This window comes from Populus alba, chromosome 17, assembly GCF_005239225.2.
Source record: "Populus alba chromosome 17, ASM523922v2, whole genome shotgun sequence".
NCBI lineage: Eukaryota > Viridiplantae > Streptophyta > Magnoliopsida > Malpighiales > Salicaceae > Populus > Populus alba.
In genome coordinates, this window is record NC_133300.1 from 10,884,531 (window position 1) to 10,956,352 (window position 71,822).

General features: G+C 32.6%; 5 protein-coding genes across 20 annotated transcripts in view; 3 read left to right on the forward strand and 2 right to left on the reverse strand.

Annotated features, from left to right (window-relative positions):
- The window catches only part of LOC118046113 (probable NOT transcription complex subunit VIP2), a 5,642-nt gene extending 3,675 nt beyond the window's left edge, over positions 1-1,967 (forward strand). For all 4 annotated transcript variants that reach the window (XM_035054888.1, XM_035054889.2, XM_073405945.1 and 1 more), the window contains 5 exons: positions 571-993; positions 1,084-1,136; positions 1,224-1,265; positions 1,464-1,608; positions 1,717-1,967. In XM_035054888.1, coding sequence (XP_034910779.1) covers positions 571-993; positions 1,084-1,136; positions 1,224-1,265; positions 1,464-1,608; positions 1,717-1,776 — 723 coding nt within the window. In that variant the 3' untranslated portion in view covers positions 1,777-1,967. The remainder of the gene's footprint in view (positions 1-570; positions 994-1,083; positions 1,137-1,223; positions 1,266-1,463; positions 1,609-1,716) is intronic.
- A 7,737-nt stretch (positions 1,968-9,704) lies between these two features.
- LOC118046121 (prohibitin-3, mitochondrial) lies at positions 9,705-12,370 on the reverse strand. 3 transcript variants are annotated; one of them, XM_035054921.2, is made up of 4 exons: positions 11,951-12,369; positions 10,785-11,316; positions 10,118-10,156; positions 9,705-10,000 (listed from the first exon to the last, which is right to left on the reverse strand). In XM_035054921.2, exons 1-2 carry the CDS (start codon positions 12,260-12,262, stop codon positions 10,789-10,791), a joined length of 840 nt encoding a protein of 279 aa, XP_034910812.1. In that variant the 5' UTR covers positions 12,263-12,369; the 3' UTR covers positions 9,705-10,000; positions 10,118-10,156; positions 10,785-10,788. The 3 variants fall into 3 exon arrangements, with proteins under 3 accessions (XP_034910812.1, XP_034910813.1, XP_073261596.1); XM_035054922.2 differs by lacking the exon at positions 10,118-10,156 and having other exon boundaries at positions 11,951-12,370; XM_073405495.1 differs by having other exon boundaries at positions 9,705-10,156.
- A 1,869-nt stretch (positions 12,371-14,239) lies between these two features.
- Positions 14,240-24,007, forward strand: LOC118046117 (serine/threonine-protein kinase STY13). 4 transcript variants are annotated; one of them, XM_035054897.2, is made up of 7 exons: positions 14,240-14,765; positions 14,906-15,046; positions 15,380-15,512; positions 15,649-15,844; positions 18,469-18,593; positions 18,672-18,830; positions 23,466-24,007. In XM_035054897.2, exons 2-7 carry the CDS (start codon positions 14,919-14,921, stop codon positions 23,778-23,780), a joined length of 1,056 nt encoding a protein of 351 aa, XP_034910788.1. In that variant the 5' UTR covers positions 14,240-14,765; positions 14,906-14,918; the 3' UTR covers positions 23,781-24,007. The 4 variants fall into 4 exon arrangements, with proteins under 4 accessions (XP_034910788.1, XP_034910787.1, XP_034910789.1 ...); XM_035054896.2 differs by having other exon boundaries at positions 14,911-15,046; XM_035054898.2 differs by having other exon boundaries at positions 14,240-14,473.
- Positions 24,008-27,775: 3,768 nt separating this feature from the next.
- LOC118046116 (uncharacterized) lies at positions 27,776-33,883 on the reverse strand. 8 transcript variants are annotated; one of them, XR_004687086.2, is made up of 17 exons: positions 33,509-33,726; positions 32,709-32,863; positions 32,477-32,588; positions 32,204-32,359; positions 31,284-31,388; positions 30,851-30,934; positions 30,657-30,772; positions 30,464-30,565; positions 30,263-30,376; positions 30,104-30,160; positions 29,903-29,969; positions 29,766-29,819; positions 29,606-29,680; positions 29,483-29,518; positions 29,120-29,295; positions 28,905-29,010; positions 27,776-27,794 (listed from the first exon to the last, which is right to left on the reverse strand). XR_004687086.2 is itself a non-coding variant. In XM_035054893.2 (16 exons), exons 3-16 carry the CDS (start codon positions 32,726-32,728, stop codon positions 29,182-29,184), a joined length of 1,212 nt encoding a protein of 403 aa, XP_034910784.1. In that variant the 5' UTR covers positions 32,729-32,863; positions 33,509-33,601; positions 33,735-33,882; the 3' UTR covers positions 29,012-29,181. The 8 variants fall into 8 exon arrangements, 6 of the variants coding, with proteins under 6 accessions (XP_034910784.1, XP_034910785.1, XP_073262106.1 ...); XR_012168555.1 differs by lacking the exon at positions 27,776-27,794 and having other exon boundaries at positions 28,644-29,010; XM_035054893.2 differs by lacking the exons at positions 27,776-27,794; positions 28,905-29,010 and adding an exon at positions 33,735-33,882 and having other exon boundaries at positions 29,012-29,295; positions 33,509-33,601.
- A 23,105-nt stretch (positions 33,884-56,988) lies between these two features.
- Positions 56,989-59,097, forward strand: LOC118046115 (F-box protein At5g51370). Its single transcript, XM_035054891.2, has one exon. It carries the CDS (start codon positions 57,437-57,439, stop codon positions 58,889-58,891), a length of 1,455 nt encoding a protein of 484 aa, XP_034910782.1. The 5' UTR covers positions 56,989-57,436; the 3' UTR covers positions 58,892-59,097.
- Positions 59,098-71,822: the final 12,725 nt, after the last annotated feature.

Here is a 71,822-nt window from a genome sequence, read left to right on the forward strand (position 1 = left end):
GTCAGTTAATGGAAGCCATTAAATAACCTCATGGCAACTCCAGAATTTAATGATTTTTAAAGTTATAAATTTTTGAAATAAACAAAATTAATAGTAAAGCATTAAAATAATAAAAAAAATTGAAATCTGTAATTCAATTTGTGCACAATTGAGTTTTCCAAAATTTCTAGTTTAAATTGAATTTTTCTTATCATTATTTTAATTGTTAAACATGATTGATCTTTACCATGTGGATGTTTAATGTATACTGTTAATGGATTTGGATTGTTAATGGAGGGAAGCCTAAAATTGAAAACATTAGGTAATTTTGAGGATTAAATTAATAGATGTCATTGGTGAAGGGTGACATCAACAATGGGCCCTAAAGGTATGGTACTTTTGTAGCTAACCCGAAAGAAAATTTTCTTGGACTCATATTTGCCACTGGTGATCACCACACTACTGTATGTTTCATTTCTTAATGTTGGGGTGGTGCAATACCTATCATTTTTATTTTACTTATCTATGGCTATTCATTTTCCCTATTAAGAAATCATTTCTCTTAAACTATCCATTTCATCTGTGTTTTAGACCAGTGGACCACCTGGACTTGGTCTGAGACCTTTAAATTTGCCAAATACAGTATCTAGTGTTGGATCATATGACCAGCTAATCCAGCAGTATCAACACCCAAGCCATTCCCAGTTTCGACTACAACAAATGTCAGCTGTCAATCAACCATTTAGAGATCAGGGCATAAAATCCATGCAGGCAGCACAGTCTGCGCCTGATCCATTTGGGTTACTTGGCTTGTTAAGTGTTATAAGGATGAATGATCCTGATCTGACCTCCCTGGCACTTGGGATTGATTTGACCACGCTTGGATTGAATTTGAATTCAACGGAAAATCTTCACAAGACTTTTGGCTCCCCATGGTCTGAAGAGCCTGCTAAGGGTGATCTTGAGTTCAATGTTCCAAAATGCTATTATGCTAAGCCACCACCTCCACTGGATGTGAGTTTACTGCTGTCTTTTTTATCCTCTTGCTATTTAATTTTAACCCCTTAGTCCCATATTTGAATGCTCTTCTTTTGGGCCTTGCAGCATCATTACTTTTCAAAATTCTCGATAGAAACGTTGCTTTATGCATTTTACAGGTGCAGTAGTTCAGTGGATTCTGTCTGCTTTCTTTTCTTGTCATTCAAGTTTTAACACTTGCCTTTCTTCATTCTGTTGTATTTCAGCATGCCGAAAGATGAAGCTCAACTACATGCTGCCAACATACTGTAAGCTCTGTTCCTGACAAATCGAATGTTGTATTTGTTTCATATCTATGTAAACTTTTCCTGACTGATTTCCTTGAGTTTCCTCTTTGGATGAACCCATCCCATGCTTGGGGAAAAAAACCATTCAGGATTTTGAATACCTGCAGTTTTACTAATTAAATAATATTTAACTATTGGTGGCATCATTACTGTTGTCAGTTATGAAAGAGGCTGGTTGTACCACAAGGAGCAACGGCGTTGGCTAAAAAGAGTACCCAACACAGAGCCACTTGTTAAAACGAGCGCATATGAGAAAGGGTCTTACCATTGTTTTGAACCAAACACATTTGAGATAAAGCTTAAGGTTTTGACTCGTTCGGGATTAGTTTATATTTTTAGAATCCTTTCTAGCTCCATGTTTGCTGGCTTAATTGATTTCTGATCCCCAGTGGTAAAATTGATGTTGATGCAGGAAAATTTCGTTCTCCATTATGAGATGGTGGAAAAGAGACCGAGCCTACCACATCATTAACTAGTGTTCTAATTTGACATGTAAAGTTCTGGTCATTTGTCGTTGACATGGTCAATTTGCAGATTAGTGTTTGCTTGAATTTGGTAGTTTTTAGCAATTGTATAGCCATCTCGTTGCAGGTATCGGTCTGTTTAACCATGTATAGTGATTGTCTAATAGTTATTTGTCAAAGTATTTTTTCTTTAGAAATATATTAAAATAATATATATTTTTTTAAAAAAATATCAGCACATATAAAAAATGAATATATAAAAAAAATTTAGAAAAAAATTACCTTTTTGAAAAAAGAATGGTGCCGCTGCAATAACTTGTTCTCAGGTAAGAATTCTCGTAGAACTTAGTGCAAGCGCGTCCCTTCCAATAGATGAGGATTCAAGTTAAACGTGTATTATTGTAGACCACTGAATGTTATAATTGCGTTAAAATCCTGTCAATTTTGATTTTATAGGACGTTCTGAAGTCACGCAGCCAGTATACATGGCAGACTATAATGCTGCTGTGTCTTAGACAGCTCTAATTATTCAAAATTAAAAGCTGCACGCTCTCAATTCCAGTAGAAGTGTAAAACACCGTTAAGGTCAGGCATCAGAGCTGGGATTTTTTGATACCGGGATGGTATGGTATGAATATGAAAATGTAACATGATAGTTTTTGTTTACCATTCTAAGGTATCATAGAGATACAGTCATGATTAACACTATTCTAAAGATACAAATCACTCATTAACTCACTACTTTAAAGATACAAATTACAGTTAAGAGAATAAGTCACTGCTCATAAAAAAATATATAAATTGCCAAAAAGCCCAAGTAGAAAACTTTTCAATTCAAACCATATTAAAAGATTTTAATATTTGGTTTGATTGAATATTATATATTTAAAATAACCCTTCAAGTCGAGAAAAACGCTAAAAAAACATAATTGAGATCCAAATAAATAACTTGAGAAAACTAGGTAAATAATAATTATCACATGTTTTTAATTTATAAGAAACACAAATAGATACCTCAAAAACTTACAAATTAAAATAGACATAACTTATTGTATAAAACTTCAATGCATGCATTGTTGAATAATATGGAAAGATCATATTCTAAACTTAAAAATCATGCAGGATGATATTATTTTTCTATGCAATAAAGACACGCAAATTTGAGCTTAAAGTTGGCTCCTAGGCTAACCCTAAACAACAATAAAAACTTTGTCTATTTGCATTATCAACCTAAACTCAAGTAGCTCAATATCGAAAGAATCATTAGGAGACACTCTTGTGTCATGTGTTTAGTTTGAAAAAGAATTGTCCTTGGTTCATATATATTATCATCACCATGGTAAGGTGACACGATCAAAAGATTGATATTTTCTCCCAAGTGCAAGAGTGTCGAAGTAATAAATAACCCGGTAAGATTGGAGTCGAACCATAAGAATGTTAACTATATAATAATAATAATAATAATAATAATAATAATAATAAGTTAAAGAGGACTTTGAGATGTAAGATTAATGTGAGGATTCAACAATGATAAAAACAAATGTCAAGGTTAGAGGATCCACTAATAGTATTAGAAATAAGTATAGTATAAACTCTTTTTATTAATCAACTGGAAACCACACATAAAAAAGGTTCCAATCGGATGATTTATCATTAGTAGATCATTATAAATTTTTAACATTATCATATTAATTATCTTATTTAAGTAACACCAAACTTTTAAATATTGTCAGGAATTCATGATGCTAACTTATGTTAACAACAAATCAAGTTCCTTTCATAGAACATGTGTAGGTTATACCATACGGTTAACTATGAAAATGCCAAGCATTTGCTGTGTCAAGCATTTGACAAATCTAGATTAACCATTTAATAAGTAAGGTATTAAGAATTAGTAAGATAAAAAGATAAGACATGTTAATATTAAATATTAAGGTCCGCGTTTAGTTTACAATATACTTATCCTTACACCATTAGTGCAACCTTTTCACCTTGACATAATAAACTTAGCTAAACATAATGAAGAAGAGAAACATAAATAAACAACATAACAACATAAGTATAGTAAAGGAAATGAAAAGGCATAAACAAGAGATTAAGGAAAGTATAACATGAAATAAAACTTAAACATTACAAAAATATAAAGAAAAAAAATAAAGAGCATAATCTTGATTTGAACAACTAAAATACCTTAATGCATGACAAATGCCTTCTTTTATAGGCCAAATTTAGAACTATTGATTTGATGGATAATTGTTGAGTAGGTGGCCACATCTTGACTTGGTGACAATCCTTATCTTCTTATCTGAATAAAACGTCATTGCTAAAGTCAGAATTTGAACCAACTTTACTTATGAAAATTCTAGGAAATTATCTCAGCTTTTTAGGAAAAAAAATTGAGGTCATTTAGACTTCTAGAACTTGAGATATGGGTTGAACACTAAACAACGTTTGAGTTGTAGGACAGATTCAAACTTCTCTGTTGTTGTTATAATTTGGACTTGAAAATGACCTTTGTTTTCTTGGACTCCACATGAAAGTTTTAGGCCTATGTCTTAGCTTTCCATCCATATAAAGCAAACTTAAATCCAAGATCTACAGCTATAGATATGACCCAATTACTGAATAGTGTTTTAGTTTGGACTGAACCAACATCTCTTTTCTGAGTTTGGTCCTCTCTTTGTCCTTTCAATTTCAGTACTTCAACTCATCAATCAATCCTTTTATTTATGTGATAGACTTGCATTTAAGATGAACATTTACCATAAATTAAAGGTATATTATATTATTAGATATGTTATTATAAAACATGCTTTAGTAAATGTATATTATATTATTAGAAATGCAAAATAATAATATAAAACCTTGATAAAAATGTATTGTTAAGTATTAATTATAAGGACATAAGTCAACCACATTAAAGTGTTTGAAATATTTAGATGTACAGGTAGCTCAATCTTGTAAGCATTTTCAACAACCCACATTATAACCTTAAATGTACCATTAGCTCTAGGTTTGAACTTAATAAACTTACCTTGTGGAAATCTTCTCTTGTCGAGATACACTCATACCAGATCATCTTTTTTGAAATCTACATACTTACTATGTGAAACCCTGAAAAATGAGTGATTAAAATGAATAGTTAAATGATAATAAAAAAAAAAAAAATAAAATGAGAAAAATTGGATTTTTAGTGAAGAATAAAATAAAATAAAAACACCTATTAACTACTTTTACGCTACTAGGCATAACACCCAATCTGACCATTAAATTGGACTGAAATTGTACAAGGAATCTCATAACATAGTTTAATCAAAGTGTTAACATTTTAATTTTAGAGCAATCCGAGTTCTGGAAGAGATTTTAAAAATGTTAACATTTTGATAGTAAATAACATAAAATTCATCAATGATAATTTTGTTAATATTTTTAAGAACTAGCAAAGTTCTAGCAATTTATTCTCCCTTCTTTTGATGCTAGAAACAAAGACATAACAGAGAAATAAAAAAGGGAGAGAAGGAGAGTAAAGCATTTAAAACAAAAAAAATACCTTGAGAGAGAGAAGAAAAATTTGTAGAATTAAGGATCTAAAATGTGGAAAACACAAATCACTCCTTTAAGCATGGATTTAAAAAGAAACTAAATGAGGGAGAAGGGAGAAAAAAAGGATTGTAAGTCGTGGCAAAGAAGAACTTGTTAAAGAATTTGTATGAATTAAGGATCAATAGACTTTTGTATGAATTTGTTTTCTTTTTAAAGAATTAACTATGTCTTTTTCTATATTACAATTGGTGTGTTGTCCCAGTAATTGAGTTGTTATAGGTTAATTGAATTTCAGAATGGTATCACGATATATGTTAAAAAGTCTTGTACGAGTTTTGTTATCTATTGTCTTTTAACTTATGAATTCTTATTTGAAAAAGGATTTTTTTTCTTCTTCTAATAATACAAGAATATTCAACAACTTATTTTGAAGAGTTTCCTAGTCCTATAAGAAAAATTAACGGGGCAACAATCTTCTTTACTTAGAGAGGATTATTTAAAGCTAAAATTAAATTGTCCTTGCCAATTAAGGAAACAAGGGGACATCAATTTTAAATTTGATTCTCCTAGCTTATATAGGATTCCTAAAGGGTGTTAATTGTTATCCTAGCCTCTCTAAAATATAATTTCAACTATAAAACTATTTAAGTTAGGAAATTATACTATCTTCGGTTATTTCATTCTTATATGTGCAACAATTTTGGTATAAAGTTTTATTTGACTATGGGTTTCAGAATCTTTATATCCACGAGGTTTGCATAAAAAAACATTTTTTTCTTTACAAATTTATTATACAAAGTCATAGAAAAATAACTTTTTCCAATTTTTTTTTTACTGTAAGTATTCTAAAGAGGTCGGGCAGTGGCTATCATAATCATTTTTTACCTTTAATTTTTCAAACATATTTTTTTAAAATAAAAATATCATGTAAATATTTTTTTAATCTCTATTTGTAAATATTATTGTTTAAAATTTACCAATGTTTGTTTAGAAAATTTCGGGTTTTAGAATAAATACACGGGTTTTAGAATAAATACATTATTATTATGAGTAGACTTTGGTTGTGTCAACGTGACCTTATAGAGAGCCCCGTCAATAAGGAGTAATGATTTTTTTTACATATTTTGGACATGATTAAATAGAATGGAGAAAAGCTTAATTAATTATTATTATCCTCTCGAATCCAAAACTTATATTTCAATAATAAGGATTGAGCCATATTATTGGGCCTAAATCAAATTATTGTCTAAGACTAATAATCTTTTACCTTAAATAGCAAACACATATGACTAGTTTAAATAAACTCTTAGTATGTAAACATAAAAAGTATTTTCATCATTTAAAACAAACTAAAAGAAGCTTATCGGAAGTAGGATGTCTTAAAGAGATTTGTATCTTATATTTGGTATAATTAGTTCCTTATCCAAGAATTTTTAAATATTAATTAGAGTTTTTTAGTTACCATAAAACTAAATGATAATTTTTTTTTAATTTTTTTTTTATTTATCATATTAGTTCATCGAGTGTGATATAGTATATGAATTATAGTTTTATTTATTTATTTGAGCACATCATTTTTTATCAAAATTTTCACTCTATTAATTGCTTCGTTTTTTATGACATATACTTTAGACATTTACTTAAGGGGGCAAATAAAAAAGCAATGTCGGGGCACCAAATTTTGGTTTTTCTTAATTTAACTTAGAATTTTATTTTTTTATATGCCAACTTTTTCGATTGTGTCAATCAAATTTTATAGATAAAAATATTTATAAGTTCTCACATATATACTGTAATCATATAATATTCATTTATTTAATTAAAATAATAAATATTTTAGTATAAAATTTTTATTTTAATTTAAAATATTTTAATTTATATTTTATTATTTTAAGTTGTGTTTGTAAGATATAAATTAAAATATTTTAAATTATAATAAAAAAGTTAGTTTATTAAAATGAAGAAGATTAAAATTCATGTATTCTATTTAAGGCAACTTATGGAAAAATTAATATAGATAGATGGAATTATTTTTATTTTCAAATCTGGAATTAAAAATAACAAAACTTCAAAGATATTTTTTAATTTCTTGATTTTTAATGTAAAAAAACCAAACTTGACCAAACCAAATTGGTTTTCTATTCGGTTCGGGTTATATTTTCAAGAAATATCATCTCTCAATTCGGTTGGATTTTTTTAGCCCACACTAGACCAAACACGACTATAACACCCCTAGTAACAACAATCGAGGGCAAATCTCCACTTAAATGAAAAAAGAGACAACCAAGTAACTTGTATTGATAAACATTATTTATATTATTATCAAACACATCACGTACACATTGTAGTTATAAAAAAACAACTCGAGGGTTGACCCAACCATGAAGCCGAGTCACATTATACGAGTCAACCCAGGTCAACTCGGAAAAATTAAAAAAAATATTTGAAATTTTAATATTTCATATGAAAAAATTAAGAAACAATTAATGTAAATATAAGATATATATGTTGTAAATAATAAAGTTTAAAAGAATATATCAAAAAAAAATTTCATCCCATATTAAAAAAAACATATTTTTTTTTTGTAAACATAAAAGTGTATATATTAAAGGGCTTCAAATCCCACATTGAAAACATAAATTTTTTTTCTTGTCAACATATAATATATATACTAAAGGATTCTAAATCCTTCAAATCTCAAATTGAAAAGATATTATGTTATCCTTTTAAATTAAAGTATTTAAATAAAAAAAAATTTCAACTTATATTGAAAAAACATAACTTTTTTTTCTTGTGAACATAGAGTATATATAATAAAAGATTTCAAATCTCATATTGAAAAAATAATTTTTCTTGAGAACATAGAATATATATACTAAAGGGTTTCCAATCTCACATCGAAAAAATAAAACATTCTTCTAGTATTTATAGTGAACTTTGAAAAGAATTAACAACCAACTAAAAAAATATGAAAAAAAACGGTATGAGAAAAACCACATTTGAAAAAAAAAAAAAAAACAGGTATTGTCAGGGTTCACCCAGGTCATAGGACGATCGGGTTTTGCTAGGTTTTTACACTAGCCGATCTTTTGCCTTACACTGATTGGTCCAGCCACTAGACCGACCGGATCCTGAGTTGATCCGTCGAGCCGATTCAGGTTTAATAACCATGGTTCACACACCAAAAACCATTCTGCAATGGAAAAGAGCAGTCCTAATTCCACAATTCAAGTAATGATGCTATAAGTTGTGTAGACACTCGCATCCACATACCAACAGGCTACTAAGACTTGTGATCACTCACTCTCTCTTTATGTAATAGTTACTAATATTTCAATCAAAACAAGTGTCTAATCAAATATCCCAATATGGAATCTCAAGCATAGTTTTGAAACCCGGATCGGCCCGGCGGGTCGACCTGGGCCTGGGACCAGTCCGGGTCTAAGTAAAGACCAGCCTAGAAGTTAGCCCAGCAAAACCCGGTTGACTCGGAACCCGAGCGACCCGGGTAAACCCGGCTAAGACCTGTTTTTTTTTTTTTGTAATTATTTACAGAGGCATTAAACCACATCGTTTTGGCCTTTTAAAAGGCCAAAACGATGAAGATGAATAAATGCAGATCTCCAGGAGAGAAGCAAGCTACCTTTCTTTGATCCACCTTGAGGGACGACCAAGGTCATGTGATTAAGGCTCACAATTGATAGATATGGCTAAGGCTGGGCTGCTATTAATCTTGACCAAAACTAATGTTGGGGATGAGATTCTTAGTTGAAAGCAAAGTTATTGATGCTTGAGGATGAACTCATGCTATTATTAGCGTGATTGAAGCTCATGGTTGATAGAGGCTGCTACTAAAGAATGAAACTGTTCACGTTTGAGATCATAATGGCTGAACTGGTATGTGATCAAGGTGCTGTTGCTGGAGAAGAAGTCACCAGTGGCTAGGAGAGAAAAGTTAATTAATTTCTCTCTTGCTCTTCGAGATTTTTTTTTTCTTTTGTGTATGCGCACTGAGGAATGAGAGAATAGAAAAGAGTGCTTTAATGTGAGATTTTTTTTTTTCTGGGTTGACCCAGGTCAACCCATCTGATCTGTGACCCGGGTCGGGTTTTAAAACTATGATCTCAAGTATGTATCATGGTAAAGGGCACTCTATCAAACTAAGGAACTGTTTCGGAACATGGTCCAACTTGCGTTCCCAAAAAATTTGAATTTTTTTTAAATTAATTTTTTTTAGTGTTTTTGGATTGTTTTGATGCGCTGATATCAAGAATGATTTTTAAAAGATAAAAAAAATATTATTTTAATGCATTTATAAGTGAAAAGCACTTTGAAAAGCAACCGCAACCACACTTTCAAACACACTTTAAATTGCATGTTAAACAGTTAAAAATTGCCACCAAACAAGGACCACATTCATTCACATATTTTAAGCACATTAATATTCAAATCCTTGAGTTACCCTAGCTGATCATAGCTATAATATAACAAAAAAACCACAAGTTTTCCCTTCAACACAAGATCTCGAACTCTAAACTTTTGATCTTGAATTCCTGAACTCTAAACTTTTGATCTTAAAACGAATTCAAATGATATATGGTCTCTACAAAATCAAAAGATTTATACTAATAAAGATATACTACCCCGCAATTCGCAATCAGGCAATGAAATCACAACACACCAAAACCCCTGCAAAAAAATTGATGTGAAATCAAGAATTATGAAGACAACTATAAGTCGATGTATTCAATGACAATGTGAAGATGCAAAATTGCCTAGACTTTATACTAATAAAGAAAGTACTACCCGCAATTCACAATCAGGTAATGCCATCACACCAAACCCCTGCAAGAAATAGAAGTGAAATCAAGAATTATAAAGACAATAGGTAGATGTAGTCAATGACAATGTGAAGAGGCAAAATTATTTGGATTGAGATCCATGACCTTATAAACACTAGCTTGAAAGGAATTTGACAACCACATTTTACATGGAAATAAAGGGAATGCGGAAGCTAAATGAAACCACAAACCAGTTGACTTAAGGATTTCACTTAAGGATTTCAGGGTGAAATGTGGTGGCAAAAGATAGGAATGGCATAGCATTTAACACTAATCACAAAGCAGCTGCCTAAAATTTGATTGCCAACCCAAAAATTCAAATGGGAAACACCAAACATCATTCCAATATATTGATAGAAAGCATTTATAATGATTATACCATGCAGCAGCATCAAAACTCGATTGCCAACTCATAAATCCATGAGGTGAAAAGAAAAGATCAATCCCAATCCCAATCCCAGAGCCAAATTCAAGCACCCAAACATGGGATAAAAAGCATTAATACTAATCACCAAGCAGCACCATAAAATTTCCATTGCCAACCAATAAATTCTAGTGGTGAAACCAAACATCAATCCAACTCCCACAGGTGAATTCAAGCATCCAAATGTAGGTAAAAAAATAGAAATTACCTATTCAACGGTTTGCATTCAGGGCCAGAAGCATGTTGTTACCACCAGGAAGGTACGCCACATTAGATGACTTGGCCAGAGTTGAAGCAATTTCCCTCGATGCTTCAATCCTTCTCAATTCAATCAACCCCATACCAGCCTTTGTTGTTGCCTCAGAGATCAGCTTAGCAGCATCACTCTCACCTTCCGCCCTGATAATTGCAGCCCTTCTCTCCTGGTCAGCTTTCATGACAACAAACTTGGACCTCTCTGCCTCCTGCTGAGCAACCTGCTTCTGCTCCACAGCCCTTGAGAATTCCACTCCATAAGACAAGTGGGTAATAGCCACATCATCCATCACAATGTCAAAGTCTCTTGCACGCTTGATGAGTGAGTCACGGACCATAGCTGACACATGGGGACGTTCAGTGAGGAGCTGGTCAGCATTGAACTGTGCAACAACAGCCTTCAAGACTTCATTGCCAATCGAAGGAAGCACCTTCTCATCATACTCAAGCCCAAGACGTTGAAAGATATGGGGCAAACGTGACACCTGCTCAAATAACCTTTCTTCCATCAAATTTTCACAAAATGAAAATACAAGCATTCACACTCACCATTTAAGAACCTGATTAATTCTGACTATAGTGAAGAAGAAATGGGTGAAAAATAGAAAACTTCAGTCCTCAATTTCCACAGCCACATGCTTCGCTTCTAAGCCAAAATCTCAATCGATGATTGAAAAGCTCAACTGAGCAAATAAAATGACAAGATGAATTAATCTCCTCTTTCTTTTTGCTAGCAATCTAAATTATACACCCGTCTCAGAACCAAGTTTTGCTAGCTAACAGAATCATATACAGTACATTAAAAAACAGCACAAAACCCCTCTAAATACCACTGGAACACACTTTGCCCAACAGAAAATAATAAAATCACAGACTAAATGCATCTCCTTTCTTTGCTTCATAGCTAAAACCAATTAAATAAATCTCGAAACCAAGTAAAACTAATTCACTAGCTAAAATCAACACAAACCCAAAAAAAAATAAAAGCTGATCTGAAAAAACAAAGCAAAAGAGCAAAAAAGTACCCTTGAAAAACCATCGAATCAAGCAATACCCATTTCCATCCATTTCAATCAAAAGAAAAAACATACATAAAATGATTTTGATTTTATGAATTACCTCCGGACGAGAGAGAACACGGAGTGTGAGATTGACCATCTGGAGATCTTTAGTACCAGAGACAGAAGAGAAAGTGTGAGGGCGTGTTCGGATATCAAAGATAAATGGCTTTTGAAGCCAAGGGATAAGAAAATGAGTCCCTTCGCCGATGGTAGTGTCAATGACTCCACGGAATCTGTCAAAGAGAACAGCGCGTTGGCCTCCATCGACTGTGTAAAGAGAGGAGTTGAGAACGGTAGCGGCGGCGCCGATACCGAACGCTGCGCGAGCGAGGTTGTTAAGAAAGGAAACCGCTGCTTGGCTGCTACCCATTGTGGAAGAAGGTGACTGTGAGAGAGGAGAAGTGGGTTTTTTGGGTTTTGAGAGAAGATGGTCTTAGGGTTTATGACAAATGGATATTTTGACGTGACTTTTAGAGGAGAGGTTAGAAAAAGATTTTAGTTTGAAGCTAAAAAAATCAAAGATTTTTAAAAGTGTATTCCATATGCAAAAATATAAACCGTCTAAGAGAGAGTGTTTGGAAGTATGGTAGTGGTTGCTTTTCAAATAACTTTTCGTGCCGAAAAGCATGTTAATAATGTTTTTTTATTTTTTAAAAATTATTTTTTATATCAGCACATCAAAACGATCTAAAAAGTACAAACCACACTCAATTTTAGCAAAAAAAAAAAAAAAAAATTTGAATTTTTCCCAAAAACAGGTTAAACCTCAATGCCAAACACCTTCAAGTGAGATTTCTCGAAAAATTAAATCAACAAATAAAAATAAAAAATTGGATTGTCAATTTAAATTATTGAACTGTAATGTTTATCAACATGACTAAAAAAATCTAAGACTAGTTTAAAAATAAAAATTAGTTTAGCTTTATAGTTTTTAGATTTTATAGGTTGATTAAGATTAATCTAATATATTTTTTATTTTTTTATTTTTTTATAATTAACAAGATCATGTCAAAGTAATTTTTACATGAATTAATTTATAACTTGAACTAAATAAAAAATCAAGTTAAGAGTTTTTAAGTTTGAATTGTTGTAACATATATATATATATATATATATATATATATATTTAAATATTATTTTTTTAATGTCTTAAAAAAGTTTTAAGATAACCTTGAGGATTTGATAAACTAATAGTGTATCTATTCTAAAAACAAATCTCTTTAAAAATCTTCTTTTTAAAATTAGAATATAAATTCATTCCAAGAAATGAGATTGAATTGTAGATAAGTGTTGTGGCATCACTCCAAATGTGAAGGTAATGAAAAATTTAGTGCTGGTGTTTATTTAATTTTTTGACTATCTTTATTTTTATTTTTTTTATTTAGGTATCTTTACATTGTTTTTCAATAATTATATTTCACTTTTATTTCTTTCATTTAAATAGTTGCCTTTACCTACGAAGATCAATGTATTTTATTATTGGTTTCCTGGTATTATCTAATTAAAGACCTAGTACATGTATAACACCCCTCTATTTAGAACACATTTATAACCAAATACTGATCATATAGAAATGAAAAATTAGGGTTATTTTTTTTCCTCTCATTTGAAATTAAAAAAATATTTGTCTTCTTTCTTTAAATTCCATCATATTAAAGACTTATTAATTGAGGTATAGGTGACATAACGATAGTTAGTGTCTCTTTTTCCTTGGGCTCTACGTCCCTCTTGTATAAGAAAAAAGAAAAAAAAATCTTATTGGAAGAATAATGTTACTATTTTTTACATCATCATATAAAAGGTAGTGTTTTTAATATTAGGACGTATGCTTTCATTTACTGATGAACTATCTATAATTCTTAAAATATTCATCACACGTATTGATGTGAGTAAATGAGTTATATTTCAAGATAAAGAAAAGGGAATGGCACAAATACAAAACTTAATTATATGAGACATAAACTATAGCATTCCTTTCAAAAATTCAAATCAGAGAACATTCATATAAAATAAAAAGTTTATTTTTGTGTTTTAAAAGTATTTTTTTAAAAATATAAAAGTCTTTTTTTTTTAATTTTTAATTAATATTTTTTTATGTTTTCATATTATTTTGATATTTTAATGTTAAAAATAATTTTTTAAAAATAAAAAAAATGTTATTTTAATATATTTTTAAATAAAAAACATTTTAAATAATAATCAATACTTATATAATACCAAACATCCTAATAAAAAACAAATATCAATGATGGCAAGAGGGAGGTTTTATTGATGAAGCGTTGAAGATACACCGCATCCATGTGAAAATTATGGACATTTTTTTTAGCTCTCAGTCATTTTAGTTCAATTACTACAGAGACACGGACCATGTCTTTCCTTGCACGGACCATGTCTTTCCTCCTCCCTTCTCCTTTCTTTTTAATAATGTTTTGTTTATCTTATGTAGAAGCACAGACTCAAATCCTGCCGCGGCTTTATCTACTGATCAAAGAAACAAAGGCACTTCCATACGCGTAGATTGCTTTAATAATCTCTTTAACTCTAAATCTCAATCTGTGCCATTCCCTTAGCCTCCTCTGCTGTAAACCTCCCTTCATTATTTTTTCTTTTTCTTTTTTTGCTCATACTTTCTCCCACTTCTCCATATAATTTTATCTGCTCCTCACGGAGCTTCTTGGGGATTTTTTTTTTTAATGAGTACCATTTGTTTTTTAAATTCTTGTTTTGGTAGTGACATTCTCTGAAACATGTAGGGTTTTATTCTTTGCCTCCCAAACAAAGTTTAACGCTAGTCTCTTTGGATCTAAAGTTGTGATTTTTGGGTACAACATGGAGCATGTTTATTCATAGTTTATCTCTTTCGTATAGAATTGGTATCTTGCTATCCATTTCTTTAATTTGACTTGTTTAGCTGTTTAGTCTACTTGAAAAAAAAGAGTGTTATAAAAACATAAATAAATAAAGTTTTGGTGGTCTTTGTTTAGTTAGTTGATGGTGTTTCATTTGCTGATAGTATAGGTTAAGAAATGGGATCTAGTAATGGGTTTTATTCTGAAGAGTTCGATTTGGATGCTAAGTGGCTTATTGATCCAAAGCTTCTATTCGTTGGGCCAAAGATTGGGGAAGGTGCTCATGCTAAAGTATATGAAGGAAAGTAAGTCAAACTTCTTGATTTTTTTTTCTATTTCCAAGTTGCAGCTCTTGAGCTCTGATTCATTTTATTACTGGATTTTTTCTCTAATTTTCTTGACTAAACCAAGTTTTTTCCATTTCTCAGCGGATCAATTGAGATAAACTATTGTTTATATTTCAATCCCATGTTTATGTCAGCAGAATGTTCAACTGATATCCTCAATGAGAAACTGCAGACTGATTTCTGTGCTGCTGTTTCTAAAATGTTCTTTCTTTTTAGTTTAGAACATCTGATAAATGGTTGATTGCTATGTTCAGTAATGTCATTCTGGAATTTATGAATTTTCTTTGATAGGTACAAAAATCAAATTGTTGCTATTAAAATTGTACATGGAGGAGAAACCCCAGAAGAGATTGCCAAGAGAGAAGCGCGGTTTGCAAGGGAGGTTGCAATGTTATCTAGAGTTCAGCACAAAAATCTAGTGAAGGTTGTCTTTATAGCAATACTTTTTCATTGTATTCAATTTCTGCATTTAGGGTTGGTAGTGAATTGGTACTATTTTCTTAGTTAACAGTTGTTGAAGTGACCATATACAAAATAACAGGGTTGTTATGTGTTACCAGTTTATTGGTGCTTGCAAGGAGCCTGTCATGGTGATAGTAACTGAGCTTCTTTTGGGCGGAACATTGCGAAAATACTTGCTGAACATGAGGCCAAGGTGCCTGGACATGCGTCTGGCTGTTGGATTTGCTCTTGATATTGCTCGTGCAATGGAATGCTTGCACTCCCATGGGATAATTCATCGTGACCTAAAACCTGGTATGATAAATTTCTGGCTTATGTTCATGACGTTTGAGCATATGAATATTGAACAAGTAGTATTTTATGACAAGCATGTAAACTTGCTAACCAATTCCACATGGTTCAATGGTCATTTTTCAGTCTTTGTGAGCTTCAGGGCTTGTATAGTGCATACATTTAGTGCAAGTTTTCTACTAACTTGCTGCATAAAACAGTTGGAATACTGTCTACTGTAATTCTTGTTCTCTTTTGCCTTTCCATTTGAATTGTAAAGAATGCATGTTGGCATGCTTTATAATACCAGCACACAAAAAAATTAAAATAAAATAAAAAAGCTTTCATATAATACTCTACTTTTTTGTTTCAGTTTTTCTAGTGAAACTCATCCCACCTCAATATGACAAAGTTAGTTCCTTTGACTTTATAATTTCATGTATGATTATTTTGTATGAGCATTGGATCCATAATATCTTTGTGGTGATTAAACTAAGTTGGCAACACAATTAAGCTGCAATTGTTTCTTGCAATTATGCATTTTGACATTTTCTAAGCCATTGTTTGTTTGACAACAACCTGCCCAAAGTCCATTCATATACCTTACTTTCACTTGAAAGATCCCAATCAGTTTCTTTCTCAAGATAACAAAATATCTGATGCGAACCCGGAAGGCAAAACCCTAGAATCCACAATCAAGAATTGAAATACTTCTCCTAGAAAGCTAAAATCAGATTATAAAACCTCAACCTGTTGAGTTTTTGAATCAAGAACCAAAGGTATATGGTTAAAATGCCACAAAGATGATCTCTTTAATAAGTTCTGAAAGGTTTAATGAAGAACCAAAAGCAAGAGTGCTCACGCAATTTTTATTTAAAAAAACCAATTTGTCTACACATCCCAAAAATAAAAGGTATTTATATGTTTGACTTAAACAAAATAAATACTAATTAACTATGGGTCGAAAGTTAAACCCAAATAACTAACTTAAAAAGTATGGGTAAAATAAATACAAAGCCAAGTCTTGTATAAATAAAAGTCTAATTCAAATAGCAACTTTGGGGTCTTATCAGAAGGTCTTCCTGATGTTTGATTGTTACTAAATTCTAAGCCTATAGGAATCGGGGTCTTTCAAATCTTTTAACAAAATTTTAACCCGATTCAACGATTCGATTGAAAGTTATGATCATTAACATAAAGCCGTGTAGCCAAGCTCTAGAACATTTTAATCAGCCTCATCTCTTACTTGGATCACGTTGATCAAGACTTGACATCCTTTGAACTCAACTTCATGTTTGATGCCAACTTAGAAAGAATTCTCGAAGCTTGCATGGCCTGAATGTCATGAATCAACCCATTGAATGACTCTTTCATCCTCTTAGCCTCTCGCCCTTGTAACCAATCCAATATCTCATCAATATCTCTTGGTAAACAATCCCTTGAGTCGTATTAAATTAACCCAAGTGTCAGATCAATTATTTGGCTTGTGCATTTGAAAGTTAATGAATTATCACAATTTTTCTTGTGTGATGAACCGAAACTTGATGATTTTATTTTGTGATTATTTTGTTCCTTGATAAGGAATTAGTCACCAAATTGCAAGATAGCAATTAGATTTGACTTATGTTGTATGCTTGTACTAAGTTTTACATCTGCTGAATAGAGATGGACATATTTGGGAAATTGGTAAAAACTTCATCTAAGCTTTGCCAATTATATTTTTACAAATATGAATGCTTGATCCACATTAGTATGCAGCCAAGAATTAAACTTCAAGAAAGGTTTACATGATGTTTGATGGAACCAGATTCAACGCATTGAAAGTGTTGTCTTGGATTCTTCTTGTTTCACCTCTTTGTTTCTGGACCTTTTTACTTGATTTCTTGAAAATATACTTCACAAAGATGTCCTTGTGCAGTGCTGAAATGAATTGGTGGCCTTACAACATGTTTATAGCCTCAAGTTTGTGGAATTCAATTCTATTAGGGCCTTTCTCTTGTTTGGAAAGTTTAAATTTGCAGATTTCAATTCTACATGTCAAAATTTAAGATTTTTGCACAAAAGTAATCTGCACTTGTTCATTAGTAGATTCGATTTTGCATAATTTGTCATTAAATTCAGGTGTTTGGAATGTAATTGAATTCAAGCCGGATACCAGCATTCCCATATTGTAACTGTCCACAGAAGGAAATGCACCATCGTGACTGCATTTAGACAAATGACTAGATACATGAGCAAAAACATAAATCATCTTCTAGAAAAAAGTTAAGCTTCATCACTGTCTGCCATGAAATTCTAGTGCCACAAACAGTCCCTTTTCTTTTCTCTGCAAAAAATTAGTTATCAAATTAAGAGATATAGGAGATAAGAAGACATTAAGATAATTTAGGTAGAGAGGATAGATATAGCAGACAGCTAGAGAAATGGCTGGGTATGGTTTTCTTGCGTGCCTAGTATTGTATCGAACCCTTGATTTTAAATATATATAATTGAATTATATCTTCAAGACAAGTAGGTTTTCTCGGCAACAGGCTGTCAAGCACTGATACAGTGTGATACGCTAAAGTTAAAAAAATGTTTGATCTCTTGCTTTTGGAATCAAGCATCAAGGATTCTTCTGATCCCATCATTTCCTTTCCTATTTACAGAGAACTTGATCTTGACTGCAGACCATAAAACAGTCAAACTTGCTGATTTTGGTTTAGCCAGAGAAGAGTCATTAACAGAGATGATGACTGCTGAAACAGGGACCTACCGGTGGATGGCTCCAGAGGTACTATATTGGGTGATAGAGAATCTCTAGAATTTTTTTTATATGATGCAGATCATTCATCTTTCTATTTGGTGTCAGCTTTACAGCACAGTCACATTAAGGCATGGTGAGAAGAAACACTATAATCACAAGGTGGATGCTTATAGCTTTGCAATTGTGTTGTGGGAGCTCATTCATAATAAATTGCCTTTTGAAGGCATGTCAAATCTACAGGCAGCATATGCAGCTGCTTTTAAGGTAAGCAGTGCTGTTTCCATTCTATCTTGAATTACTTGGATGGTGACAATGTTGATGTCTGGCTGATGGCAGTGCCTCTATTAAAGTACTGTTGATCTAGATTTTATAATTGATGCAAACCTGTAAGGCAAAATTTTAGAATTTACAATCAAGAATTGAAAAAATTACCCAAAAAAACTAAAATCAAATTTTAAAACCTCGACCTGATGATTTATAAAATTTCAGCCCAATCCAGTTATTGGATTGAAAGCTATGACCTTTAACATATAGTTGTTTACCTAAGCTTTAGTACATGTTATGTAGCTTGATCCCTTGGATCACATTGATTACGGTATTTTTTTAACTCAATTTCATGATTGATGTGACCTTAGAAGGAATTCCCAAGCTTTCTCTACCCAAGTGCCTGAATCAGTCCATTGAATGTCCCTTTGATTTTTTTGGCTCATGCCCTTAATGTCCAATCAACATATGCAATGGATCCTATGGTATTGCTTGTTGATTCTCATTAGTTCTCTTTTCTCAAAAGCATTTGACCTTGAATTATCACCTACATCAAAAGGAGAAAGATTTGAAACATTAAATGTAGCACTAATATTATACTCATATGGAAGTTCCAATTTATATGCTTTGTTTTTAATTCGTTCAAGGACTTTGAATGAATCATCCCTTCTGGATTGCAACTTAGATCGTCTATGGGCTAGAAATCTTTCCTTTCTCATAATCACCTAAACCCAATCTCTAGGTGAAAAGATAACATGTCTATGATCTTTGTTAGTTTAAGAGTTACTGTTCATTCTTCTTTTCTATGTGCTGCCAAACACTCATGAAGTTTCCTCACCATATCAGCCTCCTTATTTCTATCAATATCAATTCTTTCATCAATAGGTAAAGACAACAAATCCAAGGAGTTAGTGGATTAAAACCATTAACAATTTTAAATGGTGAATAATTTAGTAAAATGCACTTTTATTATATGCAAACTCAATAAATGACACACTCCCAACTTTTTAAATTCTTCTGAATGATAGTACATAATAAAGTAGTTAAAGTCATATTGACCACTTTCATTTAGCTATCTTTTTGTGCATAACAAGTAGTTGAAAATAATAGTTTAGTTCCCAACTTTACCTACAAAACCTTTTAAAAATATCAAAAGAGCTTAGTACCCCAATCTAAAACAATACTGAAAGGAACACCTTAAAGTCGTATTATCTTCCTAAAGAACAAATAAAAATATTGGTTGCATCATTGGTTTTATGACATGTTATGAAATGTGTCATTTAGAAAACTCATCTACAACTACAAAAATTGAATCTACACCTCTTCTTAAAGTTCATGGAAATATTTACTCAAGGTTCCTTTGGTACAGGCAAATGAGTATATAACCTATGATATAAGACCTTAGATTTGGCTTGCCTACACGCGATATTTTTTTCACATATTTTTTGTACATCATGTTTCATCTTAAGTTAAACAAATGTTCATGCAACACGTCTAAAGTCCTTTTCACACCAAAATGACCCATCAAATTAATCGCATGATCTTCATGCACAAGCAGGTGCAAAATCATTATCATTGGCATACAAGACTTTAATATACTCAAATCTCAATAATCTTGCATTTAAAGTAGCGATAAGAATGTACCTTCTAGATAATGCATCAACCACTATATTTTCTTTACCTGGCATGCACTTAGTGACATATAAAAAGGTCTCAATGAACTCTATCCATTTGGCATATCTCATATTCAGTTTACCTTGTCATTACAAGTGCTTCAATGATTTGTGATCTGTATGGATAATGAACTATTTCGGCTACAAGTAATGTTGCCAAGTCTCCAAAGTCGTAACCAACGTATAAAGCTCATTGTCATAAGTTAGGCAGTTCAATGCTGCTCTGTTTGGCTGTTCACTAAAATAGTAATGATTAGGGATAAATCTTCTTTTCATAACTACTTTTATCTCATCCTAACTCTCAATAGGCCTCTCATGATTTCTCCAATTTAACACAAGCTGATCCCACCATATAATTGCATAATCAATGAACTCTATCACAACTAACTTAACCTTTTTCTCTTTAGAATAGTTATGTCAATAAAAAATCAACTTTACTTTCTTCTCCCACTCTAGGTAAGTTTCTGGAATCATTCCTCCTTTGAAAATAAAGAATCTTCATTTTAATACTCTCAAGGTTTCTATCCATACCTTCACAACCTCTAGCATCTCTTCTAAACTTTTTATCACACATATCATAGTTTGGTCAAAACCTCTCCCTATTGTCGAATGATGCTTGATCAAATTCATCCGCATTTTCATCTTCATTCTCAACACCAATCACATCTATGGGTATGAGAGCACGTCTCTCTTGCTTTCTAGCATCAGAGATCTTTTAGGATTGTCCCTCATGCAAATTAGCAATCATAGCATCTTGTTTATCCATTTGATCCCTTATATCACCTGTGTATCCATTTGATCCCTTATATCACCAAATACAACATTCACACACTTAAACTGTTGTTGCAATGCCTATAACACAAAGAACGTGTTTTCCTTCTCATTCTTGGGTGATGATTTGCTATTGGAAGACATTCAAATCTAAAAAAAAATCTGTTAGAAACAAACCTCACACACACCCTTACATGTTTACACTCAAAGATTTGTCATTACACTCTTGACTTGTTCTTTTTGGACTTGTCTTTTACCCCTCTTAACTCCCCTTTTCAGATCTTTATTGAACTAAACAAAATCAATCAAAAGAAATATGATTTATAGTTCAAACCACCAAATTCAAAACGATAAAGACAAACACAATATGAAAAGAAATTTAGGAATAACTCAACAAACCTGAATTCAATATGGAATACCCCAACAAACCAATTTCAATATGAACTATCCCAACAAACTGATTTCAGTATGGACCTTTGATTTGTGATTTTACTTTTTCTTAAAAAAAAATTCAATGAGATTGCAAATCAAAAAAGCAAGAAAATCAGATTCATTAACAAGATGAATTTGTACATTATCCTGAATATGTGCACAAGATGAGTTAAACCCTATATGGTGCGATTTTGATGCAAGGAATAAGCAATAACAAAAACAAGAGCAAAACATAATTTTAAAATAGCGAACTTGATTTTATAGTCAAGCTCTAATACTAAATTGATGTAAATCTAGAGGGTAAAATACTAGAACTTACAATCAATAATTGAAATATTTACCAAAGAAGGCTAAAATCAGATTATAAAACTTTGACTCGTTGATTACTTGAATCAAGAATCAAACATATATGGTTAGAATGCCACAAAGATGATCTTTCAGATAAGTTCAATAAAAAAACCAAAAGCAAGGTTGCTCATGCCAATTTTATTCAATATCGTAATTTGTTTTTTCACAACCAAAAAATAAAAGGTATTTATATGTTTGACTTAAAAAAAATATAAAATAAACCATAATTAACTTTAGGCAGAAAATTAAACACAACTAACTTAAAAGTATGGACAAAATAAAACACAAAGATCAAGTCTTGTATAAATAAAAGCCTAATCTGTATATTCTTGAATAGTAATTTTGGGATTTATCATAAAGTTTTTCCAATATCTGATTGCTATGAAATTTTAACTCTATAAAATAAGGCCTTTATAACTTTTTAGTACACTTTTAGTCTGCTCCAACAGCCAGATTAAAAGTTATGAATATTAACATAAAGCTTTGTAGCCAAGCTCTGACACATGTTAAGTACCTCAATCTCTTGCTTGAATCACATTGATGGAGGCTTAATTCTCCTTTGAACTTAACTTCATGCTTGACGCTACCTTGGAAGGAATCCTTAGAGCCTGCTTGGCCCAAATGTCATAAATCACCCATTTGAATGTCTCTTTAATCTTGCCTCTTACCCTTATAATTAATCCAATCAGCACATGTAATGAATCCTGTGTTATTTGTTTGTTGATTCTCAGTAATAACCTCTTATGACGTATTGGAACTACTATTTAGTCTCTGGCCTCAAGGTTGCTTTCTGCAAGATTGAATACTGGATGCTGATTGCTTTATAACCTCTTATGATGTATTGAAATTACTATGGAGTCTTGGTCCTCAGAGGTGCTTTCTGCAAGATTGGATACCTATTGACTTCTCATTAAATTGGCTGAGCTGATAAATCATAAATTCCAAACATAGGATATCTGGCCGTGGGGTGGCTGACGGACTGAATGATACAGGTGGTTCAATTATGCTGCTTAAAATTGAATGAATCGTTGTGCCAGGGGCAGTCATTGAGTTGAACTTCTAACTCGCAAGATGATGAACGTGTTGGACATCAGTTAAATCTACCTCAACTGATTGCTATCTTTGTCATTGTCAACAATTACCGAGGATTTGAATATAGCACGCTGTTTTTATATGAAGTTGCTTCAGCGCTGCAGCATGTGAGATATGCTTTTCCAGTTTTTAGGCAGGCATTTGGACATCAAAACCTGGACCCTCTGACATTATTCTTCTTTTATTGCATGATTATAACAGTTTAGTGGTATCCAAACTTTGATATGCCATAACTTGAATGATTATCTCGTCTTTTACTTATAATTATAAAGCTCAGTTGCAATTTCCAGCATCTTGAATTATGGTGTTGCTGTTTCAGAATGTGAGACCTAGTGCTGAGAACCTCCCAGAGGATTTGGCGTTGATTGTGACCTCATGTTGGAAAGAAGATCCAAATGCTAGGCCGAACTTCAGCCAAATAATACAGATGCTCCTGCATTATCTTTCTACCATTTCAGCACCGAAACCCGTCATCCCCGCTAGGATTTTCACATCTGAGAATGCCGTTTTGCCACCAGAGTCTCCTGGTACAAGTTCCTTAATGGCTGTAAGAGATGACTTGGGGCAAATCCCAAGAACCCAGATAGAAGTCAAGCCGAGAAGTTTCTTTTTCTGCTTTAACCAATGTTACTGATCCCTCCTGATACACAAAAGTCGTCTCTGGAGGTGTTTAGGCACATTACAATAAGCAAGTCTTAAATATTAGAATACGCTTAAATCTTTATGAAAATGGTCGATCTAGTTAGTTCAGTTGCAATAGGAGGTTACTCATCATCTGATTGATATGTCTTCATTAACCTTTGAACGCTTCTCCCCATGAATACTAGTTTGTTCTGACAATGTATTTAGGGTTTTGGAGTTGGGGTTGCTGTTATCATTACCGAAATAAAAGGTCCGTCCAAAGGCCTTCACTCCTGCTGCATACACCATACAACTAAAGACTCAAGCTCTTCACCAAGGGAAACATTTTACAAATCCTGAAGGACTCAAAAGGCTACAGGATTGAAGTTTGCATCTGTATTACCTAGTTCTATAGGACATATCTAACTAAAACACAAAAGCTAACAGGTATATCCTATACATGACAAGAAAATGGTACTATTTTTATTTTCAATCAAGCAAACATGGAGGCAGTTCAACAACCCAACATGTTTCACACAACAAAACAAATCCGCCATATCTATGGAACATAACCAACCTCTGAGTTAGCAGCACTATCTACCTATATTCTAGAGAAGGTGGTGACCCAGAGCAACATAAGACCCTTGAGATTTTCATAACTACAACAAAACATAAATATCAATCAGTAAGTAATTAGCAGATGGATGCTATCAAAAAACGAAGTCGGTGTAGCATGGAGAAGAAACGAAGATTGTAGAGGACACTCTCCACCACACCACATACCTTGTAAGAAGCTCCAGGTATAGCTGATAACATTTCAAAAACTTTCAACTCCACAACATTGTTACTTCGACTCCTCTCAACACTGCTGGAGTCCTTTCTTGAAAACTACAAGCATAAAGGAATCCTTCAATTGTCTGCCAATTGTTGTTGTAAGCTTATGTGCTCCATGTTTATGTGAATCCTTTATTGAAATGCATAATAGATGGAATAGTATTGAATTTGTGAATTAGAAAAGTCAAAAACTTGACATTACAATAACTTACCCTTGGCAATTGCTGCATCTAACGTCTCAACATACTGCCTTGACTAGAAACGTTAACAGTAATAATCTCAAAAGAGTCTACAATTTCTTCAATCCCAACAGAGGAATGCTCAATCCCCTCATCCAAAGGCACCTCACCAAAGTCTAATAAACAAGAAGGTGAGTTGAACTTCCAAAACCAAATCCAATATTCAAGTTTCTGTAGTTCATAAAATTCAAATACATCTATCATAAGAGGCCTTCGGAAATAATCACGTGTGGCATTGTTAAACCGACTTAAAGGTTATAATGGTTGAGAAAAAAAAGAGAAGAAAAACCATAAAAAAACACGCAACTTAAAAACAATGAGAAAGAGAAGAACCAGATGATTGAAACCAAGCATTGAATTGTAATTGAAAACACTAATCACAACCACTACCAGGTTAAAGAAAAACTCAAAACACCAATGCCAACACATCCCGAGATCCCTTAAGAAACAACGATGAAAATGAACAACCAGAAGCATAGAGATAGCTCATTACTATATTAAGAGTTGGTTTGTTTTTGCATTTTAAGAGTACCTTTGAAAAACAAAATTTATTTTTTTCTTAACTTTAAATTTATTATTATTTTTTTTATGTTTTTGTATCATTTTGATATATAGATGTTAAAAGTGATTTTTTAAAAAATAAAAGAAATATTATTTTGATATATTTTGAAATATTTTAATAGTAAAAAGAAGAAAAACTATACATTGATGAAGAAGATTGATGGCTTAAAAGAGGCTGGCTTGAATTTGACAGAGAAGATAAACATCCTGATAGAGGTTGGCTCAAATTCATAGTACGGATGGGAGAGGATGCACAATGATCATGTTGTTTCTACATAAACCCAAACTTCCCTGAAACTACACCCTGCCTTTTTTACGGTGAGGGACTAAACAATGAAAGACCATTTTGTTTTAGTTGTTTTATTGATACAAATTAAGCTCTAATTTTATATAGTTCAACTAATGGAAGTACGAATACAAGATAACTTTCCATTGCAAAGCAACTTAAAAAACTGGCAAATGAAATGAGGCAAAGGGTAATGGCATATTTAGAGGTGTTCTAAAACATGAAAGATAGCTTCCTAAAGAATCTGCTCATTATATCCCATAAATTCCTCATTACTTGACAACATTGTAATAAACTTGATGAGGTTGTGAAAAAGAATATGATCCTTGAACATATTTAGTAGTACTTTGTAATTGGAATGCATAAAACACCTTATGCCACACGATAATGAATGAAAATTTGATGTTGTCACATGAAGAACACAAAAATATGATTGTTAAGGGAATAACATAAGCTTCGACCACCTTAAGAGAGGATAGCAAAGAAAGATTCTCATGAAGATAGTAATGAGTGATGGTTCCTCTTTAACAATGTTTTATGAATGTGTGATATTGTCATGGAATAGAAACATTACTGTTTCCCTTGCTTCATAAACTTTGAAAGTGAATTTGGTTGTGGTTTATATCCTCGACTGTATAATTGAAATCATTATATAAGACCATTAATCAATGCTTAAAAATGCATATAACATGGGGGTTGATTGGCAACTTAAGACATGATATCGTTTGATGTACTACTAAGTCAAAACAAATGTTAATGGGGGTGATAATATAACAAACGGTTGTGATACCTATAAAATAGATAATATGGTAATGTTACAAACAAATTATGTTAAGCGATGATAATGATGAGTAAACATAAGATTAATATGTGTGGTTACTTTAAGGATTGTACCAAAAAAAATTGATAGCTAAGGAAATGAAATATTAATTATTGATTAGGGAATAAAAAATTAAGAAAATGAGTTGCCACGTGGTGACGTATAGTCAACAATCTTAGATTTGAATATATTATATAATTCATCGTAAATGCAATACCAAAAATGACAAATATGAACTTAGATGCTATAACAACTAGTGTGTAATTCAATATGTATATGATGCAATTGATGCTAAGAGAATTTTGGATAAACATATTGTTCTCCTTCTTATGAAAAACCACATACATGTATTTTATGGCTATATGTTGAAGTTGTAATGTTATTTTAGTTGCAATAATGAGCACGCGTATTGTCATTGTCATATGAGTTTAGGTATTATTGAACTTGAGTTGAATGTTTTGAGCAAGATTGTTAAAAATATCTAATAGACATAATGATTCATTTTCCTTATAAAAAAATCATGAGCATAAGTCTTCTTGACGACTAATAACTCTTACAATGCTATACATATTGCAGGTCTATGTTTGAAGTGGGCCAGCACTGATGTGTCATTTCACTATTTATAATTTTGTTAGGTACTTATTTTTATGTTCTATGAATACTGAAAATTGTGTTAATAACTTCACCCTGAAATGTACTAAAAGGTATGATTGTATTTATAGCATTTGATTATTGCATCTATTTTGTTATGTGTATATGTGTGTGGTTTGTGTATTCATAACGCGTATGTTTTAAGTAAATTAAAAATAAAAAGAATATAAGATGAATTGTGAGAAGCGATGTGAAAGAATGAAATGGAGAAACAATTGAATTTGTGTGTGACCAAAGGTTACTGCATGTATGTAATAGAGTTATTTAATATTGTGTTATCCAAGATGATAAGAAAAGAGCTTAGGAAATGTATAAGTTATAGGGAGAACAATATTGTAAATTTGGTAAACCAAAGAATCAATAATAGTATGTATTATTAGACAGATTGCTCAAGAAAAAAAAAATAAAACAACCCATTATACTCATACATGATGGTTAGAAATATGAAAGTTACATGAAAATTTTAGGTTGTTACATAGAAAGCACACTAGAAGATTCTAGGAGTCACAAATAGTGACAACACATGGGTCTCACATGCCTCCACCACTGGCTGCGCATGCAGGTGATGCTCTAGTGTCTTGGGAGGTGTATGATGGCGTGGATTGAGCAACTCTTCTTTCCCTCTTGACTCCTATGCTGATAGTGTAACAAAAGGGAACTTGTAAAAACAAGAAACAAACACAATAAGATTCAGATCTTTTTTTTTTCTTTTCCCTTTTTTAGATTCGCTTATCTTTCACTATTTTTTTTTTTCCAAATGGCCATTGTCGCTACCACCACAAGTGGAGCATAGTGCACGGGGAGGGCCAATTTGGTAGTTGTTGATAGGTCATTGCTTCACGACTGGAAAGAGAGAAAAAGTTGTTGGCGATGGTATTTGCAACGACAATGCTGTTGGAATTGGCATTGTTGGATATCTTTTGGCAAATGTTGCTATGATGTTGAGGTGCTAGTGTCTACTAGTGGAGGAATGTGGTCGACGGTGATGGTGGGTCGATTTGTGGCAGCTTCAGATGGATAGATGAGAGGAGAACACCATGAGGTAGAGGTTTGCATAGTGGGGGGCTACTCACGATGGTTATGAGTTGTGTTAAGAGGATAAAGGTCGGCATCGTGGTGAAAAGTGTTAGCTTCTGGGTTTGGTCTCCTCACAATAAAAAATGAGGGGCTGTAAAGAGAACAATCTTCAATTATGAGTTTCAAAACATGTTATGAATCCTTATTGATGTTCATGTGCTGATCCACGTAATTTTGGTTACAGCTTTTTCTCTCTGGAAGGTGAATATTCAGCAGATGATGCTTGTGAATTCAAAGAACTGGAAGAGGGCATAACTAAAAATTATTTCTAATTGCTGATTGCAATCCGTTGCGCCATTCTGGAGCAACAGTGTGATCAGGAGGGGAGATACAATTTTTCAAAAGGTTAAGACATTTCTCCCCCTTTGGTTCCCGTAAATGGCAAATGCGATACCAAGTCATGGCTGGCTGCTCTGTTTTTAAAGGGGTGGAAGAGATCATAACTAAATGTGATACCAAAGCTATGGTCAGTTCATAAGCATTTGAAAACGACCTGCAAGAAGCAATGAGTTGTTTTTAAATGCCCATTGCAGTTTATTTCGGTCTCCCTAAAAATTTTGGAGCCACAGTTCAGGGCCTGTTCGAATTCGATGCTGGAACTTGATACAAAGAGCAAAGAAACGACATGGAAAATGCTTTTAGTTGAAAAACTGGCTTCGAGTGACTTACGAATTATCGTGGTGATCAAAACTTGATTTAGCAAAAGGTATTTGTGGAGCATTAAATGAAGTCAAATCATGTGATTGCTACAAAAGAATGAATCCCTCTCATCCATCTGCAGAAATAAAAAGGTCTATTTGGAAATTGGCCCATAAAAGTAATAGCAGTCTTTGTCAGGAAAAAAAAAAATATTAACTATCACAGTCAAAATTGAATGAACATACAAGTATATATATTGGACATGGTAATTTATAAAATGTTTCTTGGGCCGTTATTGTCCCCCCCCTTAACGAGCTGTTGAATTGGGAGGATCCATTTCCATTGCCTTATAATAGACTTTTTCTGCATTAGTCATTCTATCTTGGAACATTGTCCATTCTTTCCGACACCTCTCTCTCACCTGAAAAGGAAAATCCGAGCTTAATTAGTAATACTCTTCTTGTTTTTAAAGGTGATAATTCAACTTCACAGAAAATTATGCAAGGTCAAGGTTCAGTTCCTTGTAGCTAGTCCAGAAACAAGGAGGGAGATGGTGTTCGCAATTGATTTTGATAATAGAGATTAGAGAGAACACATTAATTGCATACCCCTTCCCACGGTGCCTTTCCTTTCTGTGCTTGCCCCTGTGAAATTAACCACGAAAAAAAAAACGGTGAAGAAAATATATTCCACAACCAACTAGTTCATATTGAATATTGACTTGAAGTTACCTGGCTCCCGAGTGAAGGAACGCCTTGGTGAATGATCCACTGAGCATCCACAACTCCTATTTTCTCATGAGCAGGCTAATTCCCAGTAAAGTCAAGTAAGTATAACTTGTTGTAGCAGGAAAGTGTTAGTTCAGGTGCATGTAAGAAAATGGTTACCGACCTCAACACATTTCCTCAGAGCAAAATCTAGACCCCAACCATGAACCAAGTCATTCTACAATAGAACAAGTTTCAAGATTTCACACATAAAATTTAAAGGAGTGGCATTGGCAGGAAATTTAAGTTCACTTGTTTTACCTGAATCATGTGCCAAACACAACGCCATGCATCTCGAGAAAATACAGTTGCCATGATCTCAACAAATCTGTTCATAAAGTATTTTATGTAAGATACACTGAAACCCAATACAAAATGTATCTTCAGCGTGATTAGTAAAAGGAAGCCCAATCATTACAGTAATAGAGTAAATTGGAAATGGATTTAATCATGTTTGCATACGCTGCACATGGAGGCAAATGTGGATCTGTACACCAACCAGGCTTCTCTTCAGTGTCCCTGAAGGAAGGGAAAAAGAACTCAATATCATCCAGACACTAGCGTTGAGATTTGTTTCATAAGAAAAAGTGAAGGCACATTAGGAAATTCTACTATTCTTACTTGTGCACTTCAATGCCATCTCTTCTCTTTGTCATTGCCCATGTTGTTCCTCTATCTGGATCTAAACCAGGCTGTGAAATCTCCAAACCATGTTTCCTTACCAGTTTAATGTATCTGAAACAGATTGGATTTAAACTTCATATTCCAATTTATGAAAACATGCATCTCTATTCAAATGGAAATTGAACTTCCAGTATATACTTCTCTGCATCAAAATGTTCCACCCCAAGGTCCTCATCCCAGAGAAAAATATAATCGTAGGGAGCAACAATGTCAGGATGAAGAAAACGTTTGGCATACCACCTGGACCAAGTTTCAAGGAGTATTTTAGTAAATGCAGCTTAAAGTACTTAGTAGAATTAACTACAAGTTAAGAAAAGGTAGAATTTCTAACCACTTTGTTTGTTTGTGAGCACTGATGTGAACAGTTCGCTTTGACCACTCAAACTCATCCCATTCAGTTGTCCGTCCATCATAGTGAAACAACACAATGGTGAAGTTCTCGGAGAACTGAGACAATATATATAAATACATATATCTTGAGAAAGGGAACACGAGAAAAAGGTGACTGAGAGAGAAAGAGAGAACCTTTTTAACCGCCGCATCGATATTTTTTTTCTGATCATAACCAACAGTAAAGGTTACAAGATATCTAGGTTGGATGGTAAGGTCCTGCAGACACGATGTCCATAAATCAAAGATATGGATTAGAGAAGAAAATGATGAGTCGACAGTCAAGAAAGCTCAAAAGATCCTTCATCATATAAATGGAGCACAGCACAAAAGAAAAGATTTTAAATCATTTTGAAGTGTCAGTTTGTTATGATGTATTATCCAGTTTTCAATTTCTATCTAAATACAACTAGATGTAATTGCAACTGTTTGATGCAAATCATCTTCAAATGATCTTTTTATCCTACACTGTTCATGTTTTTAGATCAAGCTACTAGTGAATGCAAATGCATGAAAGTAACCGACTTGCAAACCATAATAAGATGATTCATATGGGATATTTAAACACCTCACTAGGCAGACCCCAAAGTCGGCGGAGGTAGAAATCTGATTCAGAAGCAACTATACCAGGGGGTAGTCTTTCAGCACCTCGAGGATTTGTTGGAACCCAGATCTGCATCACAAACACAACGGTAAAAAATTGTGCCTGCAGAGAATCCATGTTGATACATTTTTTATTGAAAATTCATCATTAGTTACGGATAATTGCAAGTCAAAGTTAATTAGTTAACGTAAGTAATCAAATAACATAAGGTAATTGACCTTGGTCCTTTATCACACTTATAGAAGCAAAAGAAATCAAATTCTGAAACAGGCAAAAGGTAACTGCAATAGGTATCAGTATTCCACAATTCTCATGTTGATGTCACTCTAATTTCAAAAGAGCAAGCTTCCATCTTTCCCTCAACTGTCGTAAACCATAAATCATTTTTAGCACCTCAAACCTTGTCATTTTTTGGTCTATCTATCCTCTGTTCTCTCCAATTGTTTGAATCCAATCACTATGCCACATAGATGCATCCATAAATCTACATTCTATATGTCAGTCTTTTCAGACAATCTTTCCTCATACTTATCCTCAAAGGGCACCACCTCCATTTTTACTTAGAATGAACTCGTATCTCCTTATTCTTTCATATATTTTCACACAGTTATCCCCACAATCAGATATTATCTACACTCATGACCAAGCTGCATACTAACCTACCAGCATCAGCATAAGTAGGATAATAGTTATACTAAGACAAGGCTATTTGAGTTGAGAATCACAGTTTCATAATAAAGAGGAGCTAATGCCTTCAGGTGTTCAGGTTCACCATTGCAGCACAAACTCTGGGCCCATTCACAAAGGTTTATATTTTGCTTAAATGCACAACCAGCACTTAACCAATTTTTACACATCAGGATTAGCTTAAATAGACTATATACCTCGGTCTTGTTGTATCTGGGAAGTAAAGGAGAGGCCTCTTTGTTACCCTTTAGAGAAGACCAAGCATTGAACAGTGCTTGCTTTGAAAGACCAGAGTATTTGTCCTCAATATATGTAAGATCAATGGAAGGAAACAAACTGGATGGGAGATTCATCTGCCAATCATAAAACATTGAAACAGAGTTTTCTTCTCGCATTAAACAACAGCAAAACCAAATGAAAAAGAAACATAACTATAAAGTAGAGATTGAACAGGTTAAAACTATATATACCTTAGATAAGGACAGCGTTGGAAAGGATATTCCTAAAAAGAAGCCAAAAATTATTCCAATAAAAGTTGTCATGAAAAGCCTCATCATCTCACTAGGTTTTTTGGGAGTTCCACTGCAGTTCAATAGAGGTCAAAGTCACAAATATAGGCATTGTTGTTAAAACTAATCCAGTTGTAAGTTAAGGTGGAAAATAGACCTGAGGCTGAAAAGAAATAACACAGTGTTTCTTTACCTCCGAAGGGGGACTGGCATTATGGTAGAGATTTTCTAAGTACAGAATCACAAATATACAAGTTGAAATCCAGCAACAAATAGCTTCTTGCCACACTCATCAAGTCCGGTTCTCAGTGCTTGAAAAAGAAATGAACTTCCTCGCGGCAAGAAAAGCTGACGAGCATCCTAGTACATTAGTCAAACTTGGAAGACACACCGAAAAAGAAAAGGCAGTACCAAAACTGGACAATATCACATCTCAGTGACAGTTTAAATAAAGGACATAAGATAACAGCCTCATCAAGCCAGTGCATTCCCAGGATGTACTGAATCAGTAGCATTGCAGTACCATAATGTGCCATGGATTCATCATTGATATGTAATAATACCAAACAAAATACTCACATAGCGCATAGAAAAACTTTTAAAAATTGCTATCTGAGTGTGAATACGCAATGCAATCAACGCAATACAACCTCACGAACATGGGCCGTTACTTCTCTTCCGAGTGTAAATCACTTCAATTTACAATCGAAAACGATGAAATTTGCCAATATTCTTCAAGAACGCATCTATTCATCTACTCCAAACCCAAAAAAATCTCAACTGATCGTAAACCTCAAGCCAAATTGAAAGCTCCCCAATTAACCCGAGAGAGAGAGAGAAAAAAAAAACTACTCCTTCTTGCATCTAACATAACATAACATAACATGATAGACTTGACCAGCTCGAGATTACCTTACAAGCAAAAATGAATTTAACACACACGTAGAATAAATAAATAAATAAATAAAGGGTGGTGGTAGTGGAGAAATCTACCTGGGTATTCCTTGATTTGGAGGGAAAGATCGGATTATAAATCTAAAGATTTTATTTATTTTTATCCTTTTCAGAAACCAAACACGATCAGGTCTGCTTTTGCAGACAAGTAGGAAGTTAGTTTTCTTCGAGAGAGAGATAATTTAATTTAATTTAATTTAATTTAATCATCATAACGGAAACAAAACGCAGAGAAATGAGAATTTATAGTATGCTGGTGGGTTACCTACTAAATTCCCCTCCTTCGTCAACTTATATGTTGTAAATGATTCAACGGGTTGGATACCTATTATTTCTTCATGATCTAGCATTCGGTCTTTCTTCCTTGCTCATCAACTTTTTTGCCTTGCAGATTTATCAATGCCTATAGTTTCGATTTCTTTTCATTTTTACCCTTGAGATTTTCAATTTTCCCATTTTATACTAAATAACGAAAATTTTCAGAATAAGAAAACTAAATAAGTGAAACAATTTCTTTCAATTCAAAATAAAATCATAGAAAACTGGATTTTCATTCTTTCTCCTATTTTTTCATCTCATAAAAGAGTTTTTATATATATAAAGAAATTCAGAGAATAATAAGTTGTTTATGGGTCATTGAAGCTTAATGAAAAATATAAGGATAATGGTTGAAAGTCCTAAGATATAGCGGTGGAAGTTGAACATGAATAAATTTATAGTGGTAAAAATATAATTTACCCTTTTCTTTGTAATATTTTTTTTGTAGGACCTAGGTGAGATATGGTTGTTATTCTTAGAGGTAATCATTTTTTGATTTAATTTAGTTTTTATCTATAAAATTAATTAAATTAAAATTTTATAAAATATAAAAAATAAAACCGAAACTAGTTCAAATCAATCGGTTTCGCTTCGGTTATTTTATATTAAAAACTGAAAAACTATATTGTTTTTTGGGCTTTTTCGGACTTTCTAATAGGTTTTATGATGGGCTTGGTTTTGGTTTGGTTTTGTTTTTTTTTTTTAATTTGGTTATTTTATATTTTTTTACGAAACCAGTTCAATTTGATTAAGGTTTTTTGGTTTTAGGTTTAAGAAATCAAAATCGAACAGAATTGAATATTTTTTAAAATATTCTAATTGGTTTAATCGATTTTTTTCATGCTTTGATTTTTTTAGTTTTCTTTGTTTAATTAGGTATTTGATTTTTTTTTTACTTATTTTTTGTTATTATTACTATTGTTGTTGTTGATGACGAGAAGACAGGGGGTTATTGTGTGAGTTGAAAGACCAACTATTATTGTGTGATTTAGATTTGGAGATTAGCTTTTGGCTTTTTTTTTTCTTTCTTTTAATTTCATAAACTGCACTTTTGACATTTTGAAAAATTTAGGAATATTCATGAATTCATGAAAAAAGATTACTCTATAATTATTTTCATCAGTGGTCTTGGCAAATGCAAATTGTTAATGTATTTTGCACGTGTCACTTAGTATATTTTTTTTTATCATAAAATCTTTTTTTATTGTATATTTTTTTTGAGTTGCTTTGGGTATTTTGTGAGTTGATTGTCTCTTACATTCTCGTGTTCTACTGTGATCTATGTATTTGAAGGTTTTTCTCCTTCAAGTTTCCAAACTACATTGGAGTCCAATTTAATTAGCTATAATGGAAAGGTACAATTAAAAGAAAGATAACCAAATTGTAAAATATGAGAGAACCACATGGTCAATTTCAAATTCACGTTAAAAAATCTTTTTAGTTCATTTATTTATTTATTTAATTCTTTTATGGTCCTTTTAGTCTAGGAAGTTTTAGTTTTGGTTCAAAATTTTATTTTTTTTTTTTTTTCTTAGTCCCTAATTTGAGACGAGAGAGAAAATTACTGAAAATAAAAGAAGGAAAGAGAAAATTATTGATTAGCCACATTTCGACAAAAAAAAAACAAGAAGATCAATTCTAAAGTCAACGAGTTCTATTCAATAAAAGGAGTTTCATTAGATTGTTTTTGTTATCTACTCGTAAAAATAGATTGATGCTAAAGAGTATTTTTCAATTCAGGTTACTTTGTTTTTGTTTTTTAACTAATTAAATTAAATTTTGATTTTAGACTTAAAATAGGTTTAAGTGTTTTTATTTAAAAACAAATGGTTGAAAATGTATTTTTTGGCACTTGAGGTGTGATCCTAATAGATAGATAGATAGACTTCTACAATTTTAATTTTAATTTTAATTCATTAAAATAGATTAATAAGAAAATATGTTATGTTTCTTATATTTAGGGCTGTTCACGATTCGGTTCGGTTCGGTTCAGTTTGAACCATAAAAACCAACCGAACCGTGTAACTTAAATTTTTGAAAATTCAAACCGAATCGAACCGAATTTCGGTTCAAACCGAACCGGTTCGGTTCGGTTAAATTCAGTTTTATAGCAAAAAAACCGGAAAATCTAATCATTCCAATTTCCATCAATGAAGGAGGCCTATGCTAAATCAGCTTGTAAATTAACAAAATGTAGAGAAAAAAAAGAGAAAAACAAACCCCTAAATCTTGTCGTCGATTGATTTCAAGAGTAGGTTTAGAACTTCAACATGGTAGAACCAAAAACCCATTCAAATCCCTGGCACCTAAACCCCCATAAGATTATAACTAACAACACTGAGTACAGATCTTCAATTTCTACCCTCACCCCTTTTTTAAACATAAATTTAACCAAATAACTAGTATTCAAAAATCATAGCCATCATCATCAAGCAACTGTTGGGTTCTCATCAGAAAAAAAAGCATCAGATTTAGAGAGGGAGCCCTTCTCCTTGCGATCAACAAAATCATCATCACCATCGGGATCTCGAGCAGGATCAAACTTGTCCATGGAGGAAAGAGCCTTGTTGAGGAAGGGTTTATAAGCCATATCAAAAGCTTGCCACCCAAATGCAAGAGCCCTAAATACAACCACCACCTGTAGTTGAAAAATTAAAAGACAAAAGAAGAATGATTTTTGAGAGGGAAAAGAAGAATGCTTTTTGAGGTGCAGAGTTGGTTTGCACTAACGACGACTTTTTGTGAGGGAATGAGAGTTTGTAAAGGCAGGGGAGGGGGGGTTATGTTAGGTAGGGTTAATTTAGGTTAATAAACTATTTAGTATTTATACTCCTTGGCTGCCTGTGGGTTTATTATGATTTTTTGGTTATTCCTGTTCAGTTTATCGGTTTTATAACTAAAACCGAAACCGAACTGGACCTGTTAAAATTTATGATTTTAAAAATTGGTTTAATCGGTTTTTCATTTCGGTTCGGTTTTTTCAGTTAATTTTTCTTCGGTTTTCTCGGTTTATTCGGTTAATCGGTTTTTTTGAACACCCCTACTTATATTATATATTGTTCAATTTTCACTTTGTTTTTTGACAAAAGATACACTCATATTATTCTATCTTTTTTTAATACCTTACTGTATATCTGTTTTGAATGTTTTATGTCTTACAATAACATAACTTGTTTTATATTTAGTAGTGCTATGGAGATGTAATGTGTAAAAATGAGCTAAATTAGATATTTTTAGCATAATTTCAAACAAATGACTAGAAATAGTTTATTAGGATGAGTTATTAGAGCTAATAAGTGAAAAATCCTAATTGCATTAGGAATCCAACTTGAACAAGGAATCTTAGTGGAATTAGGATTGGTTTGAGCATAAATCAAGTGTTGAAGGTGCATAGAAGTTCATGTGAACAACTGGCAGAACATTGGATTAAGACTTACAAACCTATCAAACTAGATCTTCATGTACTTTTTAGACCATATATGTCACTACAAGTAGAATCTTACTCCATTTCTAGTTGGGTTCAAAACTATATATTTCAAGCTTTTCATTCTTATATGGTAGACTTAGTAAATCATTAAGATGAGAAAAAACAACATGTTTAAAGTCATGTTTGAAATCTACTTGGGAACTCATATAAGTCTATCCCATCTTTCAATATTAAGATGATGACATGGTAGCTTATTAATGACATGATAAGGGCTCCACATGATCAAAGAGACTCTTCTAGAAGATTAAAGTCAATACACAAGTCATTAGAATGAGATTAGTATAAGAAAACCTTAAAGTAATGTGATTAAGAATTAGTTATTTACTAGAAAAACTACTTCACCTTCTTAATTTCCCATAACCAGCCCTAACCTCTAGAAAAAGGGGTGACATTCATAGAATATAAAAAGAGAATGAGGGGTTTTATTGTTTTCAAATTATTTTTTTTCTATTTTTTTACTTTTTTGAGATTGCAATACTCATGAATTTTATACAAGCTTAGTTTTTGATTTTATATGGTTAGCACTCTTAAATCTGAAATTATTATAAGGATTTGTGTTTAAAATTATTACATATCTAATTATGATATATGAATATCTTATGTTTTTCTATAATTACTTAATAATTTATGATTGAGATTTTATAGGAAGTGCATTGTATGTATTTGGTTTTAGATTGAATGCTAATTGATTAGTTTATATAGAAAGCAAGATTAATTGACTTAAGTAGTAGGATTATACAAGTTTCAAATCTATGTTTAATTATTTATTACTTGAAAAATATAAGTCTTTATTAAATTAAGTCTCCATGTGTTTTTAATTAGCATGAATTAATCATACCTATCTTGATTTTAATATTATCATGTAATTAAATCTTGTATGCTTAACCAAGGTTATTATGTTATTAGAGTTAATTAATGCTTGAATGCTATGTTTACTAAAAGGTAATTGTAATTACTTGGCTTTTCAAGCCAAAACAACGGTAAATTTTATATTCACTCAATTCCTTTATGATTTTTCTATCAAACCATTTCAAATATATATATATTTTTTTATCATGATTCAATTAAAGTTGAAACAATTGCAAGCAAATATTTTAGTAAGAGTTTCAAATTTAGTATTTTTAAGGTGGAATTGAAAGCGGATCTGAAAGAAAATTTAAAGAAAAATCAAGCATGGATTAAAAGAAAAGACATGAAAAATTCATTGAAGTTCACAAACAGTGGTCTCTTAAATCCTATTGAGTGTTATCATTGCAACTTCTTATTGTGCCTTCCAGCTGCTTGTTAAAATGCACTAACATTGGTCTCTTCCTTAAATCCTAGGCTGTTGTGGATACTTTTTCCATTTAAATCCTAGGCTCCATAAATTTTAGTATTTAGCAACATTTTCCAACCACATTCAAGCATGTTTTACAAAGCAAAAAAATCTAGCAACCTCTCCATTGTCACCCCCAACATATCCTCCCCCCTTTTCACTGTAATTTCATCAAATAAACTTGGCAAAATTCCACAAGCAACCCAACCAATTTTCACCATAACTCATCACAACATTTACTTTCCTATTTTCAACATAATTCCTTTCATAAAAACCTCTAAAAAATCCACAACCACAATACAATCTTTTTATATATGAAAATGGAATCATCTGCATCAAATGCTGATAACATACAAAGTTACATCTATTTTTAATCTTGGCTCGACCTCCTATTGGCTGGCATGACACTGTCTGGTAGTTCCCACACACCACCACAATTTGCACAAATAAGGGCTTTGTTATTATGAAAAATAAATAAATAATTAAAGGTCATGATAGGACTTACATTTTGAAGCAGCCCTGACACTTGACATCGTGCAAGTTAATATGTGATGATAAATTAACCAAGAAAAAAAAAAACAAAGGAAAGTGTGTGGTACTTTTAAATTACCATGAAAAAAAAGTTTGGGGACTAAACAAGGTGTTTGAGCTTGTGTTTCCTCTTCTCGAGTTTTGTTGGTGGGTTAAGCAAATCGATATCATTTTGGAGAACCTTTCATTAACAACACTCACAAGACATCAGTTAAAAAAACTAAAAAGAAAAGAAAAGAAATGATATTATTTCGGAGGGACTCACCATTTTGATCTTTGAAATGACTTGCTTTTCTCTGTTAGGTATTGCCATTAGTGGGACTACCCCACCACCAAGCAAAGTGGCCACCACCACCAAGCAAGTGGCAGCAGCCTTTGTTGAAGAAGATGGCAGCCACCCACTCCCATGTGCAGCTGCTGGAAAGAAGAAGAGAAGCCACCATCCTGCCTATAAATAGGCACCATACAAAGAGAGCAAATGTGAGAGAAGAGAGAACGTGAGAATGAAGTGAAGAGAAAGAAGAGAGAAAGAGCTGCTGCATGGGCAGCAGCCCTGCAGCTGCAAGGCAACAAGAGAGATGGGAGTTGAGTGATTAGATCCTCCTCCATGTATTTATTGTATTCTTTCTCTATCTCTAATAAATGGACTCTCTCCCGTGGATGTAGGCGGTTTTGCCGAACCACGTAAAATATTGTGTCTTAGTGTGCTTATCCCTCCGTTGAGCAATTATCAGTACATCACCGGTCCCCGGATTCCGCCCTACAATTGGTATCAGAGCATATGGTTTAAGTAGTGTTTGATTTTTGCTCAAAAATGAAAGTTGTCAAAATTGTGTTTTGACCATACCACTATGTAGAGGAGGACGAGACGAAGCCACTGGTGAAAACCGCGTCGAAAACGGACGTCGGAATCTCCTTCACGCGCCGTCACGCTCCGGCGAGGTGACTGGCCACGCGCGCAGACGCGCGTCACATGCGTCTTCTTCGCCCGGATGGGCTGACCCGACCCGAATACCAGACGACCCGACCCACGTGGCTGACCCGGGTAAGGATGACATCATCATGATGTAATTTGTGACGTCAGCATGCACAGTAAGCATGGCCCAAGATGACATCAGCATGATGTATTGGTGACGTCAGCAAACACAGTCAGCATGCCATGCCAGCAGACACGTCAGCACAGTGGGACCCACATGCCATGTCATCAGCCGCGAGCCGAGCCGAGTTGAGCCGAACCGAGTTGGAACTGAGCCGAGCCGCGAGCCGAGGGATAGGATCCAGTGTAGCTGATCCTACGTGCAACCGGATCTGAGATTGAATCTGAGCCGTTGATCAGGCCAGAATTGTTTTGATCAAATCTTAGCCGTCTGAAGTGCGATTTGGACGATTCAAGACATGTTTCCAGCTAATTTGATCATTCCGGATGCAATGGTACGGTCTGATTGTTGAGATTCGAGACCGAAAATGGCAGTGGTGAATTATTGAAGAGAGATTGCCCGATCAGGAGGCATCTGAGGGTCATCATGGTGGTCGATGGAGATGAAGAAGAAGAAGGTGCACATGTTTACCCAATTACATGTGCTGAACTGTTAAATGGGAAAATTTTAATGCCTTGATGGAAGGCAAAATTGGGACACTTAGGACACCCGAGATGTGGACGATTTGAGGTGTAGAGTGAAAACTGATGAAGACCAATCTTGTCAAATCTAAGCACTGGTAGTCTCGCCAGATGTTGAGAAATCATGTATTAAACCTGTATATCCCAGATCACTTGTAAAGGAAAGCCGCAACAAAGCTAGCAAATGGTTGTATATACGAAGAGACAGTACGATGGATAGATATGGCCTAAGAAGTTCTGTCTAGGAGATTGGGTTTTAAGCGGGACCAGTGTGACCCCTCCAATCTTTCCTGGGAACTTGCTTAGTGGAAGGATTATCCATACGGTACTATTTTCGTATATGTGATAGTTTGTTATGAAACTGTTGAAGACTAGCAAGATGACGGCATAAAGGAACAGTTGGGTTCCATATGATCAAGGATCTGATGGAGTGGTGATTTCTCCAAAGAAGTTAGATTCGGTGACTGTGATTTCTCGAGGGGAGAATTGATGAAGACCCTGATAATGGAAGAGAAATACAGCAAGGGGATGAAGATTGGCACCCTATTTTGACTTGGACAGGTGTTGTGACAGGATGAGCTGCTGTCAAACATAAGCAAGGAATAGGGAGAAATCTGGAGAACAGATATTGCACGAGGGCACACGGAGATTGTGTAGGAGTACCCGAAGGATCCTAACGAGGTACTGTAATGAGACAACAGGTGCAAGGAGAAGAAGAGTTCCCAGATGAAGCTCAGAGCAGAGACTGTTAAAGTTTGTACAACAAGAAGTCTTTTATGCTCTTGATGAAGACAACAGGCAAAGACCTTTCCAATGCATGCAAGGATGGAAAGAGAGCTGTTGCAGAGGCACCTAATTGAGGGGGTGCAAACGCCTGTGATAAAAGGCGACCGCCTATGATGAAAGGCGTAGACACCAAAGAGAGTGGTGTAGGTGGAACTGTCAAGCAAAAAGGCGTAGAAGCTCCAAACATAGAAATCGAGGTGGAGGATTGCGAGGAGTATACCGCAACTTTCTCTTTCTATGTAGTTAGTGGCAGTAATCTCTCCCAAGTCCACATGGTGGTAGAGAATCTTGGAGCCACTGGAGTCATCCCCAATGAAGGAGGATGAGACCGCCCCATGACAGCGGGCAGAGACACCTTAGAGAGAAGGTGTGAGGGCTATGAAATGAGCCCAAGATCAGGTCGCGCAAGACAACGGGCGTAGACACCTCAGATGGAAGGTGTGGGCCACAATGTGAGCCCAGTTCAAACCGCCACATGACGACGAGCGGAGACACCTCATGAGAAGGTGTGAGGGCCAGGATAGGAGCCCAAGTTCAGAACACCCCAGAGTCGATGTGATGGCTAGATATAAGTGGACAGATGGATAGCCAATGAAGTGGCTATGATGAGTATGAAGACAAATGCATGATTGACTTTCATGGATATTGCCCCCATGCTAAAGATCAATGAGCTAGAAGACATTTGCCTTGGACAATAAGTGGATGACTTGTGGAGCATTAAGACGCGGCTGCTATGAAGGAGCAGAGGGCATGCGCAGGTTCCGGGAACGACTTGACTCTTGTCAAGGTGGTGAGCTCGATAATGACATTGTAATACTCAGAGTATGGAGATAGATATGGATCAACCTTTAATGGGCTGCCCCCATGGTTAAAGGTGGAGAGCTACCTGGACTCTTACGACTAAGAGCGAGAGACTCATGGAGAAGTAAGGCGTGGTTCCTATGGTGGAACAGAGGGCAAGCGCAACTCCTGGATGAGTAGACTCTTGGAAGAGTGGTGGGCTTGTGATCATATTGAGATACTCAGATAATGACTGTCGCATTTGGAATATCCGTTTGAGGGGGTGTTGTAAGCCTTGGTGTGAGGCTTGATAAATCATTCCGGACCGAGCATGGTTGATACGCTCGAAGGGGAATGTTCCCAGAGACAAGCGTTAACACTCTTCAGATGTGATGTGTGAGACCATCTGGTTGAAGTGATCCTTTGGTGTAAGCAAGGGTGTGCTTTGGTGACTCTGGTGATTGAAAGGTTTGGCGAGTACCTGTAAACTTGGCCACAGACGCTCTCGGAATGGTAAGCTTGGAAGAGCTGCAGGATGCAAGCTTGTGCTGAAGAAGCAAGAGGACAATTGCCCACATAAATGGCAAAGGGGGTGATTGTTAGGTATTACCATTAGTGGGACTACCCCACCACCAAGCAAAGTGGCCACCACCACCAAGCAAGTGGCAGCAGCCTTTGTTGAAGAAGATGGCAGCCACCCACTCCCATGTGCAGCTGCTGGAAAGAAGAAGAGAAGCCACCATCCTGCCTATAAATAGGCACCATACAAAGAGAGCAAATGTGAGAGAAGAGAGAACGTGAGAATGAAGTGAAGAGAAAGAAGAGAGAAAGAGCTGCTGCCATGGGCAGCAGCCCTGCAGCTGCAAGGCAGCAATAGAGATGGGAGTTGAGTGATTAGATCCTCCTTCATGTATTTATTGTATTCTTTCTCTATCTCTAATAAATGGACTCTCTCCCGTGGATGTAGGCGGTTTTGCCGAACCACGTAAAATATTGTGTCTTAGTGTGCTTATCCCTCCGTTGAGCAATTATCAGTACATCACCGGTCGCCGGATTCCACCCTACATTCTCTTTTGCAGGAATAGGAAAACCTGGACTAAAAACTCTAGACCTAGTGAGCATGAAAAATAGACTATACATGGGCTCCCATGCTGCATAACATGAGTTTCCTATTACATTGTTTGTGGTTACACACTATTTGAACAATAATTACACATGAATTGAATAGTAATTAAAAAATCAAGGTTCTATGAACAGTAACTCTACTTTATTTTATATATAATTAGGGGGGTTTGATAAAAATTCAAATAACAACTTTTCCAACCTTTAAAACGCGTTTAGGAGTCTAAAATTTATCAATTGAACATAAAAACAAAAGTAGTAAAATCTAATTGTTAGGGTTATTATACCTTATAGATTCCTATTTTTAGTTTTAAACTACTATTTGTTTCGTTAAATCTAGGAAACAAAACCGATTTAACAAGAACAAAATGCACTAATAGATTTCAAGATCTTTATTCAATAAAAGAATTGGAATAGTTTTCTTGGGTAGGTATTTCAATTCTTGAATGTGAATTTTAGGTTTTTTCCATCCAGGTTCATATTAATGATCATATGAACCAAATTGAAAAGGGGAATTTTGAAAAAAATCCAAGTGTTGTACAATAAGAGAGAAAAAATAAATTAAGGCAACAATTAGAATTGCCCAAATAAGCCCATAACTTGTCTAGGAAGCCTAATATCTTGAGTTGCTTTATGCAAGATCTTGTTTATTTTGGTTATGGTGCTTAGAGAGTAACTAGTAATATCTTATCAATTACTTTCTAGAAATCATTTTGAAAAAAATACAAAAAAAAAAAGAGAAAAAATTCATTATTCACAAAAAATAATAAAAATATCTCCATCTAAGATTTCTCTCTCATAATTGTATCCATCTATTTCTTTAAAATGGATCTAGAGAGTAATTGTAACTAATATAATGTACTTGTTACTACCTAAACATCATAAATTTATTTATTTAATAAGAGAATTTTTATTTTTTTCAAATAAAAAGAAGGACCAAAGTAGTTATTAGAAAAAAAATAATTGATGAATCTTGTTCTATCTAAAATCATGGATCAATTAATAATTCTTTTACAAATCATTAATTTAGTGAATGCTATTTAGAATGTGAATCTATTCATATTTAATAAAAAAATCATAATTATAGAATGAAATATTTAATAGTTCATCCATAAAAAATGATACGGATAAAGTCAAGGATGTGTAAGACCTTTATTAATTTAGTTTATAATTGAAGTTGTGAACTAGATTCACATGTAACACAACTAAAAAGCTATTAGAGTAGAAAGTTGAGGTGTTGTCATGATAAAAAAAAAAAAAAAAAAGGAAAAGGAAAAGGAAAGGGAATATGGGGAACAAATTCAATTCTCTAAAAGATTTCGTATTATTTTCAAATAATAAAAAAAATAAAATTAGTTATTATATATAATGGTAAGGATATTTTTATCAAACTAAATGTCTCAACAGAATTCGTAATTTTATATCATTATATATAATTTTTTTAAGGTAAAACAATTTATTTATTATTTATTATTTATCAATGTTTAAAGTTATATTAAAAACACCTAAAAAATGGATGGTTTAGATTACCAAATTGTCATCTATTGCTTTGGGCTGCTTTGGGCATCTTTGACATGGACTTTTGGCTTCAACGCATAGAACGAGACATTTATGTATTCATAGAATTTATTGTGATGTGATTTTTTTTGGTACAAAGGAAATAAAAGGCAAAAACTAAGAACTACTACATAAACAAATGTTCATAGAGTCAACAAGCAGAAAAAAGGATTCCGTCTAATCTTTCGCACCTAATTTGACAAGAAAATCCGCACAACAATTGCCTTCTCTTAAAGTATGACAAAGTTATTTTTTTTTTATTATTATTAATATGAATGTTTGGTTTAATTTAAATATATTTCAACTAATTTTTTGAATTTTAAAATTAACGATAATATAAGTTTTTAATGATTATTATATTAGTAATTATAAGACTCAAATCTGAAATTATAAAAAAATTTTATTTTTAAATTTCTTGTTTTTACTATTAAGCCAGTTAGTAGATGGTTATGACAAAGCTGAACTTGTCATTCCCTTGAGAGGAGAGAGAGACATCCATAATGATCGAGCCATAATGAAGAAAATCGATATAATTTTTAATTAGCCGGAGGGAATCCATAAAGTCTAAGTTACAAAGAACCTGTGTATAATCCTAGTTCCAAGCAATCAAGAGGCCATGCTTCAAGGCGAGGAGCTCTAGAAGCAAACTAGGACTATAACCTGCGAACCCAGAAAATCGAAGCACCCAATTACCCTTCCAGTCTCTAAGAAGTCCTCCAAATCCTATAGATCCAGGAGTACCAATAGAGCTTCCATCCATATTCAATTTAATGAATCCCTGGATTGGACGCTGCCAAGAGATCATGCTGAAATTTGAACGAACAACATCCCTCCCATTCCAGCTCACACGGCAATAAGCTGCAAACTATAAAATCTGCCTCAGCAACCATTGCCCCCCCGTACTAATCTTCGTAAGCAACCATATTTCTATGACCCCAAAGCCATCATATCGCCGCAAAAAAAAAAAAAAAAAGGAATTGAGTGTCATCAGCCAACACCACTGTTTTGCTTCAAAGGACCAGAAGTCAGCCCTAAAGTTAAACCTTATAATCTGATATCATCTGCAAGAAACGCGAAGCCCTAACTTATAAGAAGAGACTTTCTCGAGAAGATATTTCATTGAAGTCACTAATGAGGGCCCAAAGGCCTTGCACTTTCAACTTTATTGTATTCAAATAATCCCAAAGCTAAAGTTGAACTCGAGGAAATGGCAGGACATAAGCCGCCGAGAAGAACCAGGAGCTACTTCCCACAGAAACCTGAATAGTAACACATTGCCTAATGATATCCAAGGTCGAAAGGGGGACATAGCTAATAGAAGATATAGTCCATATGCCACCGGCATGCCCTTGGGCTTTATAAATAGCCACTGGAGTATAACCAATACTATATTAACCTTCAAAAAAATTGACATGCGTTTCCATGTTGTGTTTTTACAAAGTGTTTTTTTTTTTTAAAATTAATATATTTTTCATATATTTAAATTATTTTAATGTATTGAGTTTAAAAATAATTTTTTAAAAATAAAAAAAATATTATTAACATGCTTTTTCGAATAAAAAACACTTTAAAAAGTAATCACACAACCACACTTCTAAATACCCTTGTATTATGGGGAAATTGCTTTGCTCGTCATTTAACAATAGCCAAGTATAATAGAGTATGCTGGTTTATTTTCCATGTTATTGTTGCCGTTTGAACTAAAAAAATTTGAAATATAAAAAAATAATATTTGGATTATCAGAAATATTTTAACAATGTCCAATAATCTTTGTTTAAATCAGATTTTAAATTAAATTATCTATCGTTTTATTGTGAATATGTTTATGGATTTTTATATAATCTCATGGAATGTTTGTGGTGGCACTAATAAGATAAGCAGACGCCACTACACGTGATCAGGATCGTACCAGGTAAAGGAAAAAAAAAACTCGAACTGGATAAACTATTTGTGAAAGAGAAACAGAAATAGCAATTGCAGTATAGCCTTATTCATTCAATCACTACACTCACTCTTGCCCCTTCTCTCCCTTACTCATCCTCTAAAAAACACCTCCCTTTCAGACTCATAGCCCAATGCATCGACACAACCCTCACCCTCACCCTCCCCAAGCTTTTCCAAACCAGCAATAATCCCACCAAAAAACTGGAGTAATTGTTACCGGAGCAGGCCTTGCAGGTCTAGCTGCCGCAACCAGGCTCAACTCCCAAAACATCCCTTTCCTCCTGCTTTGAGGCTTCAGAAGCTGTTGGCTGCCGAGTTTGGACTGATGTTGTTGATGGCTCCTGCCTTGACCGAGGCTTCCAAATCTTCATCATTGCATATCGTGAGGCCCAAAAACTTCTGGACTATAAGAAGGCATTGGATCTACAGAAGAGTTCTTGATGATGTTCTAAATATTACATCCTATGTGCACATGGATGCAGTGTGTGCATCAACTAATGGTAAGAAATAATGATCCCACGTGTCCATGCTAGCATGGCTTCTGCTGGTTTTCCTGACTGAGGTTCGAACTGATCAAGTAAAACGCAACCACAAATGCCCCCTTTTAAGTCCTCTCCTCTCCCTCAACTCTTAGTGGTTGCATCCTTTCTTCAAGAATAACGTTTGAGAACCTGAAATAAACTTCTACAAAGCAATTTTTAATCAATGATAAGTGACTAGAAATTTGCCAATGGTCAAATGTTAGTGCCAACATCTCTAGCATAACCCTTTCTTACATATATTTAAAATTTAATGTAATTGGCCAATTGTAAATGACAATGTACGAGTAGAAGACCTCCACTGACTCTCTTTCTTCAAATAGGGCTTTCTATATGGTTTTGGTTGAACAGAAAATTTGGTTAAAATTCTCTGTAAATACCACTTACGATTCTTGAGAAAAATAACAGGTAATGATTACATTAACCATCATGTATACTGAGATTTGGACATTCTTCAAAGTTTGCTGTTCATGTTGATGGGACAAATGCACAGAATAGGAGCATCACTAACACATCATGAACTACTTACTACACCATGTCCTCGAGTAATTATGGGGGTGGTTCAAGTATGCGTAGAGATGGATATTGTGTTTAGAAATCTATGAAAAGGGAACGATAAATCAATGTTGATATCAGTTGGTATCAGCTGCTAACCTGAATTCCAGCCAGCTCAAGTTTAAATCCCTTGGCCAAGAGATCATCAACTGCCTGCTAGCTCCGTATCAAATGTAACCTCTCCGAATTGTGTAAAGAATTCCTTGAACTCATCTGTCCATTACAATAGATAAATCAAATGCCCAAACAGTCAAACAATGGCCACAGTAATGGAAGGTAAACCATGTCCAACTGCTTAAAAGCGTGTTTAGGAACGCAGTGTATATTATATTTTAAAAAATTTTGATATTTTTTTTGTTTAAAATGAATTTTTTATATATATTTTTAGATTATTTTAATATAATAATATTAAAAATAATTTTTTAATAATAAAAAATTTTATTTTAATATATTTTTATATAAAAAACAATTTAAATCACCGTGGCTACCGTAATCTACCTTCAGTCACCACCGAAGGTATTCCACCTACAAATATCTTCTTGGTTTTAAAATCCTTCATTATCACAGAATCTGTAATTTCACCATATTCACCAAAATGCTTGATGAATTGTGCTGCATAAACAAATAAAGCCAAAAGAACAAACACTCTTTTTGTTAGAAAAAAAAGAAAGAAAAAGGACTCAATAGTGAATTGGAACATGACGAAGAAACTAACCAGTAGTAGCCTCTCTCTTGCTAAACCTCCAATGAAAATCTTTCTGCAACACATGTAAAAGAGTAAAATCCAATCAAACTTCACTGCTGAATCTTTTCCAAAAGGTTCATATATACCATCTCAAAGAACATATAAGCACCTTCCTATGACTACCAGAATGGATCTTTTTCTTTTTCTTTTTCTTTTTTATTACCATTTTTTAATAAGAAGATTACTAGAACAAAAGGGTTTAATTATTAACTCAAGCCAAGCCAAGCCAAATCCTACTAGCTTGCCATTCATTATATATATAATATAAGGGGCTCTCTCATCTATGAAATTCAAGCAAGCAATTAATAAAAGAACCCAACACCACTTAAGAGCAATTGAACTATTTTTTTATTTTTTATTTTTAAAAAAACCCCTTTAATTCCCTGTTTGGTTCCCGTGAAAGACAAAGAAAAATTATATATATAAAAAAAATTATTTACTTTCAATTCCCACATAGGCCCAACTTAATGGAGGCCTCAATTACAGTGTTTTGAATTCTTTTTTTTTTTTGCCATGTGAAAGCCAGTAAAGATTTTTGTTAAAATTGCAAGGTAAGAGGAGCTTAGGTTGCAGAGACGAGGAAAGAGGCTTTGCATTGGGTTAGGGACTGTGAGAGATTGTCTAGGGCTTTTTCTTTATCTTCTTTTCCAAGCATGGGTTTCTTTTATTTGTATGCCTTTTTTTTTCATAGAAAATAGTGTTCTGGAAATTATTTTTAATTTTTTTTGTGTTTGTTTATTATTAGAAAAGTTGGTTAATAGAAAATATTTTTCAATTAAAAAAATATTTGACTTGGTTTTTAGAAAAGTGTTTTCCTTTAGTTCTGGGTGGAAAACATTTTCAAGAAGTTGTGAAAATTTTAGAAATGTCATGTTATTTGATGATTATATAAAATTTAATCCTCAAACTTTTGATTGTTATATAGTTTGTTTTGAATTTTTTTTTTCAATTTTATCCCTTAAAATTTGATTTAATTTGATTTTTATATCAACTTTGGTTCTTATTTTTATAATTGTTATTTTTTTTTCTTATCATTTTTTTAATTAGAATTTTTTATCTATTAGATTTGATTCTCATTCTTTTGGTGGTTATTTATTTTATTTGAAATAATTTATGAAATTGTAATTTTTTTTAAAATTTCATCAATTTCAACTTTTTTATCTGTTAGATTTGATTTTTATTTACTTATTTAAGATAATTTATGAAATTAATTTTTTTTTCAATTTTATTCTTATTCAACTTTTTAATTTGTAAGATTTGTTCCTTATTATTTTAATAAACTTGAAAAAAAATTAACAATTTATTTCCTAACTCAATTTTCATAACATAGCCAAACACTAAAAAATATTTTTTAACTTATTTTTCATAATACTATCAAATATCAGAAAATAATTCACTTTTCATAAATCTATTTTTCTAGAAAATCAATTTTCAAAAATAAAACTATTTTTCAACAAACAAACGAAACCTTAGCTTTTTTTTAAACGTGCATTCACTGGTTTTTCTCTCTCATTTGGTTCCTGCTGGTGTGCTTTTCCTTGAGAGTAATTTCCTTTCATTTCATGTTTTCTCTTCTGTTGTCTCTGTGGTTCTTAGTAGTCTTTCGTCCGATGTTTATTGTTTATATGCTGGGGTTTTCAGTTCTGCTTCTCTGTTCTTTAGAGGATCCGTTGCCTGTGTGTTTCTGCTGAAGGGTCATTGTTGGGGCGTGGGGTGGTTTCCTGGGTTGCTTTTCCCAGGTTTGCTAGTCTTTATTTGTTTTCTCTGCTCCCATTGTTGCTACTTCTTGAGTTGTCTACATTTAGGCTATCTTTTTCATCTAGTTGTTGTTCTTGGTTGCATTTTACTTATCATGTTCTTATTGTCTTATTTTATTCACATCTACTTGATTAATTTCAGTTGCCTGTTCAACCATAGATGTTTGTGTTTTCCTTTATTGTGATAAGATGTACAAACCATAACAATAGTATCGATATTAATTAATCCACTCCGTATTGTTCACGATTATGCTTTCATATGGTTATACATTACGTGTTTTTATGGATTGTTTTTATTACATATCATTTAAGGAGAGATTTTTCAAAACATTAGTATAGAACTTCAGAGCTTGTTTTTCCGGTTTATTATTTTATGGATCCTCTTAATTAAATGTAATGAAAATTTTAAATGGATGGTAATTACTGAGGAATTATAAAAATTATCTCTTGATTTAGCCCATTGAACTTCTTTTATATCCACTTCATTTTAATAGATCAAATTGACACTTTTAATATATAATTTGATGTCATGGTTAGGATTACATCAACTATTAATGTAATTATTCTAGATGTACTAGTATCATATATAAATCATCACTTTTAGACTCTTTATTTAAATAACTAAAATTCCAATAACTATAATTTTTTTTTTCTAACTCAATAAAAAGGGAATGATTATCGTTAATCCCTATATTATATATGTCTCTTGTCAAGCTTTTTATGTCTCTCATCGAGCTTTTTATAATGTTATGTAATCAAGTTGGGTGGAATCTGTTTGAAATTGAAGTTGATTTAATAGGGCAGATGACACCCTAATTGTAAAAAAAAATTAGATGATGTATCATTTGAAACTCCTAGAATCCAGCTATGGTGTAGCTGGAAAAACAAGGTTCAAGTTTTTTCACCCAAAAACTTATTTTAAACCAATTTTTTGACCCAAAAACACATAGAAAACATCCTATGAACCTTGTTAATCCAATTCATGGCCTCCAAAAAAGCAAAACAATTGACCCAAAATCCAAAACAAAAAATCTTCTTGAGCTCAAATATGTTTTTCTAGTCGTTTTCAAGGTAAAAAAAAAAAAATACATAATCTTAACCCCCCTATCATATAGAACCATTTGACATAAAAATCAATCATTTTGGCAAAACTAATGGTAATTTTCTCTCTTTAAGCTAGAATCTGGTAACTCCTTTTCTCCACCTAAAAAGGACTAAAAATGATGGAAATGAAGTTTGGTATCAAAATTTACTTTTTAAAAATTATAAGGACTGGTCACTTATTAGCTAAAAATGATGAGGAACAAAAATAAGCTTTGCAAAAAAATCTCAAAGTCACCATCTATGTTACTTTTGTTTCTCACTTCAATCTTGTTTCTTTCAATTTAATCACTTCTTCAAAAAAAAAAAAATGCAATTAGGTTTAAATTTGGACTCGAAATGACCCAACCATGCAAAAAAAAAAAAAAGTTTGAGATTTAAAATAAATTTATTTTTTAAAAATACACTATTACAATTTACAATAAATTATGAAAGGGTAAATAGTAAAAATTGCTAAGTATTTTACCGGTAAGCTTTAGGTTTTAATAATAATAATAATAATTTGGGTGATGCAAGGCCGATGAGAAAATGCCAATCACACGTTCCTTTTCTTTACGTGTAATCACGTACCAAAAATGACAAAATCAAGAAAGGCATCCACTGCCTTTCAGATTGTTTTTCTTTTTCTTTTTTGAGAAAGACCTTTCAGATTTATATTCTTTCACCAGACATTAGGTTACTTCACTTATGTTTGGTGAGGTTTAGAAATAATTAGATTAAATATTTTTAAAAGTTGACATTTGATGCTCTCTCTCTCTCTCTCTCTCTCTCTCTCTCTCTCTCTCTCTCTCTCTCTCTCTCTCTCTCTAAACTCTCATGTTCCTTTACAATCTATAATCTGATCTCTCCCCGTTTAAAATGGGGAGTAATTAATATGATATGCATGTGCTAAGATTTTTTATTTTGCCAAATTAAATACTTTGAGTCTTAAAAAATAATAAATTTATTTAGTTCTTACAATTTTAGTGATATGAGCCTTATATATTAATATATAAAGTTTTGTTTTTAACCAAATATAAATATCGTATTCTCGATAGCTACTTTCTCAATAACCTCATTTTTAATTATCACATTTATGAGGATAACGAACAATCTGCATATAAAATGCCCCTAACAATTAACTGGGCCGCCACCTCTCAAAGTAAAAAGGAAAAATAAAAAAGAAGAAAAAGTAAAATTTGTAAATTAACTAATTAGATTTTAGATTTGTTTTTTAAAAATTACATGTTTTAGTTTTATAAATCTCAAGGCTACCAGAGATTTACATGATCATTAAATTCAGAATCTGTGACATTAATTAAGGTATATACAAGCTGACCTGGATACTCATATTAATAATAACAATAAAAAAATCCCTTAAGTTTTAAGGATTTTTGCTAGAAAAAAGCTTTGATATTACTAGTTTAAACGTGGAAGTTTGAATGCTTCATGTATGTTAATGATTCTTTTGTCTGGATATATTTTTTGAGTAAAATATTTAGATGCTGCTAGTGCATTTAAAAAAAATATCTAATAATTCATATTATAGTCCCAATCAACTAAATAACCTAACTTTATTTTAATCATATTGAAAACAAAGGCAACGATAGTAAATAAGAAAACATATATATAAAAAAACCGATCAATGAGGATCAAAATAAATAATATATTATCAACTTTGATTAAATGGTGAAATTAAAACAATAAAACTTTTATAAAAGAGTTAAGGGGAAAAAAAAAATCATAAGAATAAGGATCAAATTAAAAACACCAGAACGTAATAAAAGAACTTGAACATGTAGAGTTTTTCAACATGTTTTTTACATAAAAAAATCATAAATGTAAATCGAAATACTTATGCACACATCAAATTAAATAAATCACGAACCATTGTGTAAGTAAATAAATAAAATTAATTAATTAATAAATAAATAACATAATTGGAAAAATTAAGATACTAATATAGATGAAGATATTTAATATCATAACACGAGTCATTTATCTGGCTGTGTTTAATGAGTTTGTTTGTAAAAATCAATTTATAATAGAAATTGACACACATATAAAATTTATTGAATAAAATAAAAGGAAAAATATTATGCAAGGTTGTGTATATTAAAAATATTATAAAAAATAAATATTTAATCTATATAAAACATACAAGAAAAATTACATATGAATTACCTCTGCAAAGATTAAACATACCCAATATAATTAAAAAATAATTGCTATTCAACAAAGGCTAAAAAACCTAAAAAAAAAAATCATAAAGAATGAATATTAATTGAAATATAAATTTAAAAAACACCTATAAAAAACCATTAATATAAAAAAAATAAAAGTTTTGAAAAAAATAAACAATGAGGCCAAGTGCTCCAAGGCCTGTTAAGCCAGGCTTATCACCTTGCCCAATCAATAAAAGGCCTGCGCGAGAGCATGCAAGGCCATGCCTTTTTTTTTTTAAAAAAAAAAAAAGTTTAATAGGGTGAATGACATATTGTCCGTCCCAGTTGCCTGAGACAAAAATAGACAATATGTCGTATGAAAATCCCAAAATCTAGACACTAGTGTAATAGAAAAAACAAGGTTATTTTATCTTTTGATCCAAAAACCCATTTTGAATATATTTTTGACCCAAAACACCTAGGAAACACTATAGAAAACTTGTTAAACCAATAAATGGCCTCCAAAAACGCAAACAATTGCCCTAAAACTTGAAATCAACCCTAAATAAAAAGTCTTTTTGGGCTCAAATCTGTTCACACACACACACACACACACAAATACCTAATCTTAACCTCACTTATCATATGAAACCTTTTGACACAAAAATCAACTGTTTTGATGATCGAAATCCTCCACGGCGGCAACTTTTTTTTTTTTTTAAGTTGGAATCCGGTGACCCCCTCTCTCTCCTCCACACAAAATGTATTTTTTTAGAAAAATATGGGGATTAGTCACCTAATAGTTAAAAAAGATAAGAGACGAAAATAAAATTTTGAAATAAATTTCAAATTTGGTACTTATATTACTCGTGTTTTTCACATCACTTCTCTTTTCTTAATTCAATCTTGCCTCCCAAAAGAAAATGCATTTGGGTGTTGATTTAGGCTCAAAATGGTTCAATTATGAAAAGAAAAGGTTTAAGGACCAAAATAATTTTTTTAAAAAATACACTATTATAATCCATAGTGAACATTGAGAGGGTGTACAGTAAAAATAGTTACAGTACTTTACCCACGAGCTCTAGTTTTTGTGAATAAAGACAAGGGTTTTATTTTATGATTTTTATTTTGTTTTATTTAGAAATTTTAATCTTGTTGTGTTATGATTTGTGAATGGAGATTTGTTAAACTTGATGCATTAATTTTTAGAATATTAATAAAAGCCAATTGGGCATTGAAAAACACCATAAACATAAATTCATTTGTGTGGTTCATTGGAACAATGTAATAACATCTTTGTCTTTCATAAAAAAACCAATTGTCTTGGTGTTGGGTGTATCTTTATCTTTTTATAGGACTCATTAGTCATTAAAAGAATGACTAAGGGTATATGGGTATTTTTAGATTTTTTAAACATAGTAAAATGACTCAATTGCCCTTTAAATCAAAAGATTTTAAATTGACAATGAAGGTTATTGATGTCTTTTTCAATTTTTAATACACAATAGAATGATGAATTTACTATTGAAAAAAAAATAAATTAAAACATATGTCTTGGGGTTTGTTGGTCTTTTCACTATATTTGTTTTTGTTATTACCAGTTTCATAAAAGACAATTTGATCTTGTGACATAAATTAAATATTATTTAAAAGAAGAAATGTGTAGGAGCGTGTGGCACAAGCATCGATGTGTAAGAGGTGCTTATGCACTTTAGGCGACGCATATGACGCCTCTCGCGGCCAAAATACCTTTTCGTTGTGTTGTTGAAACTGCCTTCACGTCCTTTTCCTGTTGTTGTGGCGCTTATTGCCGATGCTGGGGTGGTTTGTTGTTGATGGAGCTTGTTTTTTCCTTTTTTTTTTTTTTTTTTTTTTTTTTTTTCTGTCTCCTCCCTTTAAAAGTACAACTTGGTCCTCTTTATTATTGGTATTTCGAATTCAATCCCTTTCTTTTGATTTTTAATTTTTTATCTTGGTCATTTTGTAGAAGTTTTATTTATTTTCAATTTTATTCTTCAGTCTCAATTTGTTATATATATTTTTTCCATTTTTACTGTCATTCTTTTGATTTAGTTCTTTTATTAAGCCCTTTTATTAAATTAATTTTTCATTTCATTTTCATCCTCACACTTCAATCAAAGATCAAATTTATTTTTTATTTCAATTTTAATCCTCATTCTTTAATTTTTATTTTTATTTTGTTTTGAATTCTTTTGTGTAAATGAAATTTTGTTTTCAATTTCATCATTTAATATTTGATTGATTGAGAATCGAGTTTTATGATTTTTCTAGATATGGTGTTTCTGGTCTAATAACTCAGGTTATGGGCTTAAAAAGTTAACCTGAGTTGACATTGACATTTTTTTAAAAAATAGGCTTTGTAATTTTTGTTTTTTTGTTTTTATCAGGTTATACTGATCTTATGATTTGAGTTGTGAGTTTGGTAGAATAACTCGAGTTGGCTCGACTATTATTACTGTGATTATAGTGTTGTCATGCTAACTTGGATTGATTTTGACCAATTTTTTAAGTTCTTTGTTTACCTAATTTTTTTTTATATATTTAGTGGGTTGTGAATTGAGCTACATTGTTTATTTCTCTTTGGATAACATTATTCCTAAGATATTGTGATAATTTTTTTAATTTGATCCTTTTACTATTGTTGTTTTTTTTAATTAAAATAAAATAAATTTATTTGACTTAGTTAGGTTTATAATCTAAATCACATATTTATCATTTTTTAAAAAATATATTTACAGCATGAGAACATCAATGTTTATGAAAAAAATTAAGCAGTAGCATATATATATATATATATATATATAATAAGACCCTATTCTAGTCGGATAATGATTGTAGAAATTTTGGATACAAAATATTGTGTTTTAAAAATAATTTTTGAAAAAAAAAATTAAATTTTTATTTTTGATATTTTCAGATCACCAATATTAAAAATAAAATTTTTAAAATATAATATTATTTTAAAATATATTTTTAAATAAAAATAACACTTAAAAAATTAGTGTTACAACAAGAATAATAATAATAATAATAATAATAATAATAATAATATATCTAGGCAGCGAAGCATGTACTGAATTTAGGTGGGTGCATATCGATCTTTCGATGAACTTGATCGGATGGAAGAACTTATCATGCTTGCTGTCCAAGCACTGTATAGTATTATATTACTGAATCTCAGCAACCTCACTACAAAAATCAAAATATTCCCCATTTGGCTTCCTAGCACAAACCTCTGCCCCTTTCGTTTCTGAGAAGGGAACCTTCCTCGTTTCCTTTACCCCTATGGAAGAAGTGTCTTCCACGCTCTTAAAGTAGCGAATAGCGCTTCTTCTTCTTCCTCCTCCTTTTTTCCATTTCTCACCTACCATATTAAACTCTCTCTCTCTCTGTTTTATTTAATTTTTGAATTTTTTTTGTTTTATTTTGTTTTTTTATAAGGAACTCTTTTTTTCTCTCTCAGTGTGTTGTACCAAAAAAAAAGTTTCGGATTCTAAAAGAATTCAAAGACAGTTGTAAAAAGAGAAAAAAGTTGGAAGCCCCGAGGCCACAAATTAAGCAAGTTGAAGTTGTCTGGTTTAGGTTAGGTGGCAACAGCAAGAGAGAGAAAAGATCGATCGATCAAGAATTGAGAAAAACAAAAGAAATGGATGACATGCTATGCGATGAGCTGCTTCAAGAAATATTTACAAGAATACCGAAATCATTACCACCACCACCGTCATCAGCTTCAGCAGCATCGGTATCCTTGGTGTCTAAGCGTTGGCTCCACCTCTACCGGACCTCAAAAACCTCTCTTTCTCTCAGACTTAACCCTGATGATTCCACAATTTCCTCTCTGACTTCTGTCCTCTCTCACTACCCTTTTCTCTCTTCTCTATCTCTCTTCCTTCTCTCCTCTGACCCCACAGTATCTGCTACCATAACTTCCCCTCCAGCTTTCTATGATCGTCTTCTCTTTATAGTCTCCGCTTTTTGCTCCAGTCTTAAACACCTCAGGTTCTTGGCTGGTCCTGTCTCGCAATCTTCTCTCTTTTCTCTCTCTAATTCTTGCACCTTTTTGAACTCTCTCACTATCTCTCTCTATAGGCCTCTCTGTTTTAACTGGGTTGTTTCCTTTTCTTGCTTAAAGGAGCTGTCCGTCTATGTATCTGGCTTTTATGGAGTTGATGATTGCAATAGAGAATCTGGCTTCTGTATAAATGAAGAGCTTGACGCTGAATTGGGCTTAGAGAATCTTTTTTTGTCGGGGATTGGAGGAGAAGATTATGGTGTTGGTTGGTTGTGGAGGAGCTGCAAAAGGCTCAAGAAATTGAAGCTGAAGAGCTGCGAAGGTATTGGTGATGGAGGGTCCTTTTTGTCATTTGCTAAGTGCTTGAAGGGTCTCCAAGAAGTGGAGATAAGGGCTTGTCGGAGTATAGTGAATGGGGTTTTGTTAAAATTGGCAGAGAATTGTGATTCCTTGTATTCTCTATTGGTTTATGATGGTGGTAATAGAGAGGGCTTACATCACTTCATTAGCAGCTGCAGGTGTGATTTGCAAAAACTCGATTTCCGATTACCTTTGGACCTGAAGAATGATCATCTCTCAGCTATCGGACTGAATTTTAGGGGTCTCTCAACTCTTAGGCTCCAAAGTTGTTGTCTGGTGAGTGGTGAAGGGCTCAAGGCTCTTGGGATAGCATTGAATTCAGGCCTTGAAGAACTGGCATTGATTAACTGTGATGTTGTTGAAAGGGAATCCGGATTGCTCGCCACATTAGGACAGCATACAAGGCAATTAAAGAAACTGGACTTGTCTTATAATGAGTTTTTGCTTGATAAGGAGTTCATCTCAATGCTAGTTTCTTGTAATTGTTTGATTGAATTGAATTTAAGGCGGTGTGCAGGACTTACCACTGTGTCGATGGTTTCTATGTTTAAGAACTGCAGGAAGTTGCAGAGTGTTGATATCATGCATTGTGATGGGATTGGAGCTGAGGCTGTTGAGTTATTTGTCCTCAATTCACCACAATTGAGAGGTCTGCAAGTCGAGGAAAACAAGGTTTCACATGTTGCAAGGTCATGGGCATCGCACAAACTCATTCAGATTGTTTCTTAATTTACCACCATCAAACAAGTTATTTAAGTTCCAAGAAATCATGGTGTATTATGTATGCATGCGCGCGTGCGCTAGCTAGCTAAGATACAAGAGCTGCCTTTGCTCTGTGAATAATGATTAAGAAGCTTGTACATGTATATTTCATGGCTTCAGAACATGTATAGCGGCAATGATTCAATAAACCTTGTCTCTGGCATTTACCATTAGTGACGCTGTATTTGCTTTAACTTCATTTCGCTATTGATGCAACTCGGACATCCCATTGTGCGCTGAACTGACTATAACTTTTGGTTTTCATTTCATTTTTTATTCTAGCTGGAATCACTGTCCCAACAGGTTTTAGTTGATGCTTTTGGTTCAAGACAACTTGAAGCTTCTCTCTTTTTTTCCCTCTCTCTGTTGATTGGCTTCGAAGACGAGTAAAGGAAAAAAAGAAGCATTTTGGTTTAGGAACTTTGTAAGAAATTCACATCATTTTAACTACCTCTCTGACTTTTTAAAATAGGAAATCATTAATATTTTAATTTTTGTTATTATTATTATAAAAACTTAGACAATACAAACATGAATGTAATAAGAAAATGAACTAAACAAAACATTTAGAACAAACACAGATTTTTAGTGCTAGTTTTACATAGCCACCGTAGAATACAGTGAAGATGCACACTAGTTTTTCCTTCAATGCAAAGCTAATAATTGAGAATAAACACATTCCAATCTTCAATGCATATTTTCCTTCCGTGGTGCGTAATTAGAAATGATGTAAATCTTCATAATCACAAGATGGGTTGATCAATTCTTAAAAAAAAACACAGTGCAAATGCTCATAGCAAGCACCCTTACTTTCGGGCAACTGCTGGTGTTTGTTGAGACAAATAACATTCTTCAATTATGCCATGGCATTAAAGACAGAAAACTGCAAGGATTTTTGTCAAAGGATGGAAGCCAAACAAGACAAACTGAAACCAAATAATCCAACATTGAAGTCGAAATGATCCAAGTAAGGTCATATATGGATTATGGTGTAAATTTTTCTGATGTCTAGTTTTATGTTATTAAGCATAACTTCCAACCTAACCGTTTGATTGAGTTGAGATTTTTTGCAGGATTTTCCAAACATGCTTTTCTACTTTGGGTTATAATTTTAGGTCAATTGGAGTTTTGTAGGGGATTATTTAATAGGATCAAAGTTATTGGACGAATCTCGTCAAATCTGTATATCTAGACCTTCGTCTACTATTTAGACTATATCTAAAGCTACACAAGGAATTATGCTAAGATTATAATTGGGTTGGAAAGTAGATATTCATATATTTATGGTGATATATGGTATGCCTACTAATTCATCTGGACAAGGAAGAAATATGTGTTTGAAGTCAGGATTGAAATCTGTCAGGAATGTGCAAAAACTAGAGAAACATTGTTTCCTTGTGTATTTTGGATTCTAGTCAATACAAGGATTCCTTAATGCTCTGGAAGCATGTGTGAAAGCTATTGTCTTACGTATTTTACAAGGATTTCATGTCAAACAATGAGACATTTATGGCAACAACTATTATGCATAGTTTGCAAGGATTCCATATCCATTATTGAATGTATATGGTTGCAAGAAGGCTTGAGATTCTTTTGTTGTTGTTTTTTTTTTTTTTAAATTTTTTTTTACATGATTTTCCTATTCAAAAGGAAGATTATGAGAGGTTGTTTAAAGGAGTCCATGCTAGAAGAGAAAACAAAGTGGCAACAACTTCTCCTCTAAAATAAGGAAGTAAGAGGTATAAAGTTTTCCTTGTTTTCAAGGACACTAGTGGCAGAAACATGGCTCTATATAAAGCCTTGTCTCATATTTATTTTGTTTTGTTTTCTTTTTTTTCTTCTCTCACAACATCAAAGATAATTTACTCTCATGGGTTTTATTTTTGCTATAACTTCTATCTGTGCTATTTAATGGGGTTAGTAGTCTTGCCATTGTTTTTAATGGGCTTAGTTCATAATGGGCTTGAGTTTGATTAATTAACTAAGGTCCAAGGCTTGTTTGAGCTTAATTAATAAATAATTCTTAGCTATGACCTAAGTCTTGTTTGGGTCCATAAATTCAGGCTTATTGGTATAGATTTTGAGTTAGTTTTGTAAATAGGTCAATTTAGCTCATAATGATAGATCCATTAAGGTTTTTATTTTCAAGAGTATAAATACTCTTTGTAAGGACAAAATATTAAAACTTGATAATACTATTGCTACCGAATTTATTCATCTTGTGTGAGAGGGATTCTCACACTTTTTGGCTCTTTAAAGAACTAAATTAACTTATCAAAGATTAATTAACTTTGTAATGTCTTCCTTATACTTTTGTTTGCAAATTGGTATTCGTAGGGTAGGGGTTCTTCCAATAGTATTGGTATCTTGGAACAGGTTTTCATTGTGTCATACTTCTATTAAACCTATTTCGACTTTTCGAGATTCATTGTCAATCTTGTTGTGAGTTACGTGACCATGTGATCACGAGATTCGCATAAATTGATATTAGAGCTAGGCTTTGAAATTAGGTCATATCTTTTTGAAAATTTCTTTTTCTTTGTGTGCTATAAGTTTAATTGTGTTTTTCAGTCCTTTTCTTTTTCTCTTTGTGTTTTTAGCACCTTAGTACGAAAAAAAGAAGAAAAAAAAGTTTTGTTTCATTTTTTTTTTCATTTTGCTATTGTCCTTAAACATATTAGTAACATAAAAGGTAAAGAAGAAAAAGAAGAAAAATAGCTGTTATTCAAGCTAGTTTCAATTATGCTTATTCAAACTAATCAAACCATCTTGAAATCAACTAGGACTTTATATACTAGTTACTCGGGGGGTGAAATAGCTCTATATGTTAAATTTGGGATCTTTTTGATATTGTTTGATTAAGGTTTCAATTCTGACTTAAATTTTGCAATAAATTGATCGTACACGAGTTCTCGATACCTAGACATAAGACAATGATCTATAAACTACGATCTAAGTTTTATTGGGTACAAGAGCACCACATATCAAATTTGAGATTTTTTCAATATCATTTGGTTTGGGTTTCAATTCTTATGCTTAAAATTGCATTATGGGTAAGAGTTGCACCGAGTTACCAAAACATGTTTAATAATATTTTTTGACCTATTCAGTTTATTTCTATTATATTTGGTTTATTTAGGAGTCAAATAAGTGTTTAAATTAATTTTTTTTTAGTCTTCGTATCATCCATATTTCATGTGAATTCACTTTGCTAATCGTGAAATTATAATTGTAGTTTTGTTTTGCTTGTTTTTAGTATCTTATTAATTCTTGAGTCACTTTATATATATATTTGGATTGTGTTATGATAGCCATTGACTTTGGTTTTTTGATTTTTAGTTCTGAAAAACTGCAAGAAGATGAGCCGAGAGGTTAAAGGATAGTGAGAATAATTGAGTGAAAAACCTTGAATTGTATAAAAAATGAGTTATGAGTATATTCTCAATGATAATGATCAATTTTTGCAGATTCAAAGATGTCTAAAAATCACGAGTCCACGACACTGAAAACAGATAACATCTTTTAGATGCAAGCTTTCGCCCAACAACTTTAGGTTTTGACTAGCGTGACAAAAGATATGAAATATGAGATGGCTTTGATGAGACAACAAAATAGTAAGATGGATGGATTGAGAATGAGAGCTGATCAGCAAGGAAACCCTATTCAAAAGGTTGTATGAAATGTTAAAATTGACTTTATTGATTTTATAGATGAAAATGCAGATGTAGACGATGATGACTATGACTTTGCATTCGTGGGATATAGAGATTGATTTTCGTAGAATCGAAGCCAAAAAAATGTTAGTTTTTTTCCGGGGTACAACTTTTGGCCAAAAGAAGAACATCTTCCATATATGTTGCCATGTACAAAACAAGGTATGTAGTTTGATTATAAATCATAAAAGTTATGCTGATATAGCTTTACTACCATTGTTAGTAAACTGAACTTGTGTATGATTAAGCATAATAGCCTTATAGGTTGCAATTATTGAATGATTGTGGTGATGCGAAGGTGACCAAATAGGTCTTAGTCTATTTTCAATTGGGAAGAATGTTGATGAGGTTCTGTGTGATGTGATTCTAAAGCATGCTAGTCATATCTTGTTGAAGAGACCTTCATAATTTGATAGGAAGACCAAGCATGATAGATTTAAAAGTAGGTATTCTCTTGAAAATGATGAAATGACATACACACTTGCATCATTGTCACCTAGACAAGCTTATGAAGACCAATAAAAATTGAAAAGGAAAAGTGAAGGTAAAATGGTATCACAACAATGTGAGGCCATAGTTACCATGCAAAACTATATATGGGAATGGTTAGTAAGACAGACATGCATATCTGAAATTATTATTATCATATATTATTTTTATACTATGTTGTTGGAGCCAGGTGTGAGTAAGAAAAAAACTCCAAAGGCTTTAATAAAAGGCTAAAGAATTATCCATTATACCTATTGGTGATTTGAGGATAAATCATCTAGAAGAGAGAGGAAATGATATCATCCAAGAAATGTCAGATTTAGTTTTGACATAAAATTTCTTACTGTCTAGTCTTATACTATTGATTATAACTTTCAGATTTATTGTTGGATTGAGTTAAGGTTTTTATAGGAGATCAAGATATGTTTTTTTTTTTTTTTTTTTACTTCGGGTTAAAATCTTAGGTCAATCGGAGTTTTGAAAGGGATTATTTTAAAGAATCAAAATTATTGGACGAATCTCATCAAATCTATCTATCTAGACTTTCATCTACTATTTGAACTATATCTAAAGCTAAAGAAGGAATTATGCTAAGATTCCAATTGGTTTGAAAAGTACACATTCATATCTTTTCGGTGATACATGGTAGACTTGCTAATTCACCCAGGCAATGAAGAGCAACATGTTTGAAATCTGTTAGGAATGTTCGCAAATTGGAGAAATATTCTTTTCTTATGTATTATGGATTCCAATCAACAAAAGATTTTCTTAATGCTCTTAAAAGTATGTGTGCTAGTTATTGGCTTACCTATTCTATAAGGTTTCCATGACAGACAATGAGATATTTATAGCAACAACAATTATCCATAGTTTGTAAAGATTTCATATCCGTTATTCCATGTCAAACCATAACCTTGTTTCAAATTTATTTTGTTTTGTTTTCTTTTTCTTCTCTCATGACAACAAAGATAATTTATTAAAATGAGTTTTATTTATAACTTCTATTTGGGTTATCTAATAGGGTTAGCAATTTTGCCATTGTTTTTAGTGGGCTTAGTTCATATTGGGCTAGGATTTGATTAATTAGCTAAGGCCCAAGACTTGTTTGGTTTCATAATTTTAGATTTATTAGTATAGGTTTTGGTTCAGTTTTGTAATTGAGCCAATTTATCCCACAAGCATAGATCCATTAGGGTTTTTATTTTCAAGAGTATAAATACTCTTTGTAAGGATAGAATATTAAAACTTGATAATACTATTGCTGTCAAATTTATTCAGTTTGTGTGTGATGAGTTCTCCTATTCTTTGGTTCTCTAACGAATTAAATTTACTTATCAAAGATTAACTGGCTTCATGGTATTTTTCTTATATTTCTCATTCGCGAATTTGTATTCATAGGGTGGAGTTTCTTATTCTAATAATGCTAGTGTTTTGAGATAAGTTTTTATTGTTTAACACTCCTATCAGATCTGTTTTGACTTTCGAGATTCGTTGTCAATCTTGTTGTGAATTATGTGACCATGTGATCATAAGGTTCACATTAGAAATACTTGTCATGAAGATACCTGGTGCATATTCAAAGAAGAAACCATTAGAATATCCTTGCAAAATATTGATGCTTCCTCCCATATTGTCAACAAAAAGATTAGAACTAGCCATTTAACCAATGCTACATTGCAAATTGTATATTTTTTTTTAAAAAATGGATATGTAGGCTTTTTAGATGTGTTTTTTTACATAAAAAAATTCTAAGTGTAATTTGAAAAACTTATGAAACTATTAAATTAAATAAATCAATAATCATTTGAGTAAATAAATGATAAATTTATAATTAAAAATAAGTAAAATTGAAACCAGAAAAATCGAGAGAGATGTAGATCAAGATATTAGATTCTGCAACATGAGACATTTTCCAGATTGTTTTTAATGGATTTATTTACTAAAATAATTTATTTACTCAATCAAATGATAATATAAATAAACACACACATGAAACTAATTAAATAAAATAAAAAGAAAAAAAATATCATGCAAGGATGCACATATTACAAATATTATTCCCAATTTTTTACCCTCTTTTTCAAAACTTTTACAAAAAAATACCAAATTCTCAAAAATACATTTTCGACGCAATTTGGCTAATTTCTAGTTATTTTCTAAATTTTGACCATTTTTGTTGTGTTTTCGTAATGATAAATTATTCTAAAAAAAAAAAAAGAGAAGAAAAAAATTCAATCAAGCCAAAAAAGAAAATTTTTAGTGAAAAAATAATAAGGATCAATTTAGAAAAAAAGTTTTGAATTGCATGATATTGTTTTAAAAGAGAGAGAATTTTAAAAATTAAAAGCTAGAAGGCGATATAAGTTTTTAGAGAAATCAAGAAAATAGTATATGGGTGTGGAAGATTGTAAAGATTAAATGTGAAAAGAATATTTTAAGTAGTATAAATAAGTGATTATACACATAATATCTCTGAAATCCCTCATTCCTGATTGGTTTAAAAAAAAACACACACTAAACATCTTCTCTCCATCTTTTTTCCCAAGACACCCTGTCAACCCCAACCTCTCATCTCCCTTATCCATGATTAACAAAATTATAATAACAAAGACACCAAAACCCTCCTACATAAGACCAATCAATCACTAAACCTCCCTAAACCTTCACCAATAGTACTCAAAGAAGCCACCACCACTTGTAGTTGAGGCTCCCTATAAAAAAAAAGGGTCATGGACTTCTTATTTGAAAGAAGACAATCTAAGACCATTCTCCTCTTTCTCAACCCAGTGAGTAACTGAGATGTCTTTGGTTTAACCACTCTTTAATATTAAAAAAAAAGAAAAAAAAAAGGATAATTGTTGCCTTTATAACCTTTTGCTTTTTTATCTAAATGGTTACAGGTAAGTGAGAGGGTTTAAAATATTTATGCAATTGCTCATTCATGCTTTCCTGGCTAGTGGTTCCTTAATTTATTAAAAAAAAAAGAGTAAAGAAAAGATAATTGTTTGCTTTAGCCTTTTGCTTCTTTTTTTTTTTACCTAAATGGTTATAGGTAGGTGAGAACCTAGTTATTATTGCAGGTTTAAAATATTTATGTAATTGCTCATTCATGCTTTCTTTGTTGGTGATTCCTTAATTTATAGCTTCCAAAAGTCAAAGAAGATTCATGGATAGGGATGATAATTTAACCTGAATTCAATAGATTCTTATCCAAACTGACCTAAATAGATAGAGAATTCTTTTACCCTATTAGGTTAAGATAAAACTCAAAATCAAACATTCAAGTTTTCGAGTGGGATATGGATATTGTTTTACTAAACCCGACCCCGACCCCGACCCCAACCCCTATAAAAAATCCACAATCCACGATAACCTTAAAATTAGAATACACACACACACACAACATTGTACATGGCTTTTTCTTTCACTAACAAACATCTTGCTTTCTTCTCTTTAGTGGCTTGCTCTTATCACCACCACACTTATTTTCAAGTAAATATCTGGTTTGCTCTTGACATAAAAAATTTGGTTTATTCTTTTTAATGGGTTGTCACTATATATACCATCATTGTTAGTCTATACCTCTTGGTATGAGATACTCCATCTTAGTTCAATTTAGTAAATAGGTAACCTCTCCCATTCCTTCATGAGCTCTGTCTGTTATTTTGTGTTTGGTTGCCAACATAAAATTATTGTTTTTATTATTATTATTATTATTATTTTGAATCCAATTATTTTTTTTCTTCAATAAAAGTGCATGGTAAAAGTTAACAATAAAATAAAGAAAAATAAGGAACCAAGTGATATGGGTTTTCTTTAATTATATTACCCAAAACCATGATACGAACTCCTCATTAATTTTATAGTGCTTCTGAGGATAACTTGGTTTTTTGATGGTTCATGTTTTCTTCTTTCTTTTCATGTCTTGTACAATGCTAATATATTTAAGTACATAGCCCCTCTTTTTAGTAAATTTTTGTAGAGTTTTTGAGAAAGATTATCAATGTAAGGGAGGGTTTCGAGTCACAAATAGTGATTTGAGAGTGTTTTAATGCATCCATTGTTGCTATTTACTAGAAATAAATAGCAAGAAGTAGATGAGACATTATTAATTATATTTTTATCCGAGTTGTTGAATTATATTTCTTGAGCACAAAAAGGAACTGACGTAAATAGAAAAAACAAAATAACCACTTGTTTTTTCATGTTATTTTAAATAAATATAATGCATGATATTAATGGAAAAAATGCAATTTCTAGAGATTTAAGACTCTTTGCTGAAAAATTATACAGGTTATTGATTTAACAAACGAAACAAATAGACTTTTACTATGTGTAGCAACTATTGCAATCATGAGGAAATGCATTTTTCGTCTTTGCATTGAACCAATTTTTACAAGATATAATAACATGATGAAGGGTTTTAATATTAAAAACTTCCAAAAGTAGAATGTTTTAGAAAGACTTAAATGTGCAATTGAGAAATCATTAGTTTTCTAATTTGTTGTAAAATGTTCTTTTTTATTTGTTTAATGTTAAAAAATTTTATTATAAAAATGCAACTGGTAGTTAAATTTCATAACCCATGATTTGCTTAATTGTGTGATTAATTATACGCTAATCAGTTGTAAAATTATACTATATAGGTTCAGGTCGAGTTGGATTCGGGTTATGAATACCCGATGGATAATAAAAACTCAATCGAGTTAGGGTTAAATAACAAAAATCCATACCTAGTCGGGTTCAAGTAGAATTTTAGGTTAAATTTTAGGAATGGATGGTGCAAAACCTAACCCATTGGTACCCATTGCCATCCTTATTCATGGGTGATGGTGCAAAAAATAAAATGTTGCTAGCATTTCTAGTTGTATAGGCTCATGCTTAAGCGACCACACCTCTCCAACCCAAATGGTTCTTCTGTCTCCATCTCCCTCTCTCCCTCTTTCTCTCTTTCTCTCTCTCACACACATGCATACCTTATCTCTCATCCATACATTCTTTCTTCCTCTTTCTCATTCACCAAGCACATACCTCAAAGATAATTTTATTCTAAATATGTTAGTGTCGCACTTTACCAGGTGCACAAAATTATCTTTGTAAAGTAAACATCTTCTATCTCTCTAATGGTTATTTTCTACCTGTATATGGCATTGTTAAGTTTTTCCACCAATGGCAAACACCAACCATTACATCAATGGTGCAACTCCATGCCACACACCAGGATACCTACAACACCACTCTCCATTTTCTATACCTATAAGATACCTGTAACTCCATACATTGAGGTACAAACAACATCACTCTCTACATTTCATGAAGTAAGCTGACGTGACTAAGGTTTATAAATACTTTGATCACTAGGTAAACATAAAAATGACTCCAAGATAATTCAAGCCATTAAAGTCAAAGCTTCGTATAAACACAAACACTCAAGTTCCAATAATAACACTCATAGATACATTCTCTCACTTATACCTTTATTGATTTAAGCATCAGAGATTCCCTTATTCTAACAAGGGACTTGTGTTGCAAGAACAATTGAGTTTAGAGACAAAACCTACATCAAATTTAAGCATCAGAGATTCTGTTATTCTAAGAAGGGACTTATGTTGCAAGAACAATCGAGTTTAGAGACAAAACCTACATCAAATCCCACATACTTCAACCCAAGACATAACCACAAAAAGCTAATCTAATCATGAGGTTTTAACCATTTCATTAGTGATGTTGTTAGTAGGAAATTGAATAAAAGCTAGTGAAAATAGACCAACATGAATGTGTGGGAGGTCTCTGGTGAAAATAGATCAATGTGAGTGTGTGTGGGGAGGTCGCCCGTGAAAATAGACTAGAGTGAGTGTGTGTGGGCAGGTCGCCCTTGAAAATAGACTAGTTTTTTTTTTTACTTTAAAAGGGGGCAAATCACCCATGATAATGAGATCATTTTCATTTTTTTTAAAAAAAGTTTTTGGATGAGTGGATCACTCAGTAAACCGAGTAGACACTTTCTCTTTACAACCTTACTATGTAAAACATTGGTGATGTTTTGCTTCGTAAGCATTGTAAAAAAAAGGCATCTATTACTACCTAATTTTTGATAAATTCTTGAAAAAAAAACCAAAAATAGCACAAAAACAACAAAAATCCAAAACATATGTTTTGACATCTTTGCATCACTTGCAGCATCTTTTTCTTACGCGTTCAGTTGTCAGAACGCTTTTTAAGTCAGCGTTGAAGTTTCTTTTTCTCAAAAATTCAAAATACAAAAAAATACAAGAAAATTTAAAATTTACAAGGGACCACATACAAAAAGAAAGAAGTTGAGGGACCAATTTAGTTTTTAGGTTTCTTGGTCACTAAGTTTGCTTAGGGACCAAGTAATTAAAAATAACAAACTTTTTTTTATTTATAAATAGATGATGGTTACACATATTTAAAAGGGAGGGAGAAATTTAGGGAGATGAGAGGAGAGATGAGGGGCATAAATTTAGTGAGAGAGGAGAAGAGAGATTCTAGAGGAGCATGAGCTAAAAAAAAAAGGATTTAGTTAGAGCACATAAAACCCACAGAGTCACAATCTCCTCCTAGGGATGGCTAAAAAAATCCTTTTTTTTGGTAAGCGCGGCTAAAAAAATCCATCTCTCAACTAAAACAAGCTTCCCTCACACCATTTTATTTCCTTGACTATCAGTTTTAAAGGGATAGCCATCTTTTTTTCCCCTCATCTGGCAGCAACATTTCCAATAATATGCTATAGGAAGGATGGATGTTCATCACTTGTAGTGTCACCAAGAACACTTGCAGCCCTATATAAAGCTCTACTTCTAGGGTACTGATTATCTATTTGAATGAGCCATCATACGCCCTTGCCATTATGGTAATTGGCCTCATATGTGATTCATCAACATGTATCTCCCTCAATATGTGTCTTGGCAACACATTCAATGTTGAGTTATTGATTAATACCTTGCCTATCATAAAATCTTTGCATTGTAATATGATGTACAATGGTTTATTGTGCCTAGTACTGTTGGGGTTCAATTTATCTTCAGTAAAGTACCTATAATTTGAGGCTTGGATTCAACCTACTAGGTGCTTCATGGTTTCTTGGTTGATATCTTGAGGTAGATATGCCTTGTTTTGCACCTTTTGTAGAGCCTTCTGATGTAGTTCAGGGCTCAAAACAAAGATAACAATGATATTCTAGCATGAGTTTTCTTAAGTTACTCCATGATGTTGTACTCACTGTATTTCATTAGTTTCAGGAACTCACTAGTCTCCTATTTAGTTACAGGCTTATTTACTTCCTCCGACAAGTCCACTACCTCTTTTCCTTTATCTTTCCTTTGTTTCTCAAGCTCCTCAAGGGTAAAGCACCTCCTTTTGTGGGTCAAGCCTTCATTTTTTGCTTGAAAAACAAGCATTGATTGCATGTTTCAAAAGGAATACCTATAATTATATGGTAAGACATTGTAGTATCCATTACTTACCATTATAGGTTTGGATAGAATCAATTTGGGCAACCCATCAATAATAAACTATACCCAACAAACTTCTTTGTTTCTCTTAAGTTCATCCACTACAGACACCTTTCTACCTTTTGCCTCTTTGATTCATAGAGTTTCTTTGATTGCATAAATCTTCACATTGATTGATTATATGACCTTCTAGCAAAAATCTTCATTCTGGAAACTATTTTTCCTGCTTTTATAACCTCCTTTAATATTATCAACATTCTTTCTTTTCCTTCTAAAACACTTTTTTCTTAGTGGGTACAGAGATTCTCCCACTCTATATTCCTTGTTCAATACGCTCAACCACTACTACAAAATTAGTAAATTGTTACTTGATGACTATCACATTCTCGTAGTATGCCTTACGTTTATTAGTGAATAAGATGACAATATTCTTATCCAAAAGTGGAGAATGTACTTATGGGGCTATATCCCTCCATTATTGAGTGTAATCTCGCATGATTTTCTTGTCTCCCTTTTCTACTTGATATATCAGGAGCAATACATAGTACTTATATTGCTTGATGAAAGCATCTACAAGGTCTATTCATTTTTGAATTTTTGTGTTGTCTAGCCTTATTTACTAGCTGAGTACAACCTTACTCAAGTTATCCTAAAAGAAATGCATTAACGAGTTTTCATCACGCACCACTTTTATCATCTTATTATAATAACACTTGAGATGAGTGGTAGGGTACTGAGTTCTGGTGTACTTTATAAACTCAAGTACATATAATTTATTTGGTATAACCACATTCAAAACTTGATACATCTCGATGACTTCAATTGCATCATACAAGTCAACACCTTTGATAGCCCTTACTCTTGCTTCTAACGCTGATCAACATCTTTAGATAATTTTGTTTTGTGGGATTAATTGGTGAATACATTAATAACTGTTAGGGCTAATGTATGTATAGTTGGTTGCTCAAATGCCATATTACATTTAGGTTCTTGACCTTGGTCACCAATCCTTTCTTCAGGCTGGATTGTTGTCTGAGTTTGAATAAAGGTTACAAGCTGATTTCATGGACCTTCACCAAAGATTTTCTTGTGTTTGTTTGAGTAGGCTAATGATATGGGCCATGTTCATTTTCAAGGAGTCCAACTCCTCTTGAAAGTGAGCATCATGATGGGCACGTTCCTTGTTTTTCATGTTTCTTCTTCAAAGTCTAGTGTTGTAGA

What these genes read in the sequence shown, in the direction of transcription:
- LOC118046121 (XM_035054922.2), bottom strand. Translation starts at nt 12,262, where the DNA reads ATGGGTAGCAGCCAAGCAGCGGTTTCCTTTCTTAACAACCTCGCTCGC. An exon ending in GTGTTCTCTCTCGTCCGGAG is followed by an intron (nt 11,317 to 11,950) that starts GTAATTCATAAA and finishes TTATTTGAGCAG; the next exon opens with GTGTCACGTTTGCCCCATAT.
- LOC118046117 (XM_035054897.2), top strand. Translation starts at nt 14,919, where the DNA reads ATGGGATCTAGTAATGGGTTTTATTCTGAAGAGTTCGATTTGGATGCT. An exon ending in AGCACAAAAATCTAGTGAAG is followed by an intron (nt 15,513 to 15,648) that starts GTTGTCTTTATA and finishes ATGTGTTACCAG; the next exon opens with TTTATTGGTGCTTGCAAGGA. An exon ending in ACCGGTGGATGGCTCCAGAG is followed by an intron (nt 18,594 to 18,671) that starts GTACTATATTGG and finishes ATTTGGTGTCAG; the next exon opens with CTTTACAGCACAGTCACATT.
- LOC118046116 (XM_035054894.2), bottom strand. Translation starts at nt 32,728, where the DNA reads ATGCCAGTCCCCCTTCGGAG. An exon ending in GATGGCATTGAAGTGCACAA is followed by an intron (nt 30,161 to 30,262) that starts GTAAGAATAGTA and finishes CCCTTCCTTCAG; the next exon opens with GGACACTGAAGAGAAGCCTG. An exon ending in GTGTTTGGCACATGATTCAG is followed by an intron (nt 29,820 to 29,902) that starts GTAAAACAAGTG and finishes GTTCTATTGTAG; the next exon opens with AATGACTTGGTTCATGGTTG.
- LOC118046115 (XM_035054891.2), top strand. Translation starts at nt 57,437, where the DNA reads ATGGATGACATGCTATGCGATGAGCTGCTTCAAGAAATATTTACAAGA.